The sequence below is a fragment of the Gymnogyps californianus genome, chromosome 22 (genome assembly GCF_018139145.2).
Source record: "Gymnogyps californianus isolate 813 chromosome 22, ASM1813914v2, whole genome shotgun sequence".
NCBI classification, from domain to species: domain Eukaryota; kingdom Metazoa; phylum Chordata; class Aves; order Accipitriformes; family Cathartidae; genus Gymnogyps; species Gymnogyps californianus.
In genome coordinates this window covers 6,655,461-6,725,363 of record NC_059492.1, presented here as the reverse complement: position 1 = coordinate 6,725,363, position 69,903 = coordinate 6,655,461, and the positions used below count along the sequence as shown (strand labels likewise).

The following is a 69,903-nucleotide window of genomic DNA, read 5'->3' as shown; positions in this document are numbered from 1 at the left end:
AGATCCATTTCTTGAGGCAGAGGTGAGGGGCAGAGGTACTGCCCAAGTCCCTTTATATCAGGATCATTTTCTTGCAGCTATGCAGATGTGGCGAGTCCCTGCAGCCCGGCCGTTCCTCCCAGCTCCCTTCCCCTCCATCCGAGCAGACTGCAGGTGGGATGAGACCGGCCGTAGGAAGGGCTCAGCATTAAGTCAGGCAAAAGGAAACATCAATGGCTTTGCCATAATTAATCTGGTCTGTGTCCATTGCGGATTCAACCTCATCCGCATTTGTGCTGAGCTTGATGCGACTGCGTGTGCCGATGGCCAGCTGCTGGGCTGGCACCAGCTCTCCCGTCTCTGCTTCTGCACCCAGTTGTATCTAGGCTTGAGATTTTTAACTATGAGCTGAAATCACCCAGTTCTTCCTAAGATTGGGCTCTGCAAACAAGCAAAGCCGTGTTAATGGGCCCCATATGTCTTTGGTTAAAAGCCGCTTCAGCAGCAAGAGCAGCAGATGCAGAACCGAACGCGTGTAGATGGAAGTACGGCGGGAGTTCATGCGAGGATGCTCTGCGGACATCTCATTTCCCCCGAACGCAAGCAGAAGCCTGTGGTAACCCTGCAGCGATCAATTAATAAATGTTTAGGCGAAGTCAATGAAGGTTAGCCAGGCCCCAGCTCAATGGGAGGCTCAGAGAGGACAGCAAAGAGCAGAGATGCTCTGGAGCAGTGGACGGCTCCAGTAGACATGCGGGATGCGGGAGCCAAGGGGGAGATGTGCCGGGGCAGCCGGGGGTCTCTGCACATTGGTGGGACCTCACAAGGATGTGGGGCAGCAGGGATGCTCACAAAACCTGCTCCCTGCAGAGAAACCCCTCAGGCAAGCCCAGGCTATAAGAAAGTCTGCATTTTTCTCCCTGCCTGATTTTAGGTGCAGATCAACAGCTCTGGGAAGGGCCCGGCTTTTCTGCAGTCTGGTTTTCAGTGCACATCTCGTCCCTACGGGCTATGGACCTGGATTAAGTTTGGATGAGGATTGAGCTATTTAATTCTATTTCCTCCCTTCCTCATCAAAAATTATTTTCATTGTCCTTTAAGAACAAAGCAAAAAGATTTCAAACCACATTTTGGTGAAGAAGGAGGGATTTTCTTGCCCAGCAGCAGCCAGGGATAAAAGCCTCGAGTCAGCTGAGAAAGCTGCAGCATTAAAGCCCAAATGCTCAGCTTATCCGGCGAGCACAGCCGGGCTGCGAGGGGTCCAGCGTGATGCTGAAGGTTTCGCAACGAGGCCAGTTTCCCAGGGGCTTGGATATGCCTATCACATATGGAGGTTCCCTCCGCAGCCCTGTTTGCCATGCCAGGCATGCTGCCTTGTCCACTGAAACAAATGACCTTGAGCAGAGCTGTGGGTCAATAAAATAATTTGCTAACTGATCCATCTTCTGTGGCAAACAGATGAATCAACTTCGGCTCCCTGGGCTGTTTTATGCACGGATGGGAGAGCCGTGAAGTTAAAACAACGTGTGCGTACACATCCATCTCCATGCAATAAAAGGATGGCTCCAAGTGAATAAATTTGTGTATTTCAAGATGCAAAAAAAGCATCTCTGCATCTTCTGACACTTGACTTTCTGAGGGGGGTGCTTTTCCCCAGGACAACGCGGCTTGGGCTGCCCTCCCCTGGGCGGTGCATCGTGCCCCCTCGTCCCCGCTTTCTGCCCCTCTCTGCCAGCAGCTCTGCTTCCCTGGCCCGTCCTCTGATGGCCCTTCCTGGGGCTTCAGCCTCCGGGCAGCCCTCCACCGCCCTGCCCTTGCCACCGCCTCAATCCTCCACGAGGGACGGACCGAAGGCTCCGGTCCCCAGGGTTGGGCTAAAGTTTCAAGCCCCAGGAAGGTGACTTACAGCCGGGAGCTGGAGCAGCGCGGGAGGCAGACTCTGCTTTTACTGGTCTCCCGTGCAGCAAAGCACTAAAAGCAATTAAGAAACGGCCATTTCCACCACGGCGACACGTCCTCCCGTAGCAATTGGCAGGGGGTGGAAAGGAGCTGGAGCCGGCGGGGGGAATGCAAACCAGCCAGCGCTCCCGGACCGAGGGCTCGTGCGCGCGCCCGGACTGCATCTGTCTGAGAGCACGGCAAACTGGGGCACTCGGAGGTACGGGAGCAGAAAGGCCCTGAGGCAGCCTGTGCTCAGTGAGCCCCTAATCACGGCGAGGTGATTAATGCCCTTCTGCTCCCGTGCGTCGCTGCTCCGTTCCCGTGCCCCCTCGCTCAGCCCTGCTGCCTCGGCAGGTCCCACACCGGTGGGCACCAGGCAATTGGCTTTGCAGGGGATGGCACTCGATTTTCCCGGTGCTGAAAGCAGGGATGGAGCCGGCAGCGCAGGGAAAGGGCAGGGCAGCGCCAGGGCTCTAACCCAAGGACCCATCCTTGGCCATGAAATGGTCTACGAATTAACGGCCGTTCCCAGGAGAAGGGGTTTTTCTCACCTTCCTTCCCAGAGGATCTCAGCACTGCGTGCTGTCTGGGGCCAGCAGGTTTTAGGAATTCCCGGGCTGAGGCTCAGACCCGGCTCCTGCCACATGCACGTTGCTCAGACAGGCTGGAGCTGCCCAATATCGATCTGTTTGCCGATCAATCTGATGAGCACATTGCTTTTGGTTTTAGGCTGGTGCAAAGAAAGCGGCGTCTGGGAGCAGGAGACAGCCCAAATTTAAGCTCAGGAGCTCCCCAGGGAGTTGCACCCCAGGTTTCAGTGCTGAGGCAGATGTTGCTGGGGATAAAAATCCCTGTGCCCTGCTGCTCTAGCTGTTTATCTTCCAAATCCTTTATTAAAATCACTGGTACAAACACAATTTTGTAGGAGGGCCCTGCAGCTCCTGTGAGCCACATACGGAGCGGGGGGAGAGGTGCTGGTGACCATCCTCCGCGCCAGAAACAAGCCTGGTGCCCAAACTCCTCCTCTGACAGCTGGAGCACAGAGCTGGGAGCAGAAAGGGGGAGTCCTGGCCCCCCCGTGCTGCGGCAGCACTTGCTGATCCAGGCACTGCATCCAGCTGCAGGACGGAGCCCTTCCCGCGGGATGCAGGCGGGATGCGTCTCCCCTCTGCTCTCCCACAGCGAGGGGTGAGTTACCTGGCCCCACTCCCCTGGCTCTCCCCAGCAGGTTAACAAGGTTAGGCACAGCTCAGGAAGGTTAGGCACAGCTCAGGAAGGTTAGGCACAGCTCAGCGGCAGCAAATAATAAGTTAGTGAGTGGGAGCGAGCGGCCGTGCTTATTACGGGGAGGTGAGAGGTCGCGGTTTGCCTGTCCCGGAGGTTAACAAACCCCGCACAGCCACCCCGAGGGCACAGGAGCTGCTTTAGCCGGACACCAGAGATAAAAGAGAGCTGCTCAGAGGGCTCAGAAAAATGGGGTCCCTTCCACAGGGCCACGGGAAACACCTTGTGCCCCGGCAGCTTCACACCACGCTCCTCTTCCTCGGCTGGCAGCCCAGGGGCCGTGCCCACCGCGGAGCTGCACCGGGCAAAGCTCGCTTCGCACCGGGATTGCTGCAGGGCACTTCCTGCGAGCCATTAAAGCAAGTTGGGTAATTAATACCTTCCATGCATGAGGAAAAATGAAAGGCAGGTGGGAGGAGGAGGGGAGGGGAGCAGGGAGGAGGCAGCTCCATTTGCGGGCCGTTGGGGTGGTTTTCCCTTGGCGTGTTGTTACTCATTTGGAGCCTCCCGTATGCTGCAGCGTTCACACCTCTCAGGCACGTTATCAACAGCCAGGTTCCCAGGCAGCACCACGATGCCGTCGGACTGTGCGTCTCGCTGCTGCCCGGGCACCCCACAAAGCCATGTGGGATCCATGCTGCCCCGCCGGAGCAGTTCTCCTCCCTCCTCTTCCTCCCGGTACCGGTGCAGGACAGGCTGGGGCTGCCCCACGCACCCGGCTCAGCACCAAGGCGAGTCCTCCAAATCCCTTCCGAAGCTGCCTGGCTGCAGAGGGTTACGGGAAAGGCCCCTCAGTGCTAAAGAAAGCTCCATTTCAGCACCTTAAATACAGTTTCTTAACAAACAAAATGTTTGTTTTCTAAATAATAATAAAAAAAGAATTCCAGCCTCAGGGCATTTAGTGAAATGGCTGCAAGCTCATTCAAGCGTGTGTCCATTATCGTCCCCCGCTCCAAACCCCAGCACTTTATTCCGGGAGAGTGACTGACAGACCCTGATCGATGCTGATTTTGGTCTTAAATAAACACATTGGCCCTGGTTTGCCAGGGAAGAGCGAGGTGTCAGCATCTGGCTGACAGGCAGAGAGAGGGCAAACTTTGCCAGACGGGCATTTCTTTGCAACGTATTTTCTCTTTTATCAGCATTGTGGCATGGGAGCCAGGCAAAAGCTGGGATGTGGCAGTTAGGAAGGTTTCAGGACAGGTTATTTTGCATTTTTCTCCTTTAACTTGTGTTTTCTGTAGACAGAAAAATAACTGAGATGGAGTTCAAATATTCAAATAGTGTTGTCCTGCTGAAAGCTGTCAGACATCTCACTGTTGACCGATCAGACCACCTAGCAGGGAAAGGTGCTTTATTGTCGACAGTTGCTGTCAAGAGAAAAGCCCTTTGATAATTTGCTGAGCTATCGCAATTCACGTCTGCAAGAGCCGCAGAGCTCCAAGAAACCCTGAGATTCTTGGAAATGCAAAAATGGGAAACTCCTCCCTGGCTTTTGCACCAGCATCACGTAGTTCTTAAAATTATTGGAAATGGCACTTGAGAGATGAGTGAACTCAGGCTGCTGCAGGTTTGCAAAATACCACTCAGGTCATTTTTTTCCCTCTTTGAGTACCGTTTTGTCCAGTCCATCAGTTCAATACATCTCCCAATGCCCGTTTCGTGCTTTACTGCAGTGTCAGGCATCAGAATAGCAGCAGACAAAGTTTGTTGCTGCAACAGCCCTGGCAATCTCCTCTGCACAACGCGCGACTGTGGCCGCCCTGAACGCTGCCGTGCACCCACATTCTGGCGGCTCATTCGCGAGGTGACTTCTTTATCTCTGCATCTCTGACCCCTGCGTGCCAGGCAGACTTCAGCCTGGTCAGAAACGAAGGTGCTCTGACTCGAAGGTCACAAGTTACTGAGCCGAACTGGGAAAGAAATTCCAGGAGAGCAGATTGGGATTGTTTTAATTAAAGGAGAGAGGCAGGGGAAGGGGGGCAAAGAAACACTTGAGCAATCAAACAATGTTTTCCCCTCGTGAAGACGAACGGTTTGAGGTAGGATTAAGAAGGCTGAAATTGTCTTTTTAAAGGAATGTAAAAATGTGGATGTTGAATGATTGACAAATAAAGGGCACTCTCCTTTAATTTAAATATGCTCCTAGTTTGTGCAGAATATGTTAATTTATACATTGCCTAAATAGCCAGTAGCTATTGTCTGTAAAACCACATCAGATCAGGGCAGCAGGGCAGTTAATGTACTGGCTAGATGTTATGGCTGGTCAGTGAAGCGATCCGAGCTTCCTTCCACTGGCTCCCAAACCCTAAATGGAATAGCTGAGCTGTAAAAAACTGCCAGGGGCATAAACTGAAGTTCATTCTGTCAGCCTTCAATAGGACGAGGCTCTCCTTCCCACAAGGACCCGTCCGTACCCTTAGACCCAGCCCGGCTCCTGCACCTCGGTGACCCCAGAGCTGTTCCCCTTCTGCCGGGAGCGAGCGGAGGATCCTCCGGCGCCCTGCAAGCCCCCATGCCCTCTGTGGGGCTGATTTCAGGGTCGTGGGGTACCTACAGCACGGCCCAGGAGCTGGGGGATGCAGAGGCTGCTCACAGCTCTGCAGCGCCTTCCTCTGACCCCGTGCTCCCCCTGTGCCTCAGTTTCCCTATCTGCAGGCTCTCCTGGCCCCTCCAGCCCAGCTCTCCTTGGGCTTTGGGTACATCTTCTCTCTCTCAAGGTCCCACAGCAGCTCTTAGCCTCTCCAAAAAGTCCTCCTCCCCTTCTGCCATGGCAAGCCCCGCTGTGGGGGTCCTCAGCTTGGCTTCCAGAGCAGCCTCAGTGGTCCTTTTTACTGGTATTTTTAACACTGTGCCATTTGACAGCCTCTGCCCCAAACAAGGCCTGGGCGTGATCCATCCCTGACCTGCCTGTAACTCTGCCTTCATGCGTAGCCATGACTTGGTTTGGTCACTGGAGCAATTTTTAATGCAGAGAGGCTTCTAATTAACAGGATTCTGAAGTTAATTAAGACAATCTTTCTCATCTCATTCAGATCTCTCCACAAGCGCTCACCAGGGCAATGCTGCTTCCCTGGGCTCCTAGGGAGCCTTCGCTCAGCTTGCAGCTCCCATCCCACATCCCACATCCCACATCCCACATCCCAGGGGCTGTCATGTCTCAGGGCAAGGGTCTGGGATGTCACCTTAAAGGCTGACAGGTCCTGGAACATATGTTTGTGTAAAGGACCAAATGATCAGCACCGAATCTCAGACTCCAGAGACTCCAGGACCGTGTTCCAGCCTTCCTGGTCCCCTCCATCTATTTCTTGTAAAACCTACCGGCCTCAATAGGTGACTCCTAAGGGGAAACTGGCCTCTTGCCTCCCACGTCAGCCCAGTAAACTGGCAATGTTATGGACTCATCTTACTTAAGAAAGGTCCATCTTCTGCATTCCCGATGCCTTCCCATAGATCAGCCTGGATTAAGTTTAGAGTGATATGATAAGTAGTAATAATACTGCTGCCTTGCCCCTAATTATTTTCAATATAATTACGTACCCTCAAGAAACCTTTTAAATAGCACACTCTCATCAGCGCTCTGGTCCAAGGGATTCATTCGTTTCAGGAAAGAAATATTCTGGGGGCTGAATCCTTCATTAGTCTTTACTAGAGAGACTCCTCCTGAAGTCAGTAGGGTACGTGTGCCCCCCTTGAAGACGTGGGGCTATGCCCATCCGGGCAGCTGGCCACCAAAGCACGATTTTTGCAAGCACCTCAGAATTCGGTTTGTTGGCAGCATAAAGCATTTGGCAAGAAAAAAAGCCTGGAAGTCTGCTGGAAAGTATCAGCAAAAGACTCTGAGTTTCACTGTCTTTTATCAGCTTATCACGCTTTCTTTTCTCATGTTTTAATCCCACAGAAGTGCTGCAGCTCTGATGTGTGAAAGAAAAAGAGATTAGATCCCTTGGCTGCTTAGCTCTGAGCGTGAGGCTGTATTCCCGGTATCTGCCTGGGCACGGTGAGGTGCTGAGTTGCCATTTCATCTCCCGGTGCTCTCCAAACCAGCTCGGTCTGCCGGAGACATGGGTGCCCGGTGGACGTGCGCCTGTGCCGGTACGCCCGTGGGTGGACTCCGGGGTGCGGCACGCAGACCTGTGCAGACTTGGGTTCTCGCTGTTGGGATTAAATTGCAGGTCCATGCGAGTGTGAAGGCTGCCGAGGGAAGCTTCCCAAGGCACACTCTGGGTTCGGGACAGTGGTACTTTGCCTCTGCGACTACAGCCTGGGTGCTAAGTGTGCAAACCGAAAACGCGTACCATCGCATTACTGTGGCACGCTGCCCTACCTTGAGATCAAAATTGGGAAGGAACAGCAAGGGCCAGTTGTTTGGAAGGGAGGGATTAAATGCATACATTGAACATATGCAATGTATTTTTTATATTTTAAGGGGGTCCATTGTTTTACTGAGCAAATGGAGTCTTCGTTCAGGATGCTCTCAGGTGGGGTCCTGACTGTGGCAGCCCTGTGGAATTTCCTGTAAAAGCAAGATATCCTTGGCTGAATTTTCCACTGTCCCCGTTACCTGCTGCCCTCCCACCCCACCGCTGGCAGCACGTCCAGGGGCCGGGATTCCCATGCATGCCCACAGCCCAAATCTGTCCTGATGTGCTCCTGCCTTCCCCGGTCAAACCTGTGAGATGCTCAAAGCAGAATTCAGTTTGTGGGTTTTAAGCAATTCCTGATCTTTTAAGAGACGAAAAATCTGTATAAATGGATGTTTTCCCATGATCTTCGGTTTTATTTACTTGATGGCACAAAGGCTGAGAGCCCACCCGGACTTTGACCCTGCAGAGACTCTTCCTTGCCTAACGGGGTGTCCTGAGCGCTCCCCTGGCATCAGGGGGTTATTCCTGGTGAGGAAAGCATCTGTGTAAATCAACACCCACTTGAGCCCCTAGACCAGGGAACAGGTACATCACCCAGTCTGGATCCCTGAAATCCTTTTGGGAAAGGGAGGACTCTAGCTGGGAAGCTAAAGCTCAGCCCAGCCCTCTCTGTGCATCCCCACACAACCTTCATTTCAGACTGTCCCTTCTCTGCACCAGGGTTTGAAAAGCAAGGATGAGTCTCCGAGGAAGTTACCTCACTGAAATAGTTAATGAGAAATTATACCATCCCCCACCTCTCTCCCCCCACCTCACCACCCCTCTGAAAAAAAAATCAGAATAATAATTAAAAGATGCCTAGAAACGCTCTTCGAAGAGCATAAATTCTGAAGATGAAAGTAAATGATTAAAATAATTAAATACTTCAAGTTGACAAGCAGAAGCAGAATCTTGCCAACGGACATTTGTCGGTAATTAGTTAATTAATCCTAACACAAATTATAAGCCATAACAAACCAGTCAGGCTGAACGCAGCCGGCTGTTCAGAATTAAACTTAGAAAAAGAGGGAGTGAGAGAAAGAAGAAAGAAAAGTTTTAAGATTCTTGCGGATCTGAGGGAAGATGCTGTGCAGAAGCTGGTGTCCCTGTGGGAAGAGCAGCCCGGTTTGCTGGGGCAGGAGAGCGGCTACTGGAGTGCTCCCCTTCCCTCCTCCGCTCTCGGGGTGCTCCCAGCTGCGCTGCCCACTCAGCCCCCCACTTTCCCCGCTCAGCTCCTCACCAGCCTGCCCTCAGCCCTGGCTTCACCCGGGAAGACCTTCAAGCACCTCTTGGGCCCCTCTGCAGCTCCCGCACAACATCTCCGGGGAGCGCTCAGCCTCCCCGTGCTACCGGCACCCCGAGCCCGTGGAGGAGTGCTCGTGTCCTCCCTGCACCCTCTGCGTCTCTGCACTGCTTGGTGGATAACAATAGCGGTGTCAAAAAGCAAGCACAGAAACCAGCACACATGCTGGGAGAGGGGACTGGCAGGCGCTGGTGTCCCGGAGAGCTCCTACAAGGCTTTTGGAGGTGATGGATAGAGCAAGGATGGGGGGATGAGATCCAGGTTGGGCTGCATTCCCACCCAGCAGGAGCACAGGGGGACGGGATGGTCGGAGCGGGCAGTACAGAGCAGGACTTGGGTTGTCCACTCTTCTTCTGTGAGTAGATGTGGAACAAAGGCTTCTCAGCTGTTTCCAGCTCTGCCACTGATGCCAGTGTGCGACTTGAGGCACATCACTTAGCCAGCCAGCCAAAGAAACAAGCTGGTCTGGGCAGTCGGGGTCCCCTCAGGTCCCCGGGCAGACAGTGACATTAATCCAGCGGTTTCTGGAAGACAAGTGCGGGCCAGCATCTCAAAAGGGCTCCGTCTTGGGGTGTTGGGAGGGGAGCTGCAAACCAGCTGCCCGTTAACACCCTGATTTAGAAAGTGTTTCTAAGACAGGCTGAAAAAGTAGGGTCGGTGCTTGGGAGCTGGCTCCAGCCAAGCAAACTCGGTGCAAATGACACCAGGCCACGTATGCGGTCAGCAGGGACCTGGCGTGAGCCTGGTGCACGCCAAATTGCTGGAAGGACGGGGAAGATGGAGCTGCTGCTTTACCTTGTGCAATGGGAAGAGGTTAATGAACCGCAGTCTGGTTTCCACCTCCAGTCACCTTGGCTCAAGTCCAATTTTCAGCCCTAGATTAAGCGAGCCCAGTGATCCACAGGCAAGACATGGTGAATGACAGCTCATATGCCGCAGCGTACCTCTGTATTAACACGTCGAGCCGGGACTGGAGATGCACTGAAGGCCCAGGCTTTGCCCTTCCTCCAGCACAAAAAGGCTCTCAGACAGACAGGAGTTGGTGCTCCTACGGAGAGGACCTGCGCGTCCCCAACACAGGGACACTTTCGTGTGACAAACCAGGCCAAATGACAGCTGGCAACGCAGTTTAAGTGATAAGTGGGACATACAAGTCGCAAATGGGCTTTTATCAGTAAGGAAAAGAAGCCAGGAAGTATTTTGAAAGAATAAACAGATGCCAGGGAAGTGTGACTTTCCCGCAGATTCCAGAGTGTCAGAAGAATTGCCAGCGACTGATGTGCCGCGTCTGGGTGTGTATCTTGTGAGTGGAAGTACGAACACATGAGCACACATGACCATCTACTGATGTGTTTTACACGCAGAGGAGAGAGAGATTGTTTGCAAGACAGTGAGAACTTAAAATTGAAGAAACGTAAGGCTCATCTTTTTTGGCCAAAATTCTCTGAAACGCATGCGAAGCGGGTTCCTGTTTGCCATAAAATCTATCCAGAGCTCCGCCGAAGAGAAAGTTTTATTCCGCATGTGTGTGAGCATGTGTACGCGCGTGTTCTAAGTGTTTTGCATTATGTGAGCTCTGACCTTCAGAGGGGAACAGAAGGAATATTTTCCCCCCTGAGGCTAGAGTTGTCAGTGAAATGTCTGTCTTTCTTAATAATTTCAATCCGGGTGACAGGGGACAGGGCATTTTGCTCTGAACGAACGTACTGTAAAAACTGTCAGATAGAATTTGTCTCAAGAATCAACATTTCTATCTATTCAGGGTCGTAATTACAGGCATCTTATGACCTGTGGAGCAGCACATTTTTCTCAGCCGAAAAAAGGAGTCCTAAAATAGGTGGTTTGGTCTTCTGCAGAGCTTTGGATTAAACCTAAATGGATTCTAACAAGCAATGGTGATCTACAGCAGAATGCTTGCTTGCTTTGTTGGTTGGTTGTTTTTTTTTTAAATCCAGAACAAACTGTGCACAGAAGTGACGTAGCAGAAGAGAAGGCATATAAATTGCCATTCACTGGGCCGGAGTAATGGCCTCTTTCGTCCTACATCCTGTCTCCTAACTGCCTGCCTCTGAATTTCCTCCAAACTGACAGCGGCCAGCGTCTTTTTAATGAACTGAATAAGTAACTAAATGGGTAATTAACCAAATGAGCATGACGATAATTCGATTGTGCTTTCCTCACTTTTAAAGCACAGGAAATAGTAAGAAAAGTAATAATTCAGTGACCAGCAGGAATTCAAACAGAAAGACAGAGCTAGAGGAGCGGGGAGGGAGCTGTGACTAGATGTTGCTGTCTATAAATCTCCCACAACACTGCAGAAATCTCTGCTTGTTTTGTTAAACATTTTGATTTCTTGATTTGTGCCTCCTCAGTGGGGGAAAAAACTATCCAATGACTTGAAGCAGCTTTTCTTTTTATGGTTGAATTTTACAATTAGCAACGGTTATGAAACAGACCATCCCGCCGGACCTGCTGCGCAGTTATGGGTCACACACCACTCAAAGCTAGACATCATATTGGGATCACCAACCTGGTTTTGCATCACCGAGCTTTTGCAACATTAGCCTACAGTGCCTGTTGCTTCCCCGCCTCACCGAGAAGGTTTGAGCGGCAAATCAAACTGGGAGAGGGAACCAAAAGTTACCGCAGCGGGAAGCAGCCACGATGCTCTGTGCTGCTGGGGAGGCTTCAGCAACGGGAAAACTGAGAAATAACACTCCCTGTCCCTGGCCATCCCAGCTGCCTGCGGTGAATATCCTCTTGTCCGCTGCAAGGAGACAATGATGACCATGGCAGAACCGCTCAGGAAGGAGCATCCCGCCGAGGAGCAGGGCCCCAGCTGGTCTCTGAAACGTTCTCACCTGCAAGATCAATCCTGCCAGAGACACACACAAGCGCTAATCAGCTCTATTGACAGGGCAGACGGCAGGTTACAATCCATTTTCACCTGCACGCTCCAATGGATGCCCTGTTCTTGCCATCACAGGTGGAGGGTAAACACTCTGCAACCGACCCAGGACCAGGGAAGCAGAGCAGCCCGCTCACCTGCCGCCGGCAGCGGGGGGCTGCTGTGGGATGCCTGCAGGACCGACGCTGCCAGACATTGACATTTCCTGGCAAGCTCAGTAAGAATGAGGACTCTTAGGAAGGAGTTTTGCTGGCGGTGGGCGAGGAGGACACGCTCCCTTCACACTGATCTCAGCTTGGGAAACGGCAGGAGAGGTGAACGGGGCCTCCCGAGTTCAGAGCAATCCCTCTGCAAACCTGCTGTACGCCTGAAAGCAAGCACTGCAGGGAGATGCTAACAGTCCGCTCTGCAGCCCAGGAGAGCCAGGCTCATGATTTAAATACCACTGACAACACCCCTCCATCCAGGTAGTGTCTAACACCCATCTGTCAAAAGAAGCACATGAAAGAAAGACTCTGCAACTTTTGCTAGCTGAAACTTCAGCGAGAGCTGTTCTCTGGTGACCCAGAGGCACCTTGGTGGGGAGCACAGAGCCAGAAACAGACCGGCACCAGGGACTGCCCACCAGCCTGGGCACGGGAGGAACAATGCAAGGTTTGTCCCTGCCCATCCCTAAGGAGAATCAGTTTAAATACACCATGTTTAGGCACATAGAAAGTCACCTTGAGGAGCTCTGTGGAGCCCAGACAGAGAGATTAAGAGCAAAGCTCCATGTAAGCCTTGCAGAGTTCATTCCAGGGTTGTGTGATCCAAACGGCATGCTTCAGCAGCTAGAGAGAAGCTCAGTGAATCAAGACGTTTCTATTCCTATCCAGTCCACTAACCTGCCCTGTGATCTCCACTAAATCACTTCTCCTCTCTGCACCTTCATTTCCTGCACCTGAAATAGCGGGAACACAAGGATCCTTTTCTTCTGTGAAAAGCAGTGAGCTCCTAGCAGGAAACCTTGTCTAGGCATTACAGTAACTGTAACATCGTCTCTACTAATACCATATTGAGACAGATGACAGCAAAGGGCAAAAGCCAGCGCAAACACTAGTCAAACAATCCCTGGAATGAAAAATACCTCCCATACTGCAGTTGTGCATCATACCACAGCCCCACACCTGCCGGGCTGCCTTGTGAGCTGAGGACAGAGCAGAAAGCTGAGCCCAGATGCTTCAGGCCAGCACTGCCCAGCTTTGGTTTAGCCCAAGGCAGAGGCAACGCACCCAGGAGGGCTGAGCATCGCTCTTCTGGAATGGGAACAAGAACCTGGGATCACCAGGTCGGGAGACAGAGAGAGAACCTGCAGAGTTCTCCTCCTCCTCTGCCACATTTAGGGCACTGTGTCCCCTCTAAAAAATCTTCTGCTGTTATTACAGGTGGAAGAGGGATGGATGCCAGTTGTCAAGCAATTAGCCAGCGGCCTAGAAGTCCAGCAAGCAGAGTGCTTGTTCCTGGCCAAGTGACTGCAAATGTATCACAACTTCTCTGCACGGCAGATCTTCCGTCTATGGCAGAGCTGTATCTGTACTGCGTGTGAATTCACACAGTCCCCGTGCCCCTGGGTGTACGCAGACCTGGGACGGGCCCTGTGGGGAGCCTCCGTAAAGCGTGCTGCTGTTTACAAATGTCAGAAGCATGGTAAGTCTGCTAAGCATTAACATGAGAACCACGCGCTGTTGGAGAGCGATTGCACTCAGGGTAGCCAGGCAGCTGGCGTCTGGCTGGCAGAGCAGCGCGCAGCCTGACCAGGTAAAAGTGAGCTTGTCGTGCAAAGGTAAGAACAACAACTGCAATATCTCACGGACAAGGTGTGAAGGGGTAAAAATATAGCAGGGAAGAAAAAGAAATGCTGAAAGGTTTGCAAAGCCAGCTTACGTCTTCACGGACACTTGTTTTCCAACTGTTGATGCAATGACTGGTCCGCATTTTCCGCTCAGCTCTGGGCTCTCTGCCGGAGCAATCAGCACCAAGTAAAGAAACTGCGATGTTTTCCTCTGTAAATATCACCTTAAATCAGGCAGTACCAGTCAGCCCGCGTCACTGGAGATGAGCAGTTACTGCCCAGGCCAGATCCACAGCTGGTGTCAGCCCGACCAGCTCCAGGGGCTGTAACAGGGCTCGGTGGGTTTCTATTCAGTGCAGAGCTGACTCTCTGGGCTGCACTGAGGACTCTTTTTACAAACTTTTATTGTTTTATAGGTTTTACCACGTGACTAACTGCTTGCCTGCCTTTGTATAGAAAACATGGCAGCTGTTCATCCTTGACAGCTTTTCTATCTCCCTCTCAGCCCTCACATTTTTCCCTTTCTGTCCTTGCTGAGTTTCCTTCGTTGCATGTATCTTTACACCGATCTGTTGGTGTAGAGCAGTCCAGGGAGTTACAGCAAGTTACATAATAAATTCAAGCTAATTCCTCCTTTGTGGGTGACTTCCCCCCCCCCCCAATTTCAGGGTTCCTTACAGGATCAACCTTCCTTTTTAAGAAGTTACCACGTTTCCAGGTAAAGCATACTTTACTTGCTAGAAGCTGTGATGGGAGGATGGGAGGGTGAGCTCCCCTCTCTGTCACAGCCTCTCGCTCCCTGTGCTCCCATTCCTGCTTTGTACTGGGATGCTTCAGCTCCGTAACTTATCTGGACCTACTGAGAAAAGATACTCCGAGGACCGCAGGGTCTTTGGATATCTCCGTATATTGGGTACAGGATCTCAGCATCAGAAACTGTATACTGTACACCAGGTATCTCAGTACACAGAAGAGTTTTACGTAGGCTGCTTAGCATCCCTGTCCTATTCACAGCTTTTGTTCTTGGAATAACCCCCACCACGCTTGTGTGGCACACACATGTATAAATACACATAACTGCAATATTTGTCTTGAAAATACAACAGGCAAAGGCCCATTCAATTTTAAGACATACTGCAGCCTGGACAATTTCCCTTTAATGGCGGAAAATATTCCCCGATTTCTGCTAGGCAGGGATGTCCTGCTGTCCTTCTTATACTGATGTAATAATGTCAGAAGTGCCTTCACCCCAGGAAGAGAGGTAGGTGTGTACTAGATGCACGCGTGCTTCCTAAACAGGGAAATTCAATCTGTCAAGAAAATTCAATAACAACCTTAACATTTAATTGTACCCTAGGGCCCAATAAAAATCAACAAGGATGGTAGTTGTTGATTTTTCGTTAACCTCTTAAAAAGGTCTCAAAAAATAACTGCTAAGTTAGACTGGCTGGCTGTATGTACATGCGCAATACGTACGGAGATCTACAGGGAAAAATGTGTTTAAAACTTCAGACTGGATCCACGCAGAAAATACTTAAGCACTGGCACAGAGCTTGGCCATTGTTAGGTAAAAGAAAACATCCTGTTTTGATTTATGCACGCAGCACTCAATTTAACAAGTGTAGCTACAGGCAATTGGAAAACAGTCAAAATGGTGAGTTTGCTGCTTACACTCATTTATACTGTTTCCTGAAGACAATTTGCTGTTGCTTTTTGGCATGTTTAGTATTTCTTAAACCACACAAAGGTTATGCCCACTTCTTATAATTACACAGTGACTTTCTTGGTATAGGTGCAGTTGGGCGTTTGCCATGTGCTGTAGCATCCAGAGTTTTATTTCCTGGGGCTGCCTCCTTTACGGGAACTGCAACTGCCGTGGGGGTTTAATGCTTCGGTGGCCCCTTTCATTAGCGTGGGGCTGCGTCTCCGTGGAGCTGCACTTACTTAGGGAACGTATTAGATGGGGCTCAGGCAGGGGCAGAGTCTAATCAATAAACCAAGTGCCAGTTGGAGTTACTCTGCTCGTCAGGACGGCGCCTGCAGTTAGACAATGTCCAGGCAATCAGAGTACTTGGTTTGTTTCTCTTACCTATCTACATTGCAGCCACACCTGGAAGCTTCTGGGTGCTGCACAGGCACCTAAGACAAGGCATTTTTTGCCCTGAGAAATGTAAGTAGATTGAGAGAGGGGGGAAAAGAGGGGAAGAGCAGAGAACAGCATTTGCTGATCAGCGGCTGCCAGAACCCATGTCCAGCCAGGCAATGAAACAGAGTTGCTGTCCAAGCTCTCTACCTGAGCTCGTGGAGGAGCTCTGAAGCCATCAACTGACAGGAAAATCCGCAGGCACATCTGCAGCTCAGGAGTTTTCCCTTGCTTGGCTGGCATGGACAAAAAAAAATCCTTTATTGGCTCAATAGGTGAGCCAAGCTAGGGCTCGTCCCTTTGACCATGGGGGATTCTGCTTGGGGTGGTGTTCGGGGCGGCAGCAGGGACTCCACACCGGCCGGGCTCAGCATCCACTCGTAGTTACTGGCTGCGGACCGGCAGGCTGTCGCCACAGAGGACGGCAGGAGCTGCAGGGAGCCCCGCACAGCGGCTCGGGGCTCGGCTCCGCACGCAGCTGGCACTGCTGGCTATTCCTGACACAGGAAGATGGGCAGCAAATAAATCACTCCATCGCTCCTGGAAGGATTTCACCGTCTCTTCACAGAGCAGTTCCCTTGGACTACATAGATCAGAGGCTGCAGGAGCGCCAGTCATTTATTTCCAAAAGAATTTGTGCCCAAGGAACAGTTGCCATACAAGGAGGTTTACGGTATTTTTCTTTCCTCTTGGACCTCCGCAGAACGCCGGCAGTAAGCAGCCAGCCATTCGCTCCAGCCGAGACCGCCAGGCCAGGCCGGTTTTATTCCAGAGCGTGGAGCAGAAGCGGGACGCGCGATCACCACCGCTCCCATTTTCTGCATTGAGACTCTGCCTTGGAATTGTGCTCTTTAACAGCAAACACGGCGTGTTGTGGCCGGGAATGGCACCAAAGACCCAGACTCACTGGATTTTTGTCCCAAAGCAAAAACCCAGGGCATCTGCCTGACAGGAACCCCAGGTTTCCCCGAAACCCCCACCGTCCCCAGAGCGTATGAGCACCCCTCTCCCCACAGAGCGAGCCAGTGTGCCGGCCGAGGGCAGACCGCCGTGGGAGCACACCGGCCGCTCGGCCTCCCCCGAGCTCCGTTCCCGACGGATCGATCCGCCCCCCCCCCCGCCCCCAGCCTGCGGCCCCGGGGGACAGGGCTCCGTGAGGAGCCCGCGGGACGCTGACAGACCAGCCACCGCCTCACGCCACCCCCGTGCCCCTTCCAGGTGCCGCCCCCAGGCTCGTTAGGACCAGCCCCGTAACCGGTGAAGGGGGCTATAAAACGGGGGGAGAACGGCGCCCGCCCGTCCATCCCCATCGCCTCAGGCCGCTCGGGGCAGCGCGCGCTGCCGCCGCCCCGCGTCACGTGACACCCCCCCGGGGTGGCTCTCGCGAGCGGTGGCGTCATCGCTGCGCGCCGGCGCTTGCGCGCGACCGGGTGGGGGGGGAGACGGCGGCGGCGGCGCTTCGCTGTGTCACGACGCGGCCTGAGGGGACGGCGGAGCGCGGCCGGCCATGGAGTACCTCATCGGCATCCAGGGCCCCGACTACGTCCTGGTGGCCGCCGACACGGTGGCGGCCTGCAGCATCGTCCAGATGAAGCACGGTGAGAGGCGAGGCCCGCGCGGCGTGAGCGGCCCCGCCGCTGCTCCGGTGGAGGGCCCGTTAGCTCTGCCCTCCCCGGGGCAGGCCCGGTGGGGAGCCCCGGCCGAGTCGGACCGGCCCTGGGCCGGCAGGGTGCCCTTGGGCTCCAGTCATGAGCAGGCGACCAGGGATGAGCTCCCTGCATGTGGTCAGGGTGCTCTGAGCCCCTGGCTCTGACTGCGGCTGTTGCAGTGGGCAGGGGTGGGTGAAGATGAGCGCTGCTGAGTGTTTCAGCTCAGGTTTTATTCGTTGTGGGGGCTGCTGGCCGGTCTGTGTCACTCAGAGTGAGCCTCGGTCTCAAAGGGCCGGTTGCTCAGAGTAAAGTTTCCAAGCCTGAGCCAATATGACTGCACTGTGTTGGGTTGTCATGTTAACTTACCGGTTCAGGTAGGCGTTGGCTTGTTAACCCAAACCTTGCTCTGTACCGCCATATAGATGTGTTAAAAAACTGCGCAGGGATAACGGTGAGTGAGATTAAATGCTTGGTTGTGTCTAATTCACTGGTAAAATGTAATTCATGGAAAAAAAGGAAATATTGGAAGTAAAAGCATAAGTGAAATTCACAGCATGTGAGCCACACTGTAATATGTTTTTGGTTTCTTTATGTGATAAAACATCTGGGGGATTATCAAGCCTTTTAAATGCTCTAAAATGAATTTTTCTGCCCACTGTTGCAATAACCTAGACTGAAGCTTGTTTACAAGGTGTAGACTAGAAACTTGTTTACTAGGTGTAGTGATCTTTCTAATCTAAATACCGTGGTTTAGAAGCTTTTTTAAAAAAAGTTGTAGATTGTAGTATTGATAAACTTCGCATAAAATCATGAATGTTATAGCTAGCAGTGCTTCTACCTAAAATATTTCCCTTCAGGTCTGTAAAAGTCAATTGGAGTAGTGTTAGAAAGATTGCTGTGAAAGGTGGTGGCACATACAAAATACAAACATAATCACTTTAAACAATGTTTTGTAAGTTAATGTTGGTTTCAGGTAGGCTTATTCATAAACTTTAAGGAAAATGTACTTAGAACATAGGATTTATTTGTCTTGGGGGGGGAACCAAATTTGTTTAGAATATTGGCATTTACTAATACTTGCTTTAATTTGTAAATAGATTGCAAGGGCTGATCAGTGTCAGTGGCCTTTCCTGAACTCTCAGGATATGCCGCTTCTGTGCGGCTGCTGGGTACTTTAATAACTCTTGAAATCGTATTAGAGGATTGTGACAGTTCATACCTGTCTTGCAGCAGAGATTATTCAGCAGCATTTAGTAAACTGAAAGTGAAGTTCGGAGGTGAAGGTCTAGTGTTGTTCCGTAGACCTACCTTCAGTATAGAGAAGTGGTCTTCCTTTCACACCAACAGCTACTTGAATTTTTCTGTCTCGGATATGTGAGTGCCAGTCTGATCTACTTAGATGAGACTGCAGTGTTAGAGTGAGCACAGAATTGTCTTCAGTGTTGTCATCACAACAACTTGGTTTCCCTCAAATACACGCAGACAAGTTTTTTAAACTGCAGTTATGAGTAAAAGTGTAGCTTACTGTTCCTTAATGTCTGTGTCTATCAGTGGGCTGTTTTATAATTTATAATCAATACTTAAATGTTCTTTTTTTTTTTTACAAAAAACAATGACAAGCAAAAACCTGTTTCTGAAAAAGTCTCACTTGCCTAAATTGCTAATTTTTGAGACACAGCTGGATATCAGGAAGAGGGGATCATTTGACAAGGAATTTGGTTCTGGATTTCCTAAGATTACTTTTGCTCAATGTGTTGATATTTCAGCTTTATACTAAAGGATTTGCTTCTGATGCAGTATATTTAGATAAAGTAGAATGGTCACTGCGCAAAATTCTTATTCCTGAACCCAAGAAGCACCACGTATAATGTTAAACTTTGTCTGAACACAGTATTCTGTGTGAAGTTTTAATCTTTTTTTGTGTAAGAAAGACCATGTATTTCTGAAATGCCTCCCTGCCTAAAGGAAGCACTTTGCGCATTTCAGCTTTGTTTCTCTTGGCGATGTGTTTAACAAGTCTTGTGTACTGTGCCACCAGCTGTGAGAAGCTGAATGTTAGGGTTTGCTCAGGAAGACCTTTTTGGTAGTGCTCCAGGTCGCAATGTAGTTATCCAAGTCTCTTACTTTCTTGCTTCTGAAAGAAATCATGATGTGTTATGATATTGGGAAAATAATTTATTCTTTCTCATGACCGTGGCTCTTAACGTTATTTTTCTTTGCCTAGACCATGACAAAATGTTTAAGATGAGTGAAAAGATCTTACTCCTGTGTGTTGGGGAGGCTGGAGACACTGTACAGTTTGCAGAATACATCCAGAAAAATGTTCAGCTCTACAAAATGAGAAATGGTGAGTGAAGGAGAACAGTTACTCACTGAGGGTTTGGAAGCAGAGTTAATGATAGGTATAATTTACAGTTGAACGTTGGTGGAAAGTGCTGTTCTCAAAGCTTATCTAGCTTTAAGGATTTCTGCCTTTTTAGTGTCAAGCAAAGGTGGTAATGAAGGCAGGATGAAGAAATGGAGATTGGATTATATAGTATAAACCAAGAGGTTTATCCAAAGCCCAGCTAACCTATTTGTAATATAAATGATACAATAATAGGTTTGTTAGTAAAATATTTCTCTTAATATGTCCATTGCATGGCAACTGTTAACAGTTTTCCTGATATACCGGACTGAAAAATTCAGGCTACATGCCCCTAGTATTTTAATTTCTTGAAGCTATGTATTTTAGTGGTCCACACAGATATGAGCTACCTGGATTTTGAGGGCCCTTTTTATGCTTGTAGCTTTCAGAATAAACTGGAATTAGACAATAGCATAACGTTTTGTCACTAAAGAATATCTTGTTATTTCAAAATAGGGATGGAAAGTCAGGAAGTGAAAAATGAATATGGATTTGTACTGTTATCAAATACACATTTCTTCTCCAGGTTATGAATTGTCTCCTACTGCAGCTGCAAACTTTACACGACGAAACCTAGCTGACTATCTTCGGAGTCGAGTGAGTAATAGCTGAAAGATTTTTGGCAAAGGCTTACAGGGGAAAAGTTCCATGTTCAAGTAACGCAGTCTGATGAAAACGGTGGCAGCTTCTGTCTTTAGTGATGAATTCACTTTGCTGAAAGGATGTTTTATTAAAATATAACTTGATTTGCTTGTTTAAAAAACTTATCACATCACTTATCAGTAACTAATACAACTGTAGTCTTAAAATTCCAGCCTTGGGCCCAATAAACACTTTGTCGCAAGCACTGCAGACGGCTAAGTGAATTAAGCCGCTTTAACATCGGGATAAGGTTGTCAGTTTTCATGCAAATGCACTGAATCCGTTTAATCTTCTTGGAAAATGATTTAATAGAGCAAAGCTGTTTGATGTACTTAGCAAAACAAGTCACTTTTGTAAACAGCAACATGAGGCTTTCAGTAAATATCAAATCCAAGTTGGAGCTGTATTTTCAAGTTACTAAACTCAATTACTGATTTTTCTCGTGGCAATTTTTTCAAAGTATGAAAAGATTCATGAAAGGGCAAACCGCTTTTACAGATCCAAGGTTAGGAAGCATTTCATTGGTATTCTTCTCAACGTGCTATATGAAAGAAAACAGGAAGAAATAGGATGTTGAGAATGAAGTTGAACAACCCTGTCAGGGATAGGGCAGGGGATAAATTGTGTTGCTATTCTAACAGTATACTGCGCAGGCCTGAAATGATGTTTTATCGGTAGCAAATAAAGGCCAGTATTAACTTCAGAGCTGTATGTTGAGAATTATGTGTGTGGAGTGAGGCCCAGACCCTTCTTCAAGAACTCATCCGCAGGAACAACCTAAGATCATTGTTCTCATTTCTGACATGGATGACAGCTGAAGGTAGCAAGTTTTCAAGTTACTAAAGTTAGAGCGAGTCAGTAGAACTCAGTGCAGGGTCCTGCCTCAGCCTCATACAAGAAATGCTACTCTTCTGGCTTAAACGGCTTCAGCCAACTACATGGATTAAGCATGGTTGGTAGATGATGGTTGGCAGTGATGCGGCTTGCTTAGCTTTTGTTCAGATGTGATTTGGAAGGTCTGTGTGTGTTTTGTGGAACTCTGTGCAGTTTTTGAGGTTGATGTGAAGTAGTAATGTTGCTTGGTGCCTGGCCCAGATGGCTGTCGGCTGCCTCGTCCTGGTGGCTCGTCTCAAGGGCATCTGACCCGCACAGATGGTGTAGGTGAGGCTGACACTGAATGTCCTGCCCACTTAAGCAAAGGCACCTATTTCTTACGTACGATTTACAGTACCTCTAAGAGGAGTAATTTAACAGGCTTTTTGGTAAACTTGGCCAGCAGGATGTGGCATTGATATGGCACTGTTGTATTCCTCTGTGCCATGTCCCTTGAGGCCTGATCCTCCCTGTGTCTCCCCTCCTTCCTGAGCCCACGCCTGCCTTCCAGCTCACCTGCTCCAGATGGGCAGCACAGTGGGGAGGACACTGGCAAAGGCAGATGTGTTTATTTACTGGAGACAAAATGTTGTGCTGTTGCAGATGGCAATGCCCTGGAGCAAGTGGCGCACTCTGACACTACTGTCACACTACAGCGATCTCCATCCTGTAGGGAGAACTCTTTTTTCTTTAAACATAGCACTTAATGATTTGTTTGTGGGATTTAGAATTTGATGATACAAACCTTGCTGTCAGAATTTTTTTCCCTGTGAATTTTGTTACATTTTCATCATAATTTGCGGGATACCAGAAGGATTAACACTAGCGCTATCTATTTAAATTGCATATAGGATTTCTGGAGGCTACTAATTTAATTATGTGGATGATAAAAAATGAAAAGGTAAAACGTGCCACCGCCTCCTGTTAGGAGTGGGAAAATATTTTAGAAGTAAAAAGTTTGGTGGGGGAAAAGGTAGTTTGCTGCTGTATTGCCACTGACCGTGTGAAGCTGTTTCTGTTATGGAAGACTAGAAGGTATGTGAAGGGGAGTGGCTAACACTGAAACAGTAGTTGTTCAGGCGTTATACTGTTGTAGTGGCCTAGCCCAAAATAGAGCTTGTTCTGCATTGTTAATCACTATCTGGGTTCCTCCCTATGTTATCTAGTTTGATTTCATTTATGAACCTTGTGGCTCCTGTAGTCCAAGTTCCTGATATCTTGGGGATGGCTGTCTTGTAAGGCAGTGCCTTCAAGTTGTTCTTTTGGTGGAAAGTATCACGTGTAATGACACTTTTAAAAAGTTGGGGTTTATACTCTGAAGTAGGGTCTGAAAAGAATCTTTGTTGGCTTCCGTTTATCTGTTACAGTTGAGGCAAACCTAGAAACTGCTTTGGAGCCAACTGGCTTTTGCATAGGTGAGTGGTGCTGTGGTTCCTCTTCCACTGTTACCTACTCCAGCATCTCACTTGATTCGCCTGCTGAATCAAGTGCTGGGTTTAGTACATTTAACGTCCTACTGAGGTTGCGTGGTGGTGGGGAATAGGAAAAATGCCCCCCTGCCCCTCCAAACCCAATGAAGTTCAGTTTCTTGTTGTGATGCTATGTTTAATTACAGGTGACAGGGGGTCTGGCCTGAGTCCAAAGGAAGCCTGTCAGTTCCTCTCTCCTTGTCCACACTTGGCAGGATGCTTCCTCACGCCCACCTTTCTCCCCCTTGCTGTGACTTTGGCTTCCGCCAGATGTCACACCGCTGCTTGTCACCACCCAGCCTCCCGCTGCTGATCTTGTTGGTTTAGTGTATTTATCACAACTGTTCTCTTCAGCTGTAAATTCTGAAGAATTTCACACATCTCTTAATTGCTGTGGTTATTTTAAATCAAACAGTATAAAGTGCAAAGCTACTTGGGATGAGAAATACTGCCTCTAATAGGAAGGTTAAGTTTGGGGGGAAAAAAATCTAATCTATCCTGGAGTGTCAGTCATCCACTCATTTGGTAGCCCTTTAATCACACCAGTCTTCTGAAGAGTTTAGAACTGTTGGCATGGATTTAGTTACAAAAGTCAAGGCTGCCTTTGGAACGGACAAAAGGATTGAGATGTACAAGGAATAGCAGTCCCAGCATAGAGATGTTAGTCCCACTAAGACAGCACTAAGGTGCTGTCTGCAAATTTCATTTGTAGTCATGGAAGTGGTAAATAGATTATGTATATTTTCTATGTTTAAATCCTGCCTTTCTTGAATAATAGGAAGGCATGGGGGACACTTTATGTACGTTTGAGTTTTAAGAAGTTGTCTCATAGACCATTAGCGGGAGAACTTACAACTGAAAAACAGCTTACAGATTTGATTAAGTCTGTATAGCACCATTTATTTATGGTTGAGTATCTCGCATATGCCAGTGTTGGTAATTCAAAGTCACACAATAATTTGAGTGATCTTGTGTCATGGCTCTTAAATATCGACTTGTGTGATGTTTCAAAATAAATAAATGATGAAATACAGACTAATTAAACAAATACAGCTGCATGGTAACTTGTTTCCAAATATTCTCGAATGCTTTGAAGATTAAATCACACAATTCACAGTGATATGTTTGATATATAACTGTAGCCTGCTTTATTCTCTCTTACTATCTGGTGAAAGTAAAACCAGAATATCCTGTGGATTTTTTTTTTAGTGCAAATTCACTGTGCTTAGTATCAAAATGAACTTTTTCCTATGACAAAGTTAATGTTTTGGCTTTAGGGTGAAATTGTTTGCTTGTTCTAATCTATTGTTAGTTGCATCAACATTTTTTTCTTATTTTGTTGCTTTGTTGATCTAGGCATTCCAGCATTTTAAGAGATATCCTGTTAGTATGATTAATTTAATAAGAAACATTATGTAAATATGAAAATACTGGAAGTATATAAAAGCTGTTTTAAAAAATATATACAATTCCAAAATTTTCTTGTGAGCCTATATTTAAAAATAATACAGTGCGCCCATGTTTCATGATCTTATAAAGTACACATCTTGGAAGAAGATGTATAGGGACATCTGCTTTATTAATTATGGTGGAACACACTAAACCTAAAACATGAAGGAAATGGCTAAGGAATTGCTAAACTTGCAAGCACAGCACAATAAAAAGGCATGGTTACATTAATGGGGTTACATGGTCTTTTTGGATAAGATGTAGGTATTTCTCAATCATGTTTGATAGGCTCTTGCTGAAGTCGTAAACAAGAATCAGAAGACAGCAGCTAAAGCAGACTAAATTTCTAGTTTAAGAAAACTGTTTCCAATCAAACAAAAAAGCTACGGCTAACATGATGTTGCAGTATCTTAGTAGTCAGTTTTGAATAGAAAGAAACCAATTCCTTAGATCTTCTTCATTCACTTGATCAAGTTAGCCTAACATCAAAGATTAAACTTGGTATGTGCAATAAAAAAATCTAACTGCCAATTAACAAGACAGCATAACACTGTATATAACTGTCTGCACTCTGTGTAAGCTTTCATATGTGCTAAAATGGTCTATGGTTAACAGTAGTGTGACTGAGAAAAGAGCATGCTAAATTAACAAAGAAGTTCTTATAAACAGCAAAATGTTCACGTTGTGCTTGCATGTTGACAGAAAAAATCGAGAAGTTTTATGTTGAGATGAAAGAATCTGGTGTGAAAACATAATTAAAATTTTCTTGAGTTTGAATGTGCCATGAAAGCTTTTAAAAGAAGAAACACACTAGTTTTCAGGAGAATCAGAGTTTTATGTTTTTATTTGCTTATGCATTCCATATTGCCAAAAGACCTAATCGGTTTTAGGTTGCGATCCATAATCTCCTGCAGACAGCACTGATGTAGTTGCTAGTAGCATTTTATGGCAAAGAATTGTGAAACCAACTATGCTGCTGTTCTGTAGGTGGCATGGGGAATTAAGATTCAAAGATTTGGGTGTGGCTGCTTTAATGAAAACATCGTTTCTGTTTGTAGACCCCTTACCATGTCAACCTTCTCCTGGCTGGCTATGATGACCACGAAGGTCCTGCCCTTTATTACATGGATTACCTTGCGGCTCTGGCTAAAGCTCCTTTTGCAGCACATGGATATGGTGCATTCCTTACCCTCAGCATCCTTGACCGCTATTACAAGCCAAGTAAGTGGAGTCCATGGAGAAGAAAATTCTCCTGTTACTGATTAATAAATTAAAGGCTTAAACTGAGAGATTGACATTTGCTGAGTCAGATGGTCCAGCGCAATTGCTGTGGTGCTACAGATTTGAATTTGACTCTTTGTTATAACAAATGTAGCTTTAAAGATTGCCTTCTGTTTTTGCTGAAATGGTAATGTGAAACTAGTCAACTCCTTAGTGTTTTCCTGTTTGAAGCATAACAGACTGTAAGTGAAGGAAGTTTCAATTTATTCTAAAACATGACTAGATTTTCCTGGACCATTATTAGCTGCTAGTAGTCTGTTTTTAATAAATAACATTTTGATAACTTTATCTTCTACTTGCTTGTCTGTTGGCTATGACATTCACGTTTTCCCAGAGTGTCAATCTTCAGAGGGCAGTCCCAGATCCTATTGCTCCATATCTTGCATTGGCTTTGTGTGTGATATATTAAAAACATACAAGTGAAAAGATACTGGTAGCAAGATTATCTCTGAAGTAGTGGTGATGAAGATTGGTCGGTTTGGCTTACAGTTTTATGCACGTGGTAGCTGTTTATCATAATTCTTGTACATGGCTGTACCTGTCTAAAGTTTTAATTTTAGAATCATAATCCAATTCTTACACTGCCAAGGAATAAACATGGCCCCATCCCCACTTTGCAGATGAGGAAACGTACAAAGCTGGGAACGTTGTTAATCTGACATCACTGGCTTCAGCTACAAAACTACTTTACTCCTGTGTGCAAAGCTGAGTTTAATCTCATAGCAGAGATGTTTGCTTAGTAATCCTTTCATCTATCTCCTGCAAGAAATGTAGCTATAAACTGACAATTTATTCTAATGGGACTTCTGCCTGAACAGTGGATGCAGGTCTGGAACAAACTCTAGAAACAAGTTTTGTGAGATCCACAGAGCTTAGTTGTTTTCTAGTCATGTCCCTTGAAAATTACACTGCTCCATTTTCACCGCTCCTTGTAAAAAGAGAAGAATAGTGAGCTACAATACGTTGTCATGGCTTGTCATCCCTATAGAGTGCTGGATTTTGTCCTAATGTGTGAGAATAGCAGGGGCATCACACACGTGCCTTTCCCATTATTAAAACTAATACCCAGCAGGGAACGCAGCACTAAAACCGATCTCCGCCTACTGTTGCTGACTTGCGGCCAGCTGTGGACAGATGGAGCTGATTTAAAACTGTAATAAACTCGAGGAGAGAGAGATGGCTGGACTTCTCCGAAGCTCAGTCCCTGGCCATGGGAGGCAAAATTCCGTCATGCTTCCCATTCAGTGTAACAAATCGATTCTCAATGGCTTGTTGCAGCGTGAGCGCTTTGGTGCAGGGCGTCCTCAGTACATCTGGAAAGTGTTTTCTGTGAGCTGGGAAGGAGAGTTTTTGGTGCTCAGCTGAAAAGCTGTTTAAATTTAATAAAGTTTCTGTTGAGAGAGATGGCCTCTAATTGAATCGATCTGTGGATGTTTTCTCTTTCAGGTATCACACGTGAGGAAGCTGTGGAGCTCCTAAAAAAATGTCTAGAGGAGGTGAGTTGCCAAACTTAGGCCCTTATGATCTTGAGAAAGGAATGTTTGTTTGCATTCATTTGCTGATATTTTCCTGTTCCTCTTGTTGCATTTTTTTGCTCTCTTTGCCAGAAGGGGTAATAAATGCACGTTGACCAGATGTGGAATAGCTACTGAGGAAAAGGATTTGTGGGCACTTGCATTGTCTTAGCATGGTTCGTGTCCTCCAGAATGTAAACTTGAAGCTTAATTGCTTTTCTTTACTTCTGGTTCTTCCATGCTTACCATAATATTGATACAGACAGTCTTTGACTTTTTCCTTTTATGTTTCTTCTGAACATAACGCAAGCGTCCTTCTGTTACTTGTATTACATTTAACTAGTGTATACTTTTAAGTGTACTTCTCTTCCAGCTTGTGAAGTGATACCTAGCTGAGGTAAAGATTTGACCTTAAAGTTCATGATCAGTTTTAGTGTAAACATAACCTTTCAGACTCCAAGGCTTCTATTGTAGGAAAATATTCTTTATCCTTGTCTTTAAGAGATTGAATTGAATGTAACTGGGAAGAAACATCTGGGGAAACATCAGGAAGAAGTACTCTAAAGAGGTTCTGTTTGAAGTATCTTTTTGATACATACACTTTGTGCCCTAAGTTGTAGCCCACTCTGGTCTTCCTGCTTAAACGTCTTCCTTGTTAACAGGCGTGTGTATTTTGCATCTCTAGCCTAGGCTTGTCTAACATGGATAGTCTTATAACAGGGAACAAACTCACACTAATTGATTCCTGAGCAGTGAAAAAACCACTGTAGTTCCTAATATTTCAAGTCACTAGAACCAGGATGGAAATTTTGGTGTGCAACAGCATATCCCTTAAATTATGCTCTCCTCTTTCATTTAAGCTTTGAATGAATCTCATCTCTTTTGTCTTTTTCTTTTGTCAAACAGCTTCAGAAGCGCTTCATCCTAAATCTGACTTCTTTCAATGCCCGGTTCATTGACAAAGATGGCATCCATGAAGTGGACAATATACCCCTTCCAAAAGCAATGTCCTAACCCCTGAGATCTTTCTTCAGTGGTCGTCTCTTTTGTTCACTTTTGGTTTTTTCTATTCATTTGAAGCACACAAGTCATGTACTGCCCTGGGAGATCAAATAAAGATTGACATTTATGTAGCCAGTTTTATCTTTTTATTCCACTGATCCTTCCTGAGAGTGTTTAAGTAAATTGTTCCACAGTGAAGGTGAAACTTGATTTACTGTTAATGGGCGCACATTCAGGTTACTTATCTTTCTTTCCTCTTCTGAGATTTTAGTCCCCCCTGCCAAGTTTTCTTATGTGTGGGAAAACTGGTACTGTATTTTCTAGATGACAATGTGCTGTCCTCTGCTCTCATAATTAAAGCTCAACAAACACCAGGCAAGTGTTTCATGCTAAACATACAGCATCTACTTTATTTTTCTGAAGATGTTACCACTGTTTGCTTTATAAAACAATAATAATCAGGTTTTCAAAGACTTAATTTCCTTTTGATATACTTTGTTTCAGTCTAATCCAAGTGAAAGGTGAAAGAAAAGATTTTCAAGTAGAATGGATTTTAAAATGCTAGTGTCGCTTTTAACTCACCTGGCCATGGTTCTGTTACTGGGAAGGAATATTCTCCCGCTGGCACAGTCAGCTCATAACTTCATTAAGTATTTTAAATATAAACTGATGTATCAATTGCATGATTTTTCCTAATTGATGTGTCTGTACATTTAGAAGTACATGAAAGCAGTTCAATGAGAAAGAAAACTGCAGCACTTTTCCTAAATCTTTGAATTGCTCTCAACTGTTTCCATGAGAATAATCACTGATCTGTCTAGGCTCTAGATGATGCTTCCATATAAAAACTCCGTTCACAGAACAGCCTCAGATAATTATCATGTGGCTGATACTTGCAGGCTGCCCAGAAGTGGTTCTTCTGAGAATAATTTTCATTGAGACTGCTTCCCTACTTGAATTTGCATTGAATGAGTTAACCGTTTAAAATGCTCTGTTTGGGTGCTTATTTCATGTTTGAATAAGCTTGGAAAAAGAATCTTGGAAATAGAAGGATGGATGTATACAAGATTGTGTGCAGACCGTATTACTTGTGTGCCATGGCATAACACCTAAGTTCTCAGTTGGGAAAGGTAAGTGACAGACCTACGTGTCTTTACTTGTCAAAGCTTTTTTGGTCTGTCCTCAGTAGTGTGTTTGAGGATGTTAGTCTCTCCCCCAGAAAGCTGTCAGTCTTGAAGACCAATGGAACAGGTGAGAACGGGGTTAGAGACTGAGGCTTGCTTAATGTCACAGAAGAAAATTGCAGCTCCAGTGCCTTAACTCATCCTGCCTCTTAAGACTGCCCTTTCTTAAATCTAATTCTGAACTGAAGTCCCATCAGGCTTTGTAGTTTAATTCTTTCCAGAATGAGTTTAATTATCAGCTGGTTTTGTTGTAGACATGGCTGCAACGGCTTTTCTTTAAGGCCAATGGCATATAACTCTCAAACATTTTGCTAAAATTTACTTTGTCTTTTAAAAACCTTTTCAAACTTTTTTACACTAAGAAAAGAAGTCCCCCGCCCGATTATTTTCTCTTGGCAGGTCACACTTAACCTGAGTAGAGTCTGAGTGTTCTAGTTCTGCGATTGAAATCTCACCCCTTCATGTTGCATTAATGCATTTGTTTAGCTTAATATGCAGCATCTCTAATTTATTTTACCACTGATATTGAATGTTTTTGCAGGTTTCTTGTCTCTTTTCGAAGTCGTCATTGCAGAGCGGCTGAGCCGATGTGATGTTTTTGTCACTGCATATCAAAGTAGTAAGCCTCCTCATTGGAGGTATTCATTATTTCAGACACCAAAACTGGGGTGTGGTGCTATTAGATTATGTGAGTCTGGCAGAGAATCTGCCTGGAGTTTTTATTGGCACCTATTTGCATGCAGGTGATTAATAAACATAAAACAATTATTCCCTTGCAAACACCCTTGTTGGATTCAGGTTGGAGTGGAACATATGTTTTGCCTGAGGGCAGGGCCCAGGATCTGAATCCCCCGTTGAGTGAAAGATCCAAGGGGTTGCATCAGAAGCCAACAGAGCAGCAACCTCTAGGAATGAATAAATACAGACCTTTATTTCAAACCAGTAGAACAAAAGAATTGGCCCACAATGAGATTGGAGAGCCTCTAATGAAGCAGATTCTTTTGAAGGCTTTCCAAGAATTTACACCTTTTAAGGAAAGGTGTGATACTTTTGCTGTATAACTTTGTTTTAAAGGTTTACAGTGCTGATCTTTAAATTCAGAAACATTCAACTTTCATTTTTGACAGTAATATATGGAATCTGTTTGAAAAAATCAATTTTTTAAGTTTTCCATTTGCATTAAGGGGAAGAAAACTTCGTACCTTCTTCAAGTTTAGCCCTAAAGCTTTTGGAAACCGTATTTTGCCTAGAATCCAGGAATCCCTTTTGGAAAGAATTCACCTTTCCATTTGAGAAGCATCTGTATTTATCATGGCAGGCTTCTTTTGTAAGAAGTCTCTGAAAGAACTGAGCACTGCAAGAAAGTACTGCTTTCTATTAATAAGTTTTTTCGTTCTTCATATTATAAAAAATTAATGTTGTAAACCAAGGTAACGTATTCCTAGGGCATTGTAGCCACGGTGAGCTGTTCGCCTTTGCTTTGGCTGGTAATTCTGACCATATGTTTTACTACCAAAGCCTCAGGGCCTAAAGAGTTAACAAGGCACTTTTTCTCGTTTTAGGTTTCCTGTTTAAAGATAGTCTCTTCCTGAGCGCTGTGCACGTACAGATCATTGCACCAGCTCATCTCTTCAAGAGCTTGGAGTCTGCTCTAAGATCGGTTTACAAGGGAACAGAGCCTCTGTGCCTTAGGCCACGTTACGCTGGGAGTGCTTTGCTGAAAGAAGTATGTGAGTGTAGGTGCAGGGCTCGTAGGTCTTTTTCTTGGTGTTATTTATTCCTTTTCAGGGAAGAAAATCTGTGTTTTGTTGTAGGCCTTCACGCATACTAGAAACACAGAGGAGGTCGTCGGTATTCAGACAGCTGGCTGGCATAATTGTACTTAGCACAAGCTTGTAATGTCGTCAGGACAGTTCTGCAGTCCTAAAAGTGACTAGATGAGTCAAAGTCATCTCGCGTGATGAAGCTTCTCCCCGCGTGGGATGGCAAGTGACAACTGAGCGCAGACATGCAAGTAAGAACTGAAATGGCTGAAAGGTAAAAACTACCTCCCCTGTTGCTGTATTCAGCCTTTATGTGGAACTACTGGTGGGGGAGAGCGCCCCAAGTTGATTCACCTACGTGTTTCCCCAAGATTTCTCCAGTCCAAGAAATCCATGACCCCGTTCAGATAAACCGAGAGACGCTTCAGCCATGGGTAGGTGAAAAGCCGTGGGCAGGGACTGCTTCTTCTGTGTAAACCTGCGTGCCCTCAGCAGGCGTGCTTGTAGGAATTGGTGAGCCAATGTAGAGACTACACAGCAACCGAATAATCAACGATACAGAAATAAAGCATGTTTGGAGCAATCCTATAGAGTATTCTCAGCAGTCTTTGACTTCTGTTCATGGTGAAGTGATGAGACAGTCCCTGGCAGAAACTTTGTTTGCAACAAAATGGAGCTGTCACTTTTCAGAGCAAATATGTAGGAGCAGAGGGGAGAGATGAGGCTAAGCTCTCCCAAGGATGTGTTTTCATTTGCTCTTGTCTCTGGTTTTGACAGGAGGTTCCTACAAGAAGTATTAGCCGATGCCAGGGCTGACATCATGGATTATGTTCATAGCACTTAGGATTTGGTTGATTCCATTTTCCAGTCTGAAGCAGGGACAGAATATTCTTTTTGTATGAAGTAGCTTGACATCTAAGGAAGGAAACACCTCTAACTTTGCTACCTGTGAAGCACTGTACGTATTGTCTGTAAGGAAAAATAAATTTGTCCTACCCATAAAAAAGTTTTATCCTTCAAGCCATTTTTAATTCTTTTCTTTAAAGGTTTAACCTTATACAGATCTTCCATGTGTTGTTATCAGTCTGCCATCAATAGTAATTGTGCAGGAAACTTTCCTGTGAGCACTGATCAAACTGAACAGCCATAAGTTGTTTTAACAGATTTTTAAAAAAGCAAAATGGAAATGGTGGAATTAAAATATACAACTTCTCTATTTTCCACGCTCTTGACTATGTTGGATTGAATCTCTGTGTACTCCTGACTTGCTGAGGACTATCTTAAATAAGTTAGTTGTCTTGAAAATGTAAAGTGACAGTTTAAGTGTTTTGTTTCTGTGCTGCTGTGCAATTAGGTAGTTACCCAATAAGCTTATTCATGTAGTCTAACTCGAGACAGCTGTGGAAGGAAGAGAGAAGACCCTTTACTGTTGAGGACTGGTGAGAGGGGAAAGGAGGTTGAAAAGGGTCTGCTTCAGAATTGCCACTATGTTCTTTTCCCCGTGATACAGTAAAGCATTAAAGGTTAGCAAGATTTGTGAAAAACTAAATTCTGCTGATCAGATCTGTAGATGTGAAACTAAATGTGGATAGATCTGAATACCAGCAAATGTAGTATAAGTTTGGATCTATAAATTAACTCTAAGGCAACCGTACAAGGTGGGGCCAACCTAATAATCTAATTGTCTGAAATGATGACTTGGCTAAGTGTATTTTGATTTGGGTAAAGTACCTCTTGCTTAGCAGAGGCTTCCTTGATGTCGACAAATATTTCTAGTGTTTATACACAAACATGAAAATAGTGCGTCTCCTTTAGTTAATTTACAGAAGACAAAGCAGGCTCCATCGTATTTTGTCAGTGTTTTTAGGATTATTGACAGTATCCTACTATAGTACCACCAAAATGCCTGTGGGCTTAAGCGATGCTTGATCTCCTCTTGCTAAATGTTGCACTTGAAATGCACCAGATGCCATTACCATGCCAGCAGAGCTCTTGGGACTCTGTTTGTGGAGAGAACCTGTGCATCTCACAAGCCTCTTCCATTCAGCAGAGGGCAGTGATCTTGCACGCACACCGCCGCCTCCTTACAAACGTGTTTGGCCTCTTCATCTCTGCACGGATCATCTGATGGTCACAGAAACGCAACGTTACGGAGAACGGATTAATGCCTTGTCCAGCAGTGGCAGATAGGACGTACCGGGTTGTTCCTTCCCTTGGAAGATGCATGTTTTATTTTTCACAAGTGTCGGACAGTTGTGCCATGAAACAGATAATTATCCATGTTTTCACAAGTGAAGGCTAAGATAGCTAGTGACTTGCCAAAACAACCAAAAAGAGTAGCTGGAATCCATCCTCTACTAGTTAGTCCAAGCACTAATGAGCAGAGAGGTAAAGTTAAAGTACATCTTTAATTTTTTTTAAGATAATACCGTTCTTCCTTGCAAAAGCGCTCTTGACGTTTACTACTATGTGCTTGAAGTGAGGATGCTCACAGTATTTTATCAGCAACAGTATGCTGAGGAGGAATAGCTACAGCACCATGCGATACTATTTTCAAAGAACTTTCTGTGATCCCACAGCAAAATGTGCTTAAAAAAAAATCAGGAAAAGTCTGAAATGGCTGTTTTGGAATGTGGAATATTATAACACGTTCATTTGCTTTTACCCAACAAACATGTAGCGTGTTGAGGCCACGGCTGAAAGATATCATTATGGTCCTGGGTTTAGCAGAAAATGCACTTGTCTGTATAATTAAAATGTCCACAGTTGGAGTATATGGGAATCAGAAACTTTAAAGTACGTAACCAGACTCTGACATCTGGGAATTGGGAAGACATTTCCTAAGCTGTCAGATCATTTTGTGGTTTTCTTTTTTTGAACAACAGTTTCTTGAATCTTGGAAACTTGTGTTACTGGGGAAGGCCCAGTACAGGATATAAAAGCATCTCCAGGGCTTGTTTCTTATTTTCTCTCATTTAAAGTGATAAGGTTCAAACCTGTTTCTCTTTTCATTTTTTGTAATCATCCTTAAAATCATGTAGCTCTGAGTGGGCACCTTCAAGAAGAAAACAATTAAAACTGGGTTTAGTTTCATTTGTCTTACAGTGTTCACTCAAAGCACATGAGAAACCTGTCCAAATCATCACACTTGGGGCTTTGGTCTGGGTACATCTGATATTCCTAGGTTTGTGTATTAGTATTTACCTTAGTGTTTATTGCCCATGCTTTGATGAAGTATCAGGAGGGCTGGTTGTGTGAACACTGCCAGAGGTCAGCTTGCCTTCGTCTCAGATGTTTACATAAGCTGGTTAAAGATTTGAGGTTAACCTCTGCTGATGTTTTTAGGAGCTGTAAAGCCATACGTTTTTGGTTTTGGTTTCCATGTTGGCTCCAAAATTTGTGGAGAACTAAACCAAAAGGTTCTTTATGTTCAAAAGCTGTGAAAAAGCTTATTAACACATGGCCTTAATAGAAAAAAATCTTTGCCCCAAACTGAACGGAGCTATTTTTCCTCACAGCGCTTAGCTGCATTACTCCTTAGCTCAGCAGATTCAAAGGCACTGACAGCTTTTTTTAAGAATACTTTAAAACAAGAATGTTCCTTTAATTTTTTACCTTTCATCAAAGTCTTCAGACTTTACCAGGTAAGACCTATAGTGTAGATGCTCTAAACCGTCTATCTTTCTTCCAAATGTTATGAAAGATGCTCCATAGCATGGACAGGTTTCCCACCTCTTTTGCCTTGCTCATTTTCCTGGGGACAGATAAACGCTTCCCAGTGTGCTGCCTGAAACCTGCCTCCTTTCCTGGTGCACGCGTGGCCGTGCCATGCCGCGGCGGTGATGGGCTGCGGATGGGCTTGCTCCCATTTTGGCTGCAGAGAACTGTGCCGAACTCTGTCTTCCGCGCAAAGAGATGCTGAATGAGGCAGAGCCAGAGTTATCTGTGCTAAAAGCCTAGTCTGATTTAGCATGGTAATTACTGCGTTCTTCTGGAGGCTCCCTGTGATGACCAAATGAGCAGGAAACTCTACAAGGTATAATATGCTCCTGACATATGACAAGGCTGGGGGAGAGGAAATGAAATGAAAATGGGTCAGGAGTGGGAGGCCTGGGCTGAAGCAATTCCCTGTGGTGCCAGGGTCCATTTAAGAGTCAAAACAGCAGCACATCACAAAGAGGGTGTAAGAAAGGCTGTTTCCAGTGTCCGAACTGAGCAAACTGGCCTTTCCACTAGTCTCCTCCTCAGCAGTGCCTGTGGCACCTGCAGCACAAACATGTGATGTATTGCCTTCCTAGTTTGGATGCTTTTCTGCCTTTGTTTTTGCAATGAACCAACAGGCAGCAAAGTAGAACAGGGATTCTTAAAGGATATAACTTTTTATCATTGGAAATAAAATAATAAACTTATGGTCTATGTCTTTGAAACAGACTGTTGAAACTAATTTTGGTTTTCTGTAGTTATGGTGCTAGACTTGAATTGTCTGGGTTTGGATCGCAGCTTTTCCCCAACCCCCCTGTGTCTCCCTCTGCAAATCGCTTTAACTCTGTATGTTGCATCTGTTTTCTGTAAGATGCAGGTAACTATTTCCTTTGTAATCCTGTCTACTGAAATAGAAATTTGGGGGTAAGATCTCTTTGCACAGGGCCTAATACAACGAGAATTTGATGTCTCATGGCACAAGGTACTACTGGAATGTAAACATAACCCTCCTGAAACATAGTCAGATATGCTGATTGGATTGGATGAAATGGTTTCATAGGAAATGCTGCTCTTTTGAAAATATTTGCTGCATGCTGAGAAGTAAACCTGTTGGAAAAGAAACGTCCCTGGATGATACAATCTGCGCAGGCAATGCAAGTCCTCTGTTTGCAATTCCACGTAGCTGTCAGAGTAAAGTCTCCGAGGTGTGATGAAACTCATGAACTCCAGAATAAAAGCACGCAGTATTTCAGCCACTGATGTTCTGAAGCTCATCCAGTAAAAAACTCCATGGATCCACTTTGATCGGGTCTGTAACGGAGTAGAAGTTGGACTCTGGAAGACCTTGAGAGTCCAATGGAAAGAGTGTGATTTACTTCTTATAGCATGCACTTGAGGATAAATAAATCCAAGATGCCATTGCAGAATTAGCTGGAACTTACCTGTTCTGTGAGATAACAAATAGAACTAAATAGAACACGAAATTTTGGGTGTGGACAGAGGAGGATCGTGGACTGATTATTGTTTCTTTGTTGAGTGCAGGTCATTCAGTCACACGAAGAATATGCTGCCTCCTGGGGATTCTTTAGCCAGTTTAAGGCTCTGTACAGTGGAAAAGCTTGAGGGGAACCCAAGGCACTTCTGCACGGCCAGACCCGTCATCAGGTGAGAAGACTGTAGCATCCAGACACATCTCGACGTGCTGTAGAACTTCTTGACTTGCAGCAATAGCTTGATCTTTCTCTGAACTCATTTCACACCCCCAAAAAAGCTGAGTTGTCTCCGTTTAACAAATCATCTTTGGCTATAACCTTTGCTACTAGAATGAAGCTATCCTTATGGGAAATAGTTCTGAATTTCAGGGTATAATTTTAGCCTTTTCTCTGCTGAAAAGAATCAAATGAGAAGCATCTGAAGGTGTCAAGATAAAAACATACAAAGGAGCCATCCAGAATAACGCTGGCATCGTTTTTGCTGCCTGCCTGCCTCAGAGAGGTTACTGGGATGCTTCAGCACTGCGATTATGGGGTCAAAGCTTGGGTGTATATTCAACGTCTGGAATTATTATTGCTGTTTATGGTATCCTGTTGAAAATGCAGTGATGCTCAGGTGGCCACAGTGGGAATTCTGTGCAATATAAAGGAGGTCAGGCAGGAAGACCAAAATGATACCTTCTGGCTCAGCGTGTTCAAATTCTGTGTAATGACTGGGTTTAGACTGTTTCTCCCAAAGTCTGTTAGGATAATTAAGGCTGTAGTCGTACGCTGCACATGACGCTGTGCTATCTGTCTAGGCTGCTAAATCAGTAATCTCTGAAGCAAGCACTTTGTCACCCTTGCAAATAACACTTGTTTTACTGCCTGATTTGAAAATGTTTTCGGTTTTGGTGGTTTGATTCAGTTGCACTAACAGGAAAAACTTCCTTTGCTCACTGATGGTGTGGCTCCTTGGATTCTGTATGTAAAGTTTGGAATTCAATGGACTCTCTCATATATGAAAGAATGCATTAACTACAGGTCAGCAAAGTCTGTTTATTGTGTTGGTTTAGTACGGAGAGCTATTATTACCCTGTTGCTTTTAAGGTAGCCTGCTTAAAGGTAATTATTTAGTCTATCCAAAGCCATGCAGAATGCCAACACAACCTCTGCTTGTTTACGTTAATGATACAGTGTAGAGTCACAGTTCAGTGTTAACCTCAGTTTACCCTTGGGATAGCTGACTGTTAAGGGAATGAAAAGTTTTTGTTAATGTTCTTCTTTTTCACTTGTCAAGGATTGTCATGTGGTTTCCCTGGACTTGTCATTTATTCAAAATTAATTCAAAAAAGATTTTTTTTTTTTCCAATTCCCCTTTAGGATTGAAATTCCAGAGTGTTCTATAACAAGCGTAGAAACCATGAGCCTGAATCTATTTTTACTCTTTGACACAATCCCGCATATTTCCCACGATAATATTTGTAATCAGTGTGGGAATTTATACCAGGGTTGAGCCCTGAATTGTGTAAAATGCCTTTTTTTTCTCATAGGATGGAAAGGCAAAGAACGCACCAGGGGATGGCCTTGCTTGACAGTGAGCCGGGAGGGGAACTCCAGCACTAACTCATTACAAACAAGAATTGGCCTGGCACAACCTCCGAAAGCTGTGCTCCTCTCAGGTATCTCTGTGGGCCTGCAGAAATGAAGGTGTCCAAACTTTTGGGAAGTGGAAGTCTCAATGCTTTTAGAAAGTTGTTCCTACATGACGCGTCCATCGTCAGTCTCGAGCATCTGTGCCAGAATCAACAAGTGAATCCAAATCATCAAACTTCCTCCCAATTAAAAGGTAATTGGTGGCATCCTGGCCTTTCAGGCACCAGACTGTTCCTCATAAAACATTCAAAAGACTTGCAGTTACCCGAAGAGGAAAATGAGGCGGGAGGTATTTTTCCACCCGATGGACGTGGCGTGTAATTACTGTAGGCATATCCTGATCCTTTGTCTGTATTGCTCATTGCTGCTATGTCTAAGAATTCCTTGATATTCAAAGAGTGCCCTAACCAAGTCAGGTTTTCGTAATATGATTACATTATGAAATTATATTTCACGCCTGTATATTATAGTGTGCACACATACACTTTCATCATGTATCCGAGTGTAGTTTGCTCTTCTCTGATACCATGCACCAGAGGATGTCTACAAATCAAATTATTTCAGGATAGTTTTCCTAAATAACTCCATGTAGGGAAACCTGTATTGTAGCACAAAAGCACCTTACTCTCCTTTATCGTAATCCATTTTAAACACGGATTATGCTGATGCAGAACAGGGCGCTCCTATTTTGGAATAATTTAAAATAGGAATAGTTTTTGTGCTTTCAGCTCACACCCTGCATTATCCAAAATAGCTTTGAAGTGTAAACAAGCCTCTAATGTGTCTGTAGTATTTCCATTCTGCTCCCTGGCTCCTCCTTGTTCCCTGGCTCTTCCTTTGGGAGGGTCCGGAGCAAAACCAGACCTGCAGAGCTCGTCATTTAGGTCTTTGCTTTTACAAACTTCATACCAAGGGACATTTCTCAATCCGATTCCCAATTTAAATGCATCCCTAAGCTTTTGAAGGGAGTATTTAGATGCAAGTTTCTGACTCTGAGCCATTCCCACAAATTATATTAGTACATAAAATGTTTCCTTTTGCACTTTTCTGAAAGGGAGAAGGGTTTGTATTTCTAACCTCCTGTGGTCTCTTTTGGGACCGTTTGGTTGTTTCTCTATTATTATCTGTCAGCCTATTCTGCAGCCTCCGGAGAAAACTGATGGGTACAGCTCTGAGAAAGGTCCAGCATAACAAGTGCTGTAATGACTCAGACCCATGTCCATCTGCCCAGTCTCTAGCTGTGACGAGCAATGGACGTGTAGGGAAGACTGCAAGCGTGCTCTCTAAAATCACCCCTCTTCCATTGTGTCAAAAGCCATTTACGCGTCTGCTTCCGTGAAATGCCACGGCTTCTTGCTTGTCCTCTGTTCATTTATTTAAACCTGCTTCCTGACTATTTCATTTGGCGTCCTGCCTCTTGTTTTAGTGTCATCTTTCCCTGCTTGTATTCTTTTATACCATTGTTTTCCACACCTCTATCGTATATTGCTCGTGTCCTTTACAAGTGGTGCAGCTCTAATCCCTTGGTCTTTCCTCGCACAGAAGTCAGTTCCCACCTGAGATCGCCCTGGCTGCTTTTCTCCTTGGCTTTACCAGTTGGGCTGGCCAGATCTGCAAGCGGCATTCAAGACAGAGCAGTGCCATGCAAGCACACGTATGTCGTGCAGCATAATCTGTTTTCTGGTTTGTTAATCCTTTTTTAACAGTTCCCATCGTTTTGTTTATTTCTAAGCTCCTGTGAGTACGAGGTGGCTGTTTTTAGAGTCCTATCCATAATAATGCCACAAACATAGCAGCTAATTTGGAGAGCTTCACTGCATGTAGATTAGCAGGGTTATTTTATCTGCTGATTTATCACTCACTGACTTGATACCGTGAGGTCCTTCTGCAGGTCTTCACAGACAGGTTTAGATTTGACTATCCTGAGTAGTTCTGAAGCATCTGCAAACACATCATTTCACTGTTCATCTCCAGCATCACCAGAGGCGCCGGCCGGCTCGGCTGCGATGGCTTGCGAGATCAGGGCATTAACGCCAGCTCCTGTCATTCTCTGAGCTCTCTATTTGTGACCGCACAGATCAGTCACACGTCAGCCATGAAACTGGAGGATATTGTTTCTTAAACCTATGTAATATTTCAAGATACAACCACAGAGGCAGAAGGATCCTTGTTCACAAAGACGATGGAGGTGCATTCTTCAAATAAAAAGAGGTTTATTAAGATAATGAGAATGACATTGTGGTGTGGGTGTTGTACATCTATTGCAGCATTAAGAGAAACAACAGCAAGTACAAAATCCTGCAGAACTTCTATAGTCATTATCATCACAGCCTATCTTGTCCATGCTACGGTTTTGTGTATCCAAAACTTCATTCCCATTTCTAATGGCAGAAAATCCAGAGACTTTCATCTTTCAAAAAAAAACCCCAAAAACAAACAAAAAAAAAAGGCAAAACAAAAAAACCAACTCAATTTGATATAAATAACTTGCACTGGACATTTTAAAACTTTCAGATTTTAATTACACATAAATAAATATATACAGATTTAGAACAGTTCAGTTTGGCCTCGTTCAAGTTCTGCTCCTTGTGCTTTGTTAATTATTATTAATTTTAGAAACTTGTGTGCTGTTATCCGTAGGTTGTGGAGTTTGAACTAGTCCTGGGTTTAACTTAACCTGCTTTATCCCCAGCTGTGACCGCAGCAGTTGGGAAGGCTCTCCTCGATGGGTTCCCGCCCTGGAACCATCGGGCGTGCGGTTTGTTCCTCCCCTCGTGGTACGGCTCAGGGCTCCTAACCCCGGGGGAAAATCCGCCTTGAGTCTCAGTTTGAAAACTGTAAACGAAGTCTGAGACTGCTTTAAATCCAAAGCAGTTCTGCTGGCAATTTTCTCTTGGCCTGGCTTTAGGACTGGGCTGTAGGTGGGGAAATAGGAAGGTTTCCTGTGTGTTTGCCTGTCAAAACCAGCTGATAAATCCAGGTACAGCCAGCGCTCCAACTCCCTGCCCTCTGCTGCTCATGCCTCCAGTTCTTGCACTGATGAGGTTTTTGCTCTTTCTTCTCAGTTTTTCAGTTGGAACAAATTCCTGGAGCATCTCAGGATTTCACTATGGGTTTTTAAAAAAACAAAACAAAATAAAATTGCACATGACTTGGCTTCCTGCATCCACGATTTTAAAAAAAAAAAAAAAAAAAAAAAAAAGGCAAAAGCCATCAGCCTGGCTTATTTTCTCAATCTCACTATGTCCGTTAGAGTTGTTTTCTTCTTAAATTCTTTAAATCTTCTTTTTTGTCTTTTCTTTGTTTGCTTTACAAGTTTCATCCCAAGTTCAAATGTAGCAGTTCAGAAAGCAGTGCACTGGATCCTCTTTTCCCCCCACTGCTATCTATCGCGACCGGGGAAAGCTCCCACCGGGGAGAGGGAGGGAGGCAGCACGTTATTTCCGATGCTTCCCGTCTTTTTCTGACGCTTTGGAGTCTCCGGCCGTGTGCCCGTTCCCTGTGCTGTTCATGAACATTTTATCCAGCCCCTTCAGGGACTCTACCAGGTAGTTCTGGAAGGCTGTGAGCGCTGCGCAGATGGCTGGGCCCCCAAAGCCGTGGGTTATCAAGCTGAAATGAGTCAAACAGCTCTGGACACCGGGCTCTAAGATGAGTGAGGGGCGGCTGTTCCCCAGCGGCGAGCGATCCTGGGCTATCAAGTCTGCAAACTCTTTACAAATTTGCCTGAAAGAGAGAGGTTTGTGTTACTATAAATGCCGTTGGAAAGCTGCAGGGATATAGGTGTGTTTGGGGTTTCTTTTCCCGCTCCCTGCCCGAGCAGCTCTGTCCCCTCCGGGAGTTTTTGGCTCCAGCCTGGGGAAAGCCCCTGGGTGCGGAGTCGGAGCTGGTGCAGCTGCTGCTGCTTCGAGGGGGCACGTGTGGCAGTGCTAAAATGCTCCCTGGGGTTAGCTTAAGCTCTTCCGTGTAGGAGCAAACCCTTCAATCCGTGCTAACTATTCACCTTGCTGCACATCTTTCAGATCTGTGTGCAGTGTACGAGGCCATCTCTTCCCCGCAGAAGGGTAAGCTTTTGGGGCTATCGCTGCCCTTCCAGGCTGCGGGTACCCGACGCAGCGGTGGCTCGTTGCCGTCCGTACTCACTTGGTAGCGAGCAGCATGTTTTTCCTGGTGTGGAGCTCCGTGGGGTCGGAGTGCTGTCGGCACAGGTACTCTGCCGCCGCCTTGGCTGGGAACTCCGTTTCGCACACGTACCCAAAATCCCGAGCCAGGTGAACGGCTTCACCTACGAGCAGGACAGATTAACAAGCTGTGTCAATACCTGCGTGAAAGGGGAGCGCTTGCTGTAGCAACTTCAGCCATCTCACTGATGTGGCTTATTTCTGCCGGGACTGGAGCGCTTTCCTTTCTCAATTGCCACCCAAGAGTTCTCTCCACCTTTGGCTCTTGGGTTGGTGCAGAGACACCACTATGAGTTTCTTATGCCCGTCTGTAAGACAGCCAGTCTACATGGGTCCAACTGAACCATTGCCAACTCTAAACAGAAGCTGGTTCCCTCCTTTGCTGGCTTTTAAAAAAGCATCAAGATGGTGCTGGAGTTAGAGCAGGATGAGGTGTGACTCCCTGGGCTACTGCTCCAAAAGGCAGAACGGCAGAGGTGTTTCTCCCTTGGGCGCTTCCCTTGCTGCGTCTTTCTCTGCCCGCTTCTTCCAAAATTTCCTGCTTGGCCTCTCCAAATCGAGCAGAGATTTAAACAGGGGCTGGAGGGTGAAAAAGCGACCTTAGCCCTGTGACCGCCAGACAAAACAGGGATGTGAGAAACGGGCAGAAGGAAGGGGTTTACCTCCTCCCGCAGCGAGCGGGGGCCCTCGGGCTGGACGCGCAGGCAGCGTATCCATCACCCCGTGGAAGTGCCCACCCATTGATGGAATTGATCCATCTCCAGGCGTCCCCGTGGAAATAATCAGAGCTGATGGCAATTGATCATGCCCAACACCCGAAATCCTGGTCGGGCAGGCAGAGCTAATTTGACTTGCCCTCCTGCTGCTCATACGTATTAGGCCATCCATCCTAATAGCATTAACCTAGATCCCATCACAGTCCCCCCAACTCCCGGAGCTCAGTCTGTGAAGCCATGGTATGGGGAAAGTGTCTGTGCTTCCCGTATAACAATAATGCTTTCCACTTCTCCTCCTCCGAAGAAGGAGCAAATAAGGTAAACCTAGAGAATTGGAACTGCAGTTGTTTGTGTGTTGAAAAACAATCAGAAAGTAATAGCTGCTGAAAAACAGTTATTGTCACAATAAAAAAGGGCTGTGCGACCTCGCGGTGAGAGCCAAGGCTGGAGCCAGGATTTATTTCCTCCGTCAGTGTGTGTGAGTGGCTACATAGCTGAATGTTTTAAAGGCAATTTGGACGCTGGCTTAGAGAGGTTTCGGCGGAGGGGACGAGGCATTCCAGCTTTTGAAAGTGGTGTTAAAGGCACACCAAGTCAGAGCCTGGGGGGAGGAGAGGCTGGAGGAGAGCGCTCGTGGGGCAGCAGGCCACGGCAGGCAGAGGGGCCACGGGAGCCTGCCTGAACGCACACCTCTTCCTGAGAGCTTAAGGATGTTTCTGAAGTGGAAGTACAGCCCTGCTGCTCCCCTGGGCCCATGCTGGAGCTGCTCTCACGGAGCAGGTGCCCAAGAGAGGGCAAGCGCTCGGCGTGCGTGGCAAGGGCTCCCGAAGGAAGCTGTGTTTCTACCTGCAGCGCTCGTAGTGCTCCCTGGGTTTCCCAGTGCCCATTCTCCCCCATCTATATGAATGGCTGTGGGTCAGTGTAAGAAAAAGTATATCATTAGCACTCAAAAAAACACCCAGTGGTTTTTTTTTTAAATGAACAGACGTTGGGAAGGCAGAGAGGAGAAAACAAATTAAACCAAGACAGCAAACGTCCAAGAAAGAGGGTGCCTGGGGCACAGGGGCACAAGCCAGTTTCTGCGTGCTGAGTAATGACAAAGCAAGAGCACCTTCCTCTGGGTGAAACATCTCCCAGTACCATAACACTTAGGTGCAGGAGGAAATTATATCCATCGAGCACACATGGCACCACTCTTTTATTTACTATGAGCTGGTAAGCGGTAACCAAAACATCAGCAGCCACCTGAAATCAAACTGTACATTTCTTCCTTCCTTTCTTTCTTTCATTCTTTTCTTTCTTTTCTTTTAATGGAAATCAGCCTTTCATTCAGCACGAACCAACTGCCCTCAGTAACAACCTCCGCCTAATGAAGCGGGTCATTTAATTTGCTGGCAACAATGGAGATGATTTTCTATTCAGAAACTGCAGGCAGCTGCCTCCAACACGCTGGGCGCAAACACAATGGATTCCAAAGCTCGAAGGGAGTCGGAGCTGTCATTGCATTTGTTTGCGTCCCGTGTCCTTTTCTCCCGAGGTGCAGTGGCGACATCATCATTTCCATAGTGCAAAAAGTAGGAGGGGAGCAAATAAACAAGCGGCTTTAAGCAGGGACACCTCACACGTCAGGGCAGGTCGCACGCCGCCTGCCAAGGCTGTGCTGCCCGCAGCACGGTTTCCATAGCTTAGCCCTTAATGCCGCGCTCCGAGGACTGCTACTGCAAACTTTGCCTCCACTTGCAAGACCTCAGAGCTGCGCGGCATCTCCTCGACGTCTCACTTCTCCCCTGCTGTCCCAGGGGAGGAGGGCAGGACTCAGACACGGGGCATCTCCTTCTTACGGGAGACAAGACACGGACCTGAGTGAGGTGATGGAGCCTCGGCAGAGCAGGGCGACGCTGCCCGAGGGCGGCCCGGTCGGCAGCACCTGCGTCGTGTCCTAAGTGGGCGCACGGTGCTACAGAACAGCCGCGAAATTCTTGGCAGCTTTGTTCAAGCTTTGTTTGTATTTGGTTTCTGTGAGCCTGACTAAGCGTTATCAGAACTAGTTCACAGAAATGAACGGTACGCTTAGATACGGCCGAAAGGAAGCTCGCAGCCCCGTTCAGGCTGCGGATGCCTTTTCCCCATGGGCTCTGACTGGTCCGACAGAAATGTCTGAGTTTCGGAAGACAGACGTGCTTGAATCAGCATGGAGACTTACACAGGGATATTTCCAGTCTCAGTCGGTGGTGACCGCTGCATACTTTGTTTTAAGTGTTCTCGTTTGTGGAAAGCTGCAAATGAAGGGTATTGAAGTTTCGGCACTCCCATCCTCCACGGGAGCGGAGAGCGACTCTTACCTTCCACGAGGGATGTCAGCAGGGTGACGTTGGCAGCTTTGCGCCTTCCTGCAGGTAGATTTAGTCCGATTTTCTCTAACCTTTCCCTTAAACACCGACCCCCATTTTTTGATTTTGCTCTGCAAAGAGAAAACAAGGAGGGGAAGAAAACTATAATAATTAACGTTAAAATAACTATAACTCCAGTTCAAGCTTTTAAGTTTGAAGGGAAAGAAGAAAAAGCAACAAAGGTGCTATTCCCCAATATACCACACACCAGAATTTCTCCTCTCCGTTAATCTGAGAGGTAAGAGCTGGCGCTGAACACAAAGCTGGCTTCGGCGTTACCCCCTGCATTTCAGCGCGCGGCGCAGCCCCGCATCCTTGGGCTGTCCCCGGGCTCTCAGGAGCAGCTTGCTCTCAGGAGCAGCTTACCTGCGGAGGACTCCGCCGAGGAGAGAGGCGTTGAGACACTCGGGGGGCGAGAGCCTTCTCTGCACCTCCCCAACCGTCACCTTGTACTTGGAGGTGGAGCTGAGAAGAGAGAGGCGGCCAGGCACGGAGCAGAAGACCTCGTTGGGATTCGTCACCCCTCCGACCAGGCCATCTTTGTTCATTGACAGGGTGGAAATGGTGGTGCCGTTGGCCTTCGAGGGGATGGGCACTGGGAGACAAGGAAGGGAGAGAGAAGAGGAGACCGTGGCTGAGAGGCTCCAGAGCCAGGGAAGCTGCTCGGTGACTCTCCCAGCAGCTTTCTAGCCCCCAGCACCCATGCCCGGTCATCCGCAGACGTCAGCATGGCTGGCTGGGATATCTCAGTTAGTTCCTTATTTTCCTCAATAAAAGAAGAGAGGTGGGGTGATGAAACTAAACAAAGAAAAAAAAAAAGGAAGAAGCCTGGACTCTGCTCTCGCCTGCTTTCCCACGCCTCCCAGCTCTACTGTAATTAAACCCAAGGTTTTGGGCTGGTCTCCTGGAAGGCTAAGGACTGTCCGCAGCATCGCTGTCTGGACCTGTGACCAGCTTCCCCTCCCTGTCTCCTCTGGGCACCCCGTGGAGGCGGGGTGGCAGGGCGAAGCGCTGGCTCGTCGCGCTGGCATGGGTGCCGTTCCTCTCCCGGCTTTGGGACGGGATCGCAGCTGCAGCCCAGCTCTGCGTGGGCACACGGCTGCATCCCACCGGACGGGATCAACAGGGCTGAGCGCCGACCGCCGTGCCCTGCATAAAACCCGGGAGATGCTGGGGTGGCCGAGAGCCGTGCTTGCCAGTATGCGCCCACAGGAACCAGTGGAAAGAGTTTCTTTGACTTCAGCTTTGGGATTAGCCCCACAACAAGCCGCAGCCCTGAACTTTCATCATCCCTGGCTTAAAGGAAGCTTGAGAAGACCAAACCCAATTAGTCCAGCTCAGACTTTCTTTCACTTAATAAGCAAAAGTCAGTTAACACAAGAGGTTGGACAGGCAATGGTGACTGCAGCATCGCATCGGGCCCGTGGCATCACACCCGGGGTGAAATGGGCACCGTTTTCCCATACGTCATTCCAGTAAGAAACGTTCTTAGACGCAATAAAGGTTTATAGGTTAAAACTGTGGCTGAAACTTGTGCCAAATCTCTTTGGCTTTTAAGTTCTGAAATTAATAACCAATTTAACTCTGGAAAAAAGCACGTTTTGAAAGAATCCAAAGAGGACTGCAAATGCCATCGCTCCAGATCATTTCAGCCCTGGCATTCCTTGTGGTTCCTCGGTAATGACTGTTCCACAATGCACATTCAGGTGGTTCCTGCAAGTAACGCAGCAACGAATACCAGGGCGAGATGCAGGTTTTATAAGAGGAAATACACATGCCCAAAATGAAACAGAAAACCCGAAAATTAATTGGGGAGGGCACATAGACTGGACCTATTAGGGGGCACTTACAATCAGCATATTGTAAATACAGCTCAACAACTTGTTAGTGTGGCAATAAAAAAGTAGCACATGTTACATAAAAATGGCTAATGTTTTAAGACTGAAAGATGAATGGAAAGGAGCTAAGGTACGTTAAGTTTCCTCTCAGCATGAAACTTGTACAAAGTCAGGGGACTGAAGGGCAAGATGCACCGGTGCCCTGCCGGAGTCAGCAGCTGCGGTGTTGGCGTTCGCCACGACTGTAGCTGGTTGAGGGATGTTCAGGGACGAACAAATACGGGAATATCACCATGAGACGTAGGAAACCAGCGCTATTTCCAGGAAGCAGCAACTTCAAAGCTTTCTTCCAGTCCCAGAACAGGTTATATTTGTCTCTAGGGGACACCCTTAAAATAAAAAGTCAGAGCACGTTTTACAAATATCCATGCATTGCTGCCAAGGTGCGTGTCACTTCAGGTCCAGGTACCCAGCAGATGTGGGTTCTGCTGCAGCAAGGGCCACCCCCAAACCAGACACCCCCGGAGAGAAGGTGTTGCTTGTAGTATCATATACTTCGTCTGTCCACGAAGAGCTCTGCATAATTTATATACTCGCATATTTCTGCATGCCTGAAATCATGCGGTGGCATGCATTCAAGCCGCATGCGTGGCTGGGGAGCTGCATACACACAAGGGACTGAACAGCCATGCAGGAGAGAGGGGAATCGTGCCTCACCACACACGTCCATGAAACATGGCATCTGGGGAGGAGGCAAACCCAGCCGGCACCAGTGTGAGTTAACACCGGAGCCTATGGAAAACTGGGCTGGAGATCGGTCCGACAGAGCTGCGGCGTGTCTGCGAGTCGCCCCACACGCACCGGCAGCATGCGGGGAGGGACAGGGCAGGGCAGAGCGGCGGGAAGGCACGGATGGATGCCGATGCACAGCGCGGAGACACCACAACACTTTTGAAACACGTGCTGGCATTTTTAGGAATGATGCTACTGTCAGAAACAAATCCCCTTGAAAGCTGTAACCCAGAGCCTACCGCTGCGAAGGTTAATGCCCAGAGCAGTCAGGTCAGCCCTGCTCCGTGCCACAAGCAAACCATGCAGGCACCGGCACGGGGCACCCGTCACAGAACATGAATATTGGCATTGCTCTTCTGCCTCGAGGCCTCAGCCGAGGCCAGAGCCCCGTCACATTCGGCATGTGCAGGCGTGGGACAGGGCCGCCCGTGTCGCGGAGAGCTTGCACCCTCGGCAGCGGGGCACACGGAGTGCGAAGGGAGCAACAGAACGGGTGGCTGGCCCAGCATCACGCAGAGGTTAGCGGCAGCGCTGGAAACTGAGCCGGTCTCTTGAGTCCTGTAACAGTGCTTCATCCATTAGACAACGTTGCCTCAATACAACAAGAATAAACATAGCCACGTTCGCCATTCATTATCAATTATTGTTATTTGGCCTCACCTGCTGCTGTTTGCCTGGTCTGATCTGCAGCTTGTTTGCCCATAAACATGCTGCAGGAGGGAGACAAGCTACCATTAAAGCCTGACAGCTTTGTTTCCTTGGCTTTTGGGGAACCAAAATTGTCTCTTGTCATCTGAGTAAACCAAAAGTCCCCCTCGATCTTCAGTTGCTGCTTTCCTGTTCCCGCAAGCAGCAGGTGATCGGAGCACCTGAGCCAGCCTGCAGACAAGAAGGAAGCATGAGACCGTTGGCAGGCCGGCACGGCGCGCAGCCGACAGCCCAACGCCCCGGCGCGCGAGCACGCCGACCCCCTGCCTCCGCTGCCGCCGCGGGCAGGAGCCGCGGGACCCTGCCAAACCAAGACGGGTGCATGCAGGCGCCTGGCCCCGCTGGGAAGCGCTACGCGCTGCTTCGCACAGCCTCGTGTCGAGGGTTCATCCGAGCTACGGGGCAGAGAAGCAAACCGCTGGAGCAGAGACGGGGTTTTCACGACGAGGTTTCCGGGCGCTGAACAGCCACAAGGCGAGCGGGAGGTGCTCGGTGCCGCCGTGCCCGAGCGGAGGAGCGGGCAAGGCACAGACCTGAGCCCCACGCGGCGCTTTGCAGCTGGGAATAGAAACGTCACGTCGGTGTCACCGCACTGGTCGCCCCTTCTGAGGTTTCCTGGGTTCGGCCATAGGAGATACCTGTCCCTGGCACGGGGGCAGGATATCGCCTTTCCCTCAGCGAGCCGGCTCTCGCCCTCCTCATCCCCATGGCAGGGGCTTGGGCAGGCTCAGCTCCCACGCGCGACCGCAGAGGACGGGGTTTTTCAGCAGAAACACACGCCAGAGATGCTCATTCATACAGTGATGGACCGACGCACTATGCAGGCTGACGAGGAAAGGGTTAGATGCTGGTGCCCAAAATGCCGGGTGCTTGGCCCCCTCCCTCCGGACCCTGCCTGATGAGTGGGACAGGGCTCAGCTGGGTCACCCCACCCCACCCCACCCCAGGAAGGTATAAAGGGCAGGACGCAAGCTGCATTTCTCTCTGCAAGGCTGTGTTTGGGTTGATTCAGCCAAAGAAAGGGGAAGAAGGGGATGTTAGGCTTTTAGCAACTGCTCAGAAAACTCCTGGGGAGCGCGAGGTCTTTTTCTCTTATGTCCATCTTTGCTATCTGCTCTTATTATTATTATTTCCTAATTGGCCCCATGTGAGCTCTGCAAGCTGTGTGCTAGATGGGTGAATGGAGGGTGAGCTGGGGAGCCTGCGGCAGCGCTGGGGAAAGGCTGTTCCCAAAAGCCGGGAGCTGCAGCCAGACCCACCGGTGCTGGCGGCCTCTGATTGGGAGCCTCATGGCAAAGGCGCAGCTGAATCTGGGGGAGCGAGAGGGTGAACATCCGTGCTGTGCCACTGGCAGACTTGTCCTCAAGCAAGAAATGCTGTGAGTGCGGGGGGCTTTTGAGAAAATGAGCTGCCAAGCGGGTTAGTGTTGCCTGGGATGGCGGGAGAGAGACAGAAGCCCTGGGCACGGTCCTGGCAGGGTGAGTTACTGGAGAGAATGTAGATATGTCTACACGGGGGAAAGTTAAAAAAAAAAAAAAAAAATCTTAGTCTGCTCCCTGAAACCCCTTGGTCATTGAGGCTTGGTTGCTTCGCTTTGTCCCCCTAAAGTTTTTTTGCTCTTTCCTTTAGCTGCCAGGTGCTCCTGAGAGGTTTTTTTCCCCATGGGAGGGTGGCTTAGTTCAGATTAATCCTGCTACTTCTAATTCGGCAGATCCAAAAGGCCTTGACTGGTGTTGCTGATACTCAGCTCCTCCCTTAGAGGTGAGTTCGGCTGCGGATTTCACAAACAAAAGCCCCAGTGAAGCATTTTGCCCTGGTGAGCCCCGGGTCCTGGGGATGCTGCGGCGGGGCTGGATGCAGGTAAGCACTGCGGGGCTGCACAGCACACGGGTCAGAGGGATCTGATTTGAAAGGGAAAACTGATTTTGAAATAAGGTTATGTTGACAGACCCCAAAGAGCTTCACACATTGCTAATCCCCAGCCCAGCGCGGGTACAGGACCAGCCACTTAAGTCATTAACTCACTCCCAGTGCCTGTGTGAGCTGGCTCGTTATTGCAACTGGGCAAAATTGAGGCACAGAACAAGTTAAATGATTTACCAAAGATCAGGCATATGGGCATGATCTGAATGCATGCACCTCTGGTCTGTAGGAATGCTTTTATACGCAATGCGGGCTTTGCAGCACTTCCTAACGCTTGGGCAATAGCTATAGAAAACTGATTAAGTATGGCCTCTGTTTTTATAACTCCAGACTTTCTTGTTAATGCTGTGAAATATTTGTCACTGCATCATCTTGTCTCATGATGCTCTTGTATTTTGAAGTTAGCTGCTGAGAATGGCGGCGTGTCAATAATAGGCATAAAACGTCTTGCTGAATGTGGGAAGGGAAACTATCCTCATTTCATCTGTATAATGTCACAGGAAGCGTTTCCATGAGGCTCAGCACCTCACTGCCTCCTTTAATGTTGCAAGGCAGGTACCACTTGCGATACATTATACATTTCACGAGTGCATTGAGCAGCAATGCAGAGCGACACAAACTCCCATGCGAGTCGCCTGTCCTGGTGCTACGCAGCAGGTACACACAGCTTCGTCTTCCCTTTGAACCCACGAGGCTTGTGATCTCCTGTCAGAGGTGCCTTTTTTGTGCTGAGTCGGATCTAGCTTGTCTTTTAAACATACCTTGTGTGTCACTGTCAGATGATGAAACTCACGCAACTCCATTTGCTGTGGCATGAAAACTCCTGATTCAGAGAGAGAGAGCGATTTCAAAACAGGTCCTGGTTTCCAAGAACACCAAAGGCTTCGTCCCTTGAGTTTCCTGAGCCGGAGAGCACCCCGCCTGCGTGCGGTTGTCTCCCCGTGTCCTGTGCAGCCAGCAGCCTGGGGGTGGCAGGGAGCCCGCAGGCTGGGACGGCTGCAGCCGGCTCCCTGCTCTGCCAGGGAATAGTTTTATGACACTGGTCAGGTCACCTCCCCACTTTGGGCTTGACTGCCTCCATCAATAAAATGGAGATAATATCATCTACCTGGGAGGGATGCTGTGATACCCAATTAAAACTTGCCAAGTGATCCCTGGATGAAAGATTTCTCCAGGTGAGAAGTCCCTGGGTGGTAAATGTAGCCAGAAGGAGTTGGTCCAGCACCTAAGCACGGGATGTGGTGATGCTCCTTGGAGAGGCAGACAGGCGTGGAAAGGCGATCCGCATGAACGCGTGGGCCTGATACCTCCAGCGAGGCTGCGGGTGCGATGGGATGCCACAGCCTTGTCCCTGTGAGGGCTTTTCAGGAGATACCGGGCAGCAGGGTGAAAGAGAAGAAACACCACTGAACTGATGAGCGCTCGGTTGTGAATCTAGTAGATGGAGTAAGGAGCCTTGTGCCTTCAGGGTGTCCCAAGATAAAGCATAAAGTTTCTGACACTTTTGTTCTGGTTTGCAGAGGTGGGTCCCTCAGCTTTCAAGTTCCATGTACAAAGAAGAAGGAGCAAAAGAAACCCATTCTTCAAAGGCTTTTACCCAGGGAGCTAGAAAGCCTCAGAGAATTTCCTGCTTTTCCCCGACGAGTTTCAGCACAGACCGATGCACAGCCCTGTGCCTCCGCTGCCTCATCGTCCCTCTCCAATGTGGTCCAGGGTGACGATGCTCTGTCCCCGAGCTCTTGCGCTCCCTCTCCTTCCTTGTCTGCGTTCACAAACATTTGTGTCTGAAATCACCACTACGATTCCTGGAAACGGCCGCTTTGACATGTAAATACTCAGTGCAAAAGAGGGGTCTGCAGCCCGGGCTCAGGCTCTGCCTGTGGGTGCTGCCGGGTGCTGCCGGGAGCTGCGGGATCCCGGTGCCCATGCTCGGGGGCTGAGTGCGCAGCATCAACTTTTGGTTTGAAGGGAAAAGAGGCTTTACCTACAAAAAGAAAAAGACGAAGTACCGGCTCATTTCCATATGAGAAATGTGCTACCTGCTTGCAAAATGATTTGTAAGCAGGAAAATTTGTGGTACTTGGAAATTGAATTGCTTATCGTGGTGTTATTTGTTCAGTTCCATTTCCAGCTGGAGCTCGGGGTGCTGCGAGGGGAAAAACAAGTCCAGAGGGAACGTGCAAATCGCTGCCCGTCTTACAGGTCTGTTTTCTTCTCTCCTTAGATACATTACAGGTAAATCCTCCTCCTCAGCAGCACCGAATCCCTGGATATTGGAGCTTTTGTTGCAACATCTCTTTCAAAAGTGGGAGTGTGCTACAGCTTAGATTGCATTTTAAAGGGGTATCAGTTAATCCTTTTAGGACAAAGCAATCTCTCATCTTCAGGCACAGCACTGTCTCCAGCCACCCCAAAAGCATCTCAGCCCCCCGGTCCCTCTCCGGGGCCGTGGACCGGTCAGCTCGTCTGGGTTGGGCATAGCTGCAGGTTCAGGGCACCCCAAAAAAAGGCTGCGGGAGGCCCGAGGGGTGCTGCCCTGCAAGGGGACACCTGCGCTGTGCAAACCTATTTCGGCCGCCCCTCGCCGCAGCCGCTGAGGTTTTGCTTCCACAATATTGCAGGTCCGGTGACGACAGCCCCGAGCCCCCTCCCGGGTTTTGTTCCCTGCGGTGGCTGGGGTGCTCCTGCAGCTCTGCCCCGCTCTGGGCAGGCAGCGGTGGGAAGCTCTGCCTGACGGATGTTTGTGCGTAGCCCCTGATGAAAGGTGCTCCAGAAAGGCGAGGGATTACTGCTGTCTTTGAGGAAGAGCTTTCAGTGAACTAATCTAACCTTCGTTTGAATGTCTCTGATGTAAATTATAAGACAGAGATACATATATAAAGAAGTATCTGCATGTGGGCGTGAGCCAGAGGCAACTGCTCCTGCCATCCCTCTAAAAGCCCTTTTTTGCTGTGGAGGTGCTGCAGAGTTCAGCTGCTTCAATTTCCTGGTGTTTCAGCAGAGAGGTATTTATTGATGGTCCAGGGAAGGAGGTCAGTGCCATCAGCTATATTTCAAACCCGCAGTCTGTAATTATCCTTTCTTCCCAGAGGGGATTATACAGGTATTTTCTTTATCTTGAATGCACAACCTGAACCAAGTCCCCATGTCAAAGAGCCTCTCTAGGAAACGCCGTAATCGGCTCGAAGGCCTTTTCAAATGGAAGGATGGAAAGAATCTTGTTTTTATCTCTGGGCTTTCCAGATTTCTGAGTCTTGATAGGGAAATGGATCTCGGACCCTTGAAAGAAGAGAGGGAGCGGGGATACAACTCGGCAGCCTCAAACTATTCCCATGAGAAAGCTAATCAGGAGAGGTCCCATGCCTATGCAAAGCTCCCGTACTTAACATTTTGTTTCCCATGTAAATCAGTACATTAGGTTACGAACTAAATGTGAAGGTGCCATGTGATATGAATTGAGTTTTTCTTTCTGTGCCTCTGCTTTACCCAGCGAAGTACCCGCCGTGTGCCACTGCGGGCGTCTCCTGCGCAGCTTTGGGATGGATCGATGGGGCAGGAAGGTTCAGCCTCCCCGAGACCAGTGGATATGATGTCTCGGTTAAGGACGGTACCTGCTTAGTACCTTGCATCTTGATAGGAATGGCCAATCAATATAATAATAAAATTTACTCAGACCTCTGCAAAAGCACCCTGTGCTCCTTCAGGACTGGGAAGGGGATTAGTAAGCGGTTTGCAATTAATAATTTCAGCTAATGCATTTCCCTGCTTTACCATTTAGGAATGACTCGGCCTCAAATGTGCTGCTTGTTCAGAATAGTTTGTGAATTTTTTGGAAACTGCTCACAAACAATTTGTTGTGAGCTCCCACACATTTCCCTCCCGTACTTCATTTTATGGATTGGGCCCTGCTGTCTGGGGAGATTCTAATGTAGCAGCCTGAACAGTAACCTCAGGAATACCCCACCGGAAAGCAGCAAATACTAATGATTAAAATGTCCTCCTAACCAGTGACACCCAAGTGCTCGAACCTTCGCAGGAAATGAATGAAAAAGGATTTGGATTCGGCTTTTGAATATCAAAGTGTATTTGCAGATATTTACTGCACGTGGTTTTTGCTATTCGTCGAAAGGGCTGCTCTGGTCCAGCAGAGCCCCGTCCCCTCCCCTAACGCTGCACTTCTCCCTCGTACCTCCGCGACTTCGTTTGAAAAGTCAGTTTAGTGTGGTAATTCAGATTATTTCACTTCCCCCGATTCAAAATTATTTTCTTCTGAATCTGCAGCTAAGCCCTTTCATATCTACATTAGAAAAATAACAACTATTTAAAATCTGTTTCAATTACTAACTGTGCTGGATGGGCACATGTAGCTCTGCCTCTGCTTGCACGGAATTCCTGTGTTTCACAGCACAAAACACGCAGGTGTCGGGAAGGCAAGAAACTGAAACGGGAGGCTGGAGAGCCCAAGGATTTAAGCCAGAGGAACTGGAAATCTGCGCTGCTCCATGCTGGTGCCAAGGAAAGTTTCTCATCCAACGTCACCCCCAGCCCGGTTCGGCTGTGCAGCGCGGCAGCGAGTGCTCCCGGACTCGCACACACTCTGCGGCTCTGCCCCGTAGCATTAACCATCACAGGTTTATTCATTTAGCAGCACAAACTCCCATTACATTTTGGCAACCAGTCTACGGGATCTTTATGTGTTTAAACAGTATAATCCATTTTACAGTAACATGCTTGAGAGGTTTTTCCCTGTATTCCCTATAGAAGCGCCTGAATTTGTGTGGCTTGGATCTACATAATCTAAAAAGGGAGAACAAAGATACAGTGTCTTGCGAACTGCAGCGGATCCTATGTAAGCCACGGTAATGTTGCTATCAATTTGTTAAAATGTATTTAGATTATTGAAGGGCAAAAGACTATTCAGCAAAAATTAGACATGAATAATAATAGAAAAATACTTCTCTTCATATAGCACTTGCTGCCAATCCGCAGAGCACGCGGGAGGGTTTCAATCCGAGCCTCAGACCGCAGCCATGTAAATCTGTCGGTTCACCTGCTGTTCTGGAGCCGCCGGCTCGCCCGGGGATCGCTCCGGGGAGAGGCACCGCTCGCCCACTATCACAGCAAAAATGCTTTTACTTTTCCTTGCTCGGAAGATGCCCTGGGTTTCTAACACCTGCGTGTTGGTGGGATGTCCAGCAAAGCAGACGTGTTGCAGCCCGGTCAACACCATGCCCTGGCCAGGACGCGCGGCCCGGACCGCGCTGCCAGGGCACGCACCAGCAAACGCCTCTGCAGCGGCACAGGACCTGCTATGGTGCCAGGGAGGAGCTGCAGGGAAGGAGCAATGTCCACATCTTCCTATGGGGCAAACAACTCCGACCAGCCACAGAAACAGTGCCAGGAGAAACCAGCCGGCTGTGCGGGACGGGGCACATCTGCACACAGGTGACTGGGGCGCAGCTCTTGCAGCGTCTACAAACCCTCTGATGACGTTTCTTCAATGACTGCCCCCGTCCCTTGCTAACTTGGATCTTGTGCTTGAAGCCACCCTGAATACCCTTGGTCAGATCCTCTGCTCGCACCTCAGCGGCCCCAGGACTGCGGCCCCGCTTTCCCCGGCACATGGGGCCATCTCGGGGCTCCCAGGGAGCCCTGGGGACGTGCCATCCCCACACAGCCACCTCGCTGGGGACACTGCTTGCTCCCTGGGACCTGTCCGACCAGTCCAGAGGGAATAGGGCCTGACCCGATCCCTCGCTCCCTGGCGCCTCGGCTCTTGGGTGACTGATGCCAGATAAATGCCTGAGATAGAGGGTGGGGAGACTCGGCCCGGCTGGAATCCCAAGCACGCACCACAGACGCTGCAGAAGCTGCGATGGCTTTTTAGGCTGCAAAGGTGAACCTGCTCGGTGCTCCCCTTGTCCTGCTCCTGAGCCCCTCGCTCCTGAGCTGCGAGCACACTGTACGCTGTATTCTGGGACATTTAATGGCAATGGGTAGCTTGGGCTCATTTCTAGTAATTCCTTCTCGCTCCCTTGTGCTTCTCTGCTCTTTTTCCACCAAGCCACAACACTTAACCTCTCTCCAAACCAAAGGCGACACCCAGACACGGCAGAGCTGGGTATGGGACAGGGCATGGAGACGAGAGCTGAGCATGCAGCAGCTCCAAGCATTATATCCACATTTGCTAATTAGTTCCTCCATTAAGAATTAAAATAAACAAACAAATGGAAGGACAGCAAGAGTGAGTAATTCCCTAGGATCACACAGGAAAGGGTGGGATGGTTTAGTGGTTAGGGTGCTAGTCTAGGACTTCAGAGAACCTCGTTTAGGCTCTTCAAATAATTAGGACAGATTGCAAACATTTTTTTTTCTGAGATCAGGTATCTTGGAATATTACTAAACGGGGAGGAATGGTCTACGTTTGCCTCTGCTGTACTGCAGATTTGGTGTGACCCTGGGCACGTCCCTGGCCTGGAGGCACACAAACGGGTCCCCGTGGGTCGTGCCTGTGTCTGTGCTGCTGTGGGTGGATGCCCCGTGGGACCCCGGTGAGGCACGTGCCTGCTGCGTGGCACTGTCTACAAAATTAAGATCTCGGTGCCACCTCCTTCGTGGGGACAAACACCACGGGGTCTGTGTCACCCGGCCGAGGCGGCTCCTGCTGCCCCCCCTGCCAACCCACCGGTGGACAAAGCAGCCCCCATGGGAGCTGGGGCTGTGGCGTGGCAGCGACCTGCTGCCCAGGAGGGTGGGAGCGTATGCTACGCTCTTCCCCAAAAGCTTTCATGCCTTTACACAGTTCTTCAAAGTATGGAGGGAGCACGCAGGCTGGCCGGGGACAGCCGGCCCCTGGTGACCCCTTCGCCCACGAGCAGGGACGGCTGCAACCCTGCCTGGCCCAACAAAAGCAGGGTCTGCGGCAGCTGAGCACCGGCCAAGCCGCCGAGCTGCAAAAATACCTCGCAGCCCCAGAAATGGAGGAAGAGGTGCTCCAGAGCCAGCCCAGCGTGTCCGCGGTGCCTTGCTCCGTGCTGTCCCGTGGAGAAGCCTCCCTTGGGGTCCACCTCTGGGAGGAGAAGCACTGTTGGTTTGACTCACAAGCCACATGCCAAAAAAGCAACCCGAGCTGGCTTTTCTGAACCTACCCTTTAAGAACTGCTCTTTACTTCTAACAAAGAAAAAAATTCATTTAAAAACATCTAATTAAACAGTAAGTCATGACAAGGTACATGAAACTTGGAGATAACACATGCCTGGGAGGCACCAGGGAGGTTGAGACAAAGCCCAGCGCCTTCACCGGTACCCGCGCGTGTTATCTCACATGAACACACACCTGGTTTTATCCTGGTGCAATTATAGGACATTAAAAATATAATTTTAATGGAGGAATGGTGATCTGGATGCAGTTCAGAGTAAAAACTTTCTTTTAAGTTTCACTGTTTGATTAGTAGGTGTTCCTGCCACGCACGCATGTGTGCGTGAGGGAGAAGCGCCCGGATCGGGAGGTGTGACTGTGTTTTGATGAACGCTGTATCTCGTGGTGTGTGCGAGGGCTTGTCTAAACTTTAAAGCCTTTGTGAGCAGCGTTAAGGCAGCAAAGCCTCCAGTCAAGACCTGGCTTGTCCCAGGTGAGCCCCTTTTCCGACTCAGGCAAACTACCGCAGCAGATAAAGCTGCAGAAAGCCGGGAGGGCTCTGCCAGCCGAGCTCAGCACCCTGCATCTGACTGGAGTCCAAGCACCTCCGCCCACGTCCGTGGACAGTCTTATAAAAGACGTGTCTTCGCAGCCCCGGGTGTTTTACAGGATGACCTCATTTATTACCTTGCTCGTCACAGGAAATGATGTTTATCTAATCTACCATTCTTTCAGGATTTTTTTTCTGCCACATCTGGCTTCATGCGGCATTTCTTACAGCTCAGTTCCTCTCTGCGCTGAAACAAAGGAGAAATGGCACCGCTGCCGCCATGCCAGCACCCCCGTCCCACTGCAGCCCCGCATGCAAAGCCCATGGGGAGGTTTTGCTTCAAAACCTGGAGCTCGCGTGCGGTGGCGAGTGGATCTAAGGATCTCGGTCTTAATCTCCCTCCTCTGCTGCATTCTTTAGTAGTGACAGCTACTTCTTGCAATATTTCTAAATGTGGGCTCGGAGCACTCTGAGGCACAGCTTTCCATCCGTCTGTCCAGCACCCAGCCAAACAGGTCCGCATTCCTGAGCAGAAACGCTAGCGCTGCCACTCTGGAGCAGATGAAAAGCCTCGGATGGAAATTTAAACAAGTCACAAACACGAGGGAGAGCGCAGCGGCCGAATCCTGCTGCCTCAACGCGAAGCCAGGGGAGTTCGTTCCCCGCCAGCCCCGCAGCGCCCGTGTGCTGTGCACGCCTGGGTGCCAGCGTGAGCCCACGCTGGCTACACCCTGCTCCGTTTGTACTCCGGGTTGTGAAACGCCGCAGCCAAAACGCTTGCCCGCAAGCGGGGTGCACAGGCCCCTGCGGCTCTCCCTGCTCCCGCTGCTCGCAGGGCCCCGTCTCGCCCCGGCCCACCGCCGGCAGGACCCCGGGCTGCTCCTGCACCCCAGCCTGCCCCCAGGCTCATGGTGCCAGGGAAAGAGATTTGCCTTTTTCTTTGCAATAAAAAGGCTCTATCAGAAGCTTTCCGCTGATTCTGAAAGGATGTCAAAGCAATAAAACCCCTCCTTATTTTATGACCAAGCTGCAGGATTTTTTGCTACCGAGTGCAATGGCATAATGCTTGATTTCATAAACAGAAAATCACCCTCTCCTTGCCCAGCCGAGGGAAGCACCCGCACCAGGAGCGAGGGCTGCTCGGGGCTCGCTGGCTCTCCAGCCGTTCGTCTGGGGGGTTTCATGTCTGGACGTGAGTAGCTGTCCTGGGCATCTCAACACCAGGGCAGCAGGTGAACAGAGCAGAAAATGCCCGTAGCTGCTGTAGCCTAGAGCAGCCAGGGCCCCGGACTAAACTGTTTCAGAGTTAGTTTTACTGTTTTCAAGTCAAGTACCTTCCTGGTCTTATATAAATGCTTGGGAGGAAAAAGAAAAAAAAAACCCGAACAAATAAAACAACAACAAAAAAGAGACAGAGAAAACCATTTCTGAAATACTTTTGAAAAAGACAGAGAACGAACAGATGTGTACACAAAAGTTATTCATAAAAGCTCTGCTGCCCTATCCAAGATTTCATCCATTTAATTCCCAAACTAAATATATCCCCTGTTTGTCACGCCAATACGGGGGGAAGCTCATCCTCCGTTTTTCAGTGCTACTCACAGCTCTCCGTGCTCGAAGTGAAATCCCAGCTCTACCTCCGTCACACACAGCACCCCCGCAGCCGAACCCGACCCCCCCACTCCCCACCACCCCGCACCGGGACCCACGCATCACCCGGCGGCTGCGCCCAACGCCTCCAGCCGGAGGGCTGCCCACGGGAATAACGAACCGGAGCCAGTCCCGAGAGCAACGGTGGAAACTGAGTTTTGAACGCCTGTTTTCAGCCCGGATCTGCCTCCCGGAGCTGTCCCCGCCGGCGGCACCCGGTCCCCCCCCCCTCCCCGTCCACGATGCGGGAGCCGTGCAGCCACCGCTGGGGCTGCGGGACGGGGACCCCGGGGCCACACACCACCACCCCCCCCCCGAGCCCTCGCTGGGGCGATACCCCCCCCTTCTCCTCTCCCTCCGCCGCTTGCTAAATTCGAGGCCACCTGCAGCAAAAGGGGCCGGAGCGCTGCGGGCTCGGGAGGACGCAGCCGGGGTGTCTCAGGGCGCTACATCCCTCAGATCTCCGCAAAAAAACCCTGTAATGATACTAACTGCTAAAATCGTTGAAGTTTATTTAGGAAGGAAAGGGGGAAAAAAGCAAACGCGCAGCCAGGGATACTCTGGCGTCGGGCTCCGCGGCTCCGCAACCCCCGCGCCCGCTGCTGGGGCCCGTTCGTGCGGGGCGGGGAACATGTGCAGTTCCAGCCCCCCCTGCGATGGGGACGGGCCCCGGAGCCCCCCGGGGGCGCGGGAGGTGACAGGCTGCGGGGGGCACCGCCGCGGGCTGCAGGCGCTTCCCTCCCGTTTCGTGCTGGTTTTGACTGGGGGGGTCCCTTGCGCTTGGCTGGAATTAAAAGCGCCTCCAAGTACAGGAGTTAAAAGGCGGCTTTAGGGATTTGGGGCAGGTGATTAATATTTTGTTGAACCAGGACAACAGTATCTCGGCAACTAATTAAGGAGAGATTTATCTGTTTTCACATGCACAGATTTATATCGGGTTTCTGTCCGAGGCCCACACCGCCAGGAATTCAAGGATTAATCAGCCCCGGTGCAGTATTTGAGATCTCGGCGCGATTTATGACAAAACTGCGCTTTTTAACGTTTACCCTCACTCCCCACGGAGAGAGCCGCACCGAGAAACCGCTGCAGTCCGTCTGCACACCTCCTCGCCTTCACTGCCTGCCTGGAAGCCGCTCGGGATATGATTCTGATATTTTTAATTTTTTTTTTTTTTTTTTTTTTCCCTAGGGTGTAATTCATTCCGGCCGCGGGGTCCGGGGCTTCGCCTTGGGCTCGCCTCTCGCCCCCGTTGTGGCTCCGGGAGTCAGCTCAAAGCAGCCAGACCCAGCGAAGTAAGAACGATCCCGTATTGTATATTTTTTAAAAATTAAATAGAGCGGGCTGCGAAGTAATTAATTGGCCCGGTTCGAGCGGAGAGCAGCGGCGTTTGCCGCTACGGCTCGGCAACTCCTGCGCGCAGCGCTTCCCCCGACGCAGAGCAAACCGCCCGGTTGTTCGGGGACCCGCAGGCCACCAACCCCCGCTCCCGGCTGCCGCCCGGGGCCTGTCCCGGTCCCCGGGGTGACCGGCCGCCCGGGCTGCGGCGGGATCCGGGACCCCCCCGGGGCTACAGCTTCCATAATTTCTCAGGTTTCTTTCGAGCTGAACTCGCCCGTTTTAGGGCATCGCTTCCAGGGCCGCCCCGCAGAGAAGGGGGAACGCGGCCATCGAAATACGGGTGAACGGGGACCGGGAGGACGCTGGAGCCCGGCCCGAGCCCCGGGCAGCGGTGCAGGATACGGCCCCGCGGCGCGGCCGCCGCGTCTGCCCCGGGACGGAGCCGCGGCCCCCGGTGCTGCCGCCGCTACAAGAAACATCCCCCCCCGCCTCCGTCCCGGCCGCGCCGTGGCTCCCGGGGTCGCTGCCGCCCGCGTCCCCCCCACAAACACAGGCTTTGCTTTGGGTTCATCGATTTCTCAGCTGCTCCAGCCAAGTCGGGGCTTCGAGCTGGCGAGCAGGGACGGGGACAGCCTGGCAGCGCATCGCCCTCACGGCTGCGGCCGAAACCTGGTTGTTCTCCAAAACGTACTTTGCATCTTTATTCCAAACACAGCAGGGAAAAAAACAAGGGAACCGGAGTGGGAAGAGCAAGTGTCCGCAGGCACAGGGGCTGCAGGCGACCTGCCCCCACAGGCCCCGCTTTTCAGCCAGGGTTATTTTCTTTTTTTTTTCTTTTTCTTTTTTTTTTTTCTTTCCCCTCTCTCCCGAAAGAGACACTAGAGGATCTCCAGCCACAAATCTGGCACTGAACAACAACAAATCTTCCCGACGGGAGACGAAAATTTCTAAGTAATGGCGCGTTTTGAAAAAAGGAAGGGGGGGAAAAAAACACAACACAAAACCCCCCCCCAAAACCACTGTAACTTCAACCGAACTCCCAGACAAATGCTCTCACTGCAGAGTGTTTTATGAAGGTGCCTCCAGTGCCGCCGGCACACACCGGGCACCGAACGCGCGGCCGCCGCTCCTGCCCAACGCGAGCGCACACGCAGCCCGCAGCTTGTTGCAACCATTTCTCATGCAAGGATATTTAATGAAACGCCTCTCATGTGTTCTAATTAAAGCTAAAATAATTACGGTCATTAATGCTCCGCTGAAATGCCGCGTGTAATGAAGCTGTGATCTTAGAATAACAATTTTCATGGAAAGGGGGCTGTAACGCACCGTGAACGCCGCTCCCCCCCCCCGTGTAACGACCGCCACCGCCGATGTCGGCGGGGGAAAAGCCTCACGATCGGGATATTTTTCCCGGGTTGCCGGGGCTGGGCGGTTACCGGGGGTTTGGCTGCGGCCGGGCCATGGGAAACGTCCCCCGAGCCGCGGCGGGCCGGGACCGGGGCCGGGACCGGAGCTCGCTGCAGCCCCGGACGCAGCCGACGACCTAAAACCTCCCGGTTTCAGCGGCGTTTTGCCCGGGCCCGGCCCGGCCGGAGCCAGCCCCCCCCCGCCGAGCCCGCACGGGCGGCTGCGGTGTCATTTGCCCGCCTGTGTCGGAGACCGTAGCACGGAGCAGCGGTTACACATGTCCTTTCCCTCCACGTATTTTTGTAAAAAAATCGCGGGGAGAAGCCAAGAGCAGCGCTTGAATATCGCACAGGAGTTATCGCCCCGAGCGGCCGCATAAATCGCTCGCGTCCCCCCTGCTCCCACCAATGCCCCGGTGAAGTTTTTATTGGAAAAATATTTTACGGAGTTGAGCTGTTTTAACCGCGGGGCTTTGTTTGGAAGCAGAGGGGCTGTTCAGCAGGTGGGGGAGAACCGGCAGTAAATTAGGAGAGGCGGCGGGAGACACCGGGGGCCGTGCGGGGCCTCTGCCCGCAGCCCCGCTTCCCCGCTCCGGCCCCGGGAGGGAGCGGCTGGCCTCCCCGCCGGTCCCCGGGGCCAAAAGCTCCGTTTCTGGAGCCGCAGACGGGGAATCCCCGCAGGCCCGGGTTGCTGCCGAGGCGGAGGGCGAGCCGCAGCGGCGGGACGGGGGCGGCCGCCCGGGGGTCTGCGGGATGCTCCCCGGCCGCAGGGACGGGCAGTACCGGTTCCTACGGCCGCGCCACCTCCTCGCCCCCGTTAAACGCGTCCTTCCTCCCCGGTACGAGCCCCGCCGAACGGGCCTGCTCCGCCGTGGCCCAGTGCTTTCCCCGCCCGAGGCGGTGCGGAGCGGTGCGCGGCCCGGGCTGCCTCCCCCGCCGCCGGGCCCAGAGCTCCGGCCCGGGGCGACGGGACCGGGAGCGCCGGGAGCTGCCGCCGAGCCCCGCCGGGGTATCCCCGGGGCTTCCCACGCAAACCGAGCCCCGCCGAGGCCCCCGGGGCTTCCCGATAGCCGGGTCCGCCCGTCCGGGCCCCTCGGTCCCCGGTACCGGGAAGGAGCGGCGGCCTCGGTACCGCTGGAGGGAGCCCAGCGGGCCGGGGGCGGACGGACGCGCTGGCCGGCCGGGACCCGCCGCTTTCGTTTCAGCCTCGCCGGGGACAGCAGCGAGCCCTTCCCGACGGGAGGGGAGCGGCCCCGCGGGACGGCTGTCGCGGGGGGAAACCCGACGCGGGGGGACCCCGAGGGCAGGAGCGGGGCGCGGAGCCCGGCCCGGTGCCGCGTCCCGCGGTGCCGCCGCGCTCTTACCTTTCTTGATCACGGACTGATCGAGCAGGTTCATCCCGCCGTCGTCCACGGCCTGAAAGCACCGAAGCAAGAGCCGTCCGTCAGCCGGCGGCTCCCGGTGCGGACCGGCACCCGCCGCTCGGGGCGTGGGGACGGCGCGACCGGGGCCCGGTCCATCCGCTGCTCCCGGCCAGGAGGGATCGTTCGGGCAGGGACGAGCCCCGGTAACGGGGCTCCCGGTCCAGCGGCCCTCCTTGCCCGGGGGTACGGACGCCGCGGGACCCGACCCGTCCCGGACGGGACACCCCACCACCACCACCCCCCCTCCCACCAGGCGCACGGGCGGCGGCGGGATCGGTCCCCGCCGTGCCGCGCCCGCCGCCCCCCCCGGGCACCCTCCCCGGCCTCCCTCCGTCCCCCGGTACCTGGATGTCCTCGATGCCGTGGTGGCCGAGGCCGTGGAGGCCCAGCGGGCCGTCGGCGAGGCCGTGTCCGCCGTCGGGCAGCCCGTGGAGCAGGCGGGGCACGGCGGGGTACTCGCGGCGGGGGTCGAGCCCCAGGGCGCGGTGGGTCTGCGAGAGCAGCCCCGCGTCGTCCTGCCGGCCGCGCTGCGGGGGCCAGGCGGGCTGCTGGTGCTGGTGCAGCGGGCTGAGCGCCGCGTAGGGGTCCCCCAGGTGCGGGTAACCGGGCTCCTGGCCCTGCGGGTAGGGCAGCGGCGGCTGCGGGTACGGCGGGGGGAAGTAGGGCGGCTGGAAGTCGGCGGCGGGCGTGTGGCAGAGCGGCGGCGCCGAGCCGTAGGGAGCCTGGTTGAGCGCGGGCAGCTGCGGCAGGCGGGCCCCGGCCGGCGCCCCGGGCAGCCCCTCGGCGCGGTCCTGCGGCGGCGGAGACAGCGGCGGTGAGGTGGGCGCCGACCCCCGGCCCCGACCCCCCGGCCCCGGCCCCCCGGCCCCGGCCCGCCCGCGCCCCGGCCCGCACTCACCATGCCCGGGTAGCTGTGCACTAGCATCTGTGCGGGCCCGCGGCGAGCCCCGGGCGGGCCGGGCCCCGGGGGTGCCCCCGTCTCCGCCCCTCTATCCCGCCGGAGCGGCGTCTCCCATCGCCCGCCCGCTCCTCTGCGCCGGCCCCGACTCCATGCACGCCAGTTATAGCGGCGGGGGCGCGCCCGCCGCGCCGGGAGCGCGCGTCAGAGCGCCGGGCCGGGGACGCGCCGCCCGCTCCCGCGGGGCCCCGACGGCTTCCGACGGCGGCCGGCGGGCGCAGCGGGGACGGCGGCGAGACGCGGCCGGGGCGGGGGGCGAGGGGCTTCCGCTGCCCCCGGGAGCGAGGCCGGTGCTGCTCCCCGCGCCGTCGGGCGGCCCCGCTCCCGCCGCTCCCCGCGCCGCTCCCGTGTCGCACGGTGCCGCACAGGCCCCCCCCCCCCGGTGCCACCCCCGGCTCCCCCCGCCCCGGGCCGCGCCGCCTGAGAGCCCCGTCGGGGAGCGCCCCGGGCCGCACCGGGGACCGAGCCCCGAGGGCCGGGAGGTCCCGGGGGTGCGGGCGGCTGCGGGACGGCGGCGGTGCTCTACGGTTTGACTTTATTAGCCCGAGCAGGGAGCGGGGGCCCCGGCCGTGAGCACAGCGAGGGCCCCGGCGGCAGCTGCAACCTCCGCCCGACGGCGGCCGGAGCGGGGCCCGGGGCCGATCCTGCCGGGAGAGCCCGGGGCTTCCGCCGGGGCGCTTTCCCCTCCTCCCCGATGGGGAGCGGGGAGCCCCAGCTCGGGCCTGGGGAGAGAGAGAAAAGTCTGGGGGTGCTCCGGGCCTGGCTCCCTGCCCGAGGGGACGGGTGGGAGGGCGGGCGCCGGGCGAGGCAGAGCCAGGGGAAACCGGGGAGCAAGACAGGCAGCGTGCCTGCCTCCCCGCCCTCCCCTCCCTCCTCTCCATCCCTCCCTCTTCCTCTCCATCCCTCCCTCCTCCTCTCCATCCCTCCCTCGCCCTCTATTTGGGCCCTCCCTCCGGGGCAGGGCGAGGCGGGCCCGCAGCACCGGGCCCCTGAGCGCGGCACCGGGCACCGGCGGGGCGAGCCGGGCGGACGGGGCGGCCCCGCGGGGCTCGGGGACAGCGCGGCGGCCGCGCCAGCGGCACCGAGTGACCCCCATTGACACCCCCCTCACCGGTAACAGGCCCACGCAGGCGGCTGCACACGCCCACGCCCACGCCGGTGCAGTGATGCACCCGCACAGTGCTGCACGGGGATGCACGCCAGCACAGGCACACGCAGCACGCCCACCCGCACACCCCGACACACACTCGCGGCATCCGGACACCCACGGACACACACGTGCACTCGCACACGCTCCCCGCGACCCACGGGCACCGGGGCCGGGCTCCGGGGCGGCTGTGTCCCCGCGGGGTGCCCGCCGTCTCACCGTGCCACCCGCCGGGAGCCGGCTGCCCATTGCTGCGCAGGGGTTTCCATCGGTGGCAGCGCGTAATTTGTGTGCGAGCAGAGAACAAACCCTTTACCCCCAACTGTAATACAGCGGGATGTGTGACCGACATTAACAAACACAATCCCACGTTGCATTTAATTTAATTCCACTCTTCCTGCCCCGAGCTACAGCTCCCTTCATTTTCATTTTTCCTCTGAATTCCCACAACTCAGACCTCTTTGATTTCCAGCTTTAATTAACAATGCTCATTAAATGAATTTTTATTCATTTCTTTTAATATTAGCCCGCCACCTGTCTTTAGGAGGCAAGGGCTGATCATTTATTCTAATTTATTTCTATTAAAGATGGCGTTTAAGGGAGGGAGGAGGGATGTGCAGAGGGGGAAAGGGCCGATCTATTCAAATCTCTTCATCCCCCTCAAATGCTGTTCAAGGACGCTGCTCCTGAAAGTTCTGTATTTATTTTCCACCAGATCCGTTTCATTTGCTAGGAAAAATTGGATTGGACATGCTGTATTTTGCAGTTATGTTCCAGTTCATTCTTAACATCCCTTGCTCGTCTAGTCCGTATAATGTCGAGTCTTTATTCATCTGAAAGAGGTGAAACTGTGCAAAATCCGGGCAGGAAGGGCCGTGAGCCGGCCTGCGCGCAGGACCGCGGGGCGAGCGGGAGGATGCTCCCCAGCAGCAGCTCGCAGGGAAGCTGTGTTTCCACCCAAAAATGAGACAGAGCAGAGGAAACCCGCAACGCCGACAGACAAAGGGAAGGGAAAAACAAAAGGCAAAGCTGCCCCGCTGCCACCGAACACGCCGGGCAAACTGGGCTCATGGCAATGCGGTGGGCTGGGGCAGGGGGCCAGGGCAGCTCGAGTCTGGTGGGGCTGTGGGGCTGCCAGGGGGTCGGGTTGGGGCTTCTCACCCCCCCAGCCCAGCGGTGCCCAGGAAGGGGACAAGGGACCTCGCAGCAGACAAGAGCGAGTGGCTGTGACTGGTGCTGGGGGCTGTGTGTGTCCGTGCCAAAGGTGAGCTCTGACTGTTCCTCTCCTCCGGGCTTTGTGCGGCCCCCGGCAGCTCCTCCGCCCTGGCACCCTCTCCGTTGGGCACACAAGCAGCACCTTCCCAGCCCTCTGGTCCTCCCCAGCAACATGCTCAGAGCCCTGCAAGCACCCGAACGGTCCTTGCAAGACACCTGAGACCTGCTGAGTCCCTCACTGCCTCATCCCCTCTGTACAGCTTTGCTAAGAGCGTTTTCACCTGCCCGGTGATGAGCGCAAACTAAACCCACAGGCCTCCCACGGGCAGGAGGCAGCCGTTAAAGCCACCACTGGTGATGACAATTATCCTGCTGTCCCGAGGTCCCAGGCAGGGCCAAGGACTGTCACACGCTGCATACGTGCTGTCCCAGCAGCTGCCTGGTTCTGTTACTGGTCCAGCATGGCCAGAGCAATTGCTGGGGCTCATCTGAGCCCATGGCGCTCAAACGCAGCTCTCCACTACCTGCTCTTTAGCCTCCCAGTTTAAGGACCACGTGCACATCCAGCTGTGCTCACGTTTTGCTCTGCCAAACACCCTTCGTGTTTGCTAACAGAATGACATGATCATGCTGAGGTCCTCAGCGTGAGAGCTGTCCCCTCGCCCCCCCGCTATGAGGAGCGTTCACTGTCGGTCTGGGCCAGGTCTCCACCCCAGGGACCGCTTGTTGCAGTTGCACCCAAGCCAGAAATCTCTGAAAAACTGGTTTTGTAACAAAGGTCCCAGGGCTCCTTCCCAGGGAGATCAATGTGTATGTCAGCTCTTCCAGGAGCGTGCGAGGGGCTTGAGGCAGCAACCTCTGCTTTTGGGGGTCAGCAGCGAAAATACCTGCCGAGCAGGGCGGTAGGGGCACAGAAACAAAAGTATGTGAGCACAGCTCTCTGCCTGAGCCAAAGATGAACACGTTCTTCCCCAGAAGCCCAGCTCCTCAGAGAAACGCGGGCTGCTCCTATCATTTCCCACATCCCTTCCCTGGGAATCCAGGTGGGGAAGGAAGCGCTTGCTATGGGGCTGGAGAGCTGGGCAGGGCTTTGGGGAGAAGGACGGGGTCCCGTCGAGGGGTGGGCAGGGAACAGGGCAGCCTCCCTCGCTGCTCAGGCCTCCCACCCTCACCACCCCTGCTACATCTCGCGGCAAGAGGTTTGTGGGAGGGGGCTCTGCTTGGTTCCTGCAGCGCAGCAGCCAAATCACAACCTTATGAAATATTTAGTTTTATTGTCAGTGCTTTTGGGGTGATATGAACAAACACTGTAAAATAATGTATGCCATCATCGGGTTTGCAATGGCATTATGACATTTAAGCTGCCAAAGCGAAACAGAACGTGCATCTGCTCCTCTGGGGCCTTCCCATTTTGTCCAAGCCACGGTGAGCGATCGTTGTGTTCCTGGAGAGCTTGCCCTGGTGTTGAAAATGCACTGGGAGATAAAGCACGGTTTGCTCTGGGTGTTGCTGGCTGCAGTCCCACTCCGTGCTGGGATCTCAAAGCGCTGTGGCAGACAGGGGACGTTAGGTGATGCCATCGTCCACCTTCTCGGCACTAGAGGATCGATGCCCACAGATGCAGGTGGCAGAACCTGCGGCTGGGCTTGCAAAGCTCGGGGTGGCCTAGAAGTCACCCCGCAGTCTTTGAAGCCTTGGCCAGGCTGCTGGGGCACCATCTCCCTCGCACTGGGCTGAGCCGCCCCGGGCACACTGGAGCCTGCAGACCGGCGCAAGCAGAGCCAACGGAGACGCCCACATGGCAGGAGGCCTCCACCAGCTCCTGTGCTCTCCCCTCCTGAACCTGCTGTGCTCCCTGTTGTCAGAGCCCAGGGGTCTCAGGGAGGGAAACCAGCCTTTTAGGGGTGCTTTGTCCGAGAACGTGTTTGGAAAGTGATGTCCTGGGACAGGACAGCAGTGATATTGCTCAAGGAGCCCCGGCATCTACACAACGCATCTCCTCAGCCATTCATCCTGGTGACATCCCAGAGCAAGGCCGGTGTCTTGCCCTGTCCTCTGTCAGCTCATGGGCAGCCAAGAGAAGTGTGTTTCGTGTTGTGCAAACAAACAAGTATACGATGAGCCATTGGGGGCTCTGGGAGGGTCCAGCTCTGGCAAGGCATGGACGGTCCTTCTCACACCTGATGGGACTTCCCATCAGAGAGCATGAGAATGAGGGGCAGGTGCTCCTCTCCAGGCACCTGCTGGTGGCCAAACCCCACTGCCCTAGGATGTGGTGAAGGATAAACTGGAGGACTTCCCTGGACTCTTGGTTTGCTCCCAGATAGCCTGCCGGGGAATTAAAGACCGGCAGCTAAAGCCTCCGGTCTAGGGCTGCTCTGGTCTTGGATGGGCTCCTGCAGGCCCAGGCTGGATCTCTGGTCAGGTGTTGTGGAAGCTCCTACCGCTGCCCGCGGGGATGAACGACGGCCAAGCCAGCACTGCTAACCACAGCGAGCCCAGCGCAGCGCCGGGGGAGAGAGGAGAGCACCCTCCTGCTGATACAGGCGCGTATCTCTCATTAGCACTAATGATAGCCTTTCGTTAATGGGAAGCCCACACCCTTTGACCAGAGGCAGTACAGCATACGGGACTGGGAATAGTCGAAGGTAAAGCATTTGAGGGTTTGGAT

The 69,903-nt window shown here is 50.4% G+C and overlaps 2 protein-coding genes across 3 annotated transcripts; one reads left to right on the top strand and one right to left on the bottom strand.

The window, feature by feature from the left end:
* The first annotated feature begins 17,263 nt into the window (after positions 1–17,263).
* Positions 17,264–28,212, top strand: PSMB2 (proteasome 20S subunit beta 2). Of its 2 annotated transcripts, none has more exons than XM_050910067.1 (6): positions 17,264–17,393; positions 19,669–19,791; positions 20,378–20,448; positions 25,343–25,505; positions 27,012–27,061; positions 27,986–28,212. In XM_050910067.1, the coding sequence occupies exons 1-6, from the start codon at positions 17,303–17,305 to the stop codon at positions 28,091–28,093; spliced, it is 606 nt and encodes a 201-aa protein (XP_050766024.1). In that variant the 5' UTR covers positions 17,264–17,302; the 3' UTR covers positions 28,094–28,212. The 2 variants fall into 2 exon arrangements, with proteins under 2 accessions (XP_050766024.1, XP_050766025.1); XM_050910068.1 differs by having other exon boundaries at positions 17,303–17,318.
* Positions 28,213–41,295: 13,083 nt separating this feature from the next.
* On the bottom strand, positions 41,296–64,837 carry TFAP2E (transcription factor AP-2 epsilon). Its single transcript, XM_050910065.1, has 7 exons — positions 64,811–64,837; positions 64,257–64,703; positions 63,853–63,904; positions 45,512–45,740; positions 45,098–45,216; positions 42,002–42,143; positions 41,296–41,584 (listed from the first exon to the last, which is right to left on the bottom strand). Exons 1-7 carry the CDS (start codon positions 64,835–64,837, stop codon positions 41,296–41,298), a joined length of 1,305 nt encoding a protein of 434 aa, XP_050766022.1.
* Between the last annotated feature and the right edge of the window lie 5,066 nt (positions 64,838–69,903).

Bases quoted from the DNA above. Each gene is read 5' to 3' on its own strand.
- TFAP2E (XM_050910065.1), bottom strand. From the start codon at position 64,837: ATGCTAGTGCACAGCTACCCGGGCATG. The intron at 45,741-63,852 runs GTAAGAGCGCGG...CTTGTCTCCCAG, and splicing joins TCAGTCCGTGATCAAGAAAG to TGCCCATCCCCTCGAAGGCC. The intron at 45,217-45,511 runs GTAAGCTGCTCC...TTCTCTTTGCAG, and splicing joins CTCGGCGGAGTCCTCCGCAG to AGCAAAATCAAAAAATGGGG.
- PSMB2 (XM_050910067.1), top strand. From the start codon at position 17,303: ATGGAGTACCTCATCGGCATCCAGGGCCCCGACTACGTCCTGGTGGCC. The intron at 20,449-25,342 runs GTGAGTAATAGC...TTCTGTTTGTAG, and splicing joins CTGACTATCTTCGGAGTCGA to ACCCCTTACCATGTCAACCT. The intron at 25,506-27,011 runs GTAAGTGGAGTC...TTTCTCTTTCAG, and splicing joins TGACCGCTATTACAAGCCAA to GTATCACACGTGAGGAAGCT.